Source organism: Mesoplodon mirus, assembly GCF_964341445.2.
Source record: "Mesoplodon mirus genome assembly, chromosome: 12".
Lineage (NCBI taxonomy): Eukaryota > Metazoa > Chordata > Mammalia > Artiodactyla > Ziphiidae > Mesoplodon > Mesoplodon mirus.
This window is the reverse complement of record NC_138988.1, coordinates 84080008-84144729: the sequence shown is the minus strand read 5'-3', so window position 1 is coordinate 84144729 and position 64722 is coordinate 84080008. Positions and strand designations below refer to the sequence as shown.

The 64722-nt window shown below is 45.4% G+C and overlaps 4 protein-coding genes across 5 annotated transcripts; 2 read left to right on the top strand and 2 right to left on the bottom strand.

The window, feature by feature from the left end:
* Positions 1–4002: 4002 nt before the first annotated feature.
* LOC309813162 (E3 ubiquitin-protein ligase TRIM31-like) lies at positions 4003–11754 on the bottom strand (the record flags this gene model as incomplete). The annotated part of the gene is given in 8 exon segments (XM_082637743.1): positions 4003–4007; positions 4103–4168; positions 5194–5268; positions 7846–7961; positions 8517–8539; positions 9536–9557; positions 9559–9737; positions 11641–11754. Coding segments are annotated over 8 exon segments (600 nt in total).
* A 7136-nt stretch (positions 11755–18890) lies between these two features.
* Positions 18891–30835, top strand: TRIM40 (tripartite motif containing 40; the record flags this gene model as incomplete). The annotated part of the gene is made up of 4 exons (XM_082637511.1): positions 18891–19253; positions 29428–29523; positions 30178–30402; positions 30701–30835. Exons 1-4 carry the CDS (start codon positions 18909–18911, stop codon positions 30833–30835), a joined length of 801 nt encoding a protein of 266 aa, XP_082493637.1. The 5' UTR covers positions 18891–18908.
* Positions 30836–35940: 5105 nt separating this feature from the next.
* On the bottom strand, positions 35941–44533 carry LOC309812993 (tripartite motif-containing protein 10). 2 transcript variants are annotated; one of them, XM_082637494.1, is made up of 7 exons: positions 44084–44533; positions 42594–42689; positions 41510–41740; positions 40749–40771; positions 40294–40433; positions 39074–39106; positions 35941–37847 (listed from the first exon to the last, which is right to left on the bottom strand). In XM_082637494.1, the coding sequence occupies exons 1-7, from the start codon at positions 44510–44512 to the stop codon at positions 37306–37308; spliced, it is 1494 nt and encodes a 497-aa protein (XP_082493620.1). In that variant the 5' UTR covers positions 44513–44533; the 3' UTR covers positions 35941–37305. The 2 variants fall into 2 exon arrangements, with proteins under 2 accessions (XP_082493620.1, XP_082493621.1); XM_082637495.1 differs by having other exon boundaries at positions 40294–40409.
* A 2341-nt stretch (positions 44534–46874) lies between these two features.
* Positions 46875–56333, top strand: TRIM15 (tripartite motif containing 15; the record flags this gene model as incomplete). The annotated part of the gene is given in 8 exon segments (XM_082637496.1): positions 46875–47243; positions 49097–49192; positions 51971–52164; positions 52166–52199; positions 52966–52988; positions 54464–54579; positions 54928–54960; positions 55816–56333. Coding segments are annotated over 8 exon segments (1383 nt in total).
* Between the last annotated feature and the right edge of the window lie 8389 nt (positions 56334–64722).

Genomic DNA, 64722 nt, shown 5'->3' with positions numbered 1-64722 from the left:
GCTGTTGATGATTATTGCATAGGTCCATTATTTCATTGGGTGTTACAAAAGAACCGATATTCTTCCATTCTGTCTTCATTTATTAGCTGGAGTTTGTGATAAAGAACTGTCCCTCAACCATTTGGTATTCTTAGATATATTTGTACAAGAACGATAGCATAAAAAACTGAGTATTTACCAGTGTTCAGAAAGTGGTATAGTTTCCTAGCATTCTCCAAAAATGACCAATGAGTTTAGTTTTTAGTTGTCATGATGAACTGATGGAATTTTTTCATATATGACGTGTCTCAATCAATTGCAGTTATTATCCTTATTCATGCCAAAAGTATCCCATCTTTAACCCTTCATGTTGGCTCCTGAGTCATTTTTGACATGACCCCAGTAGCTTTCTCACAGTCTGATGTGACAAGATGCTCCAGAATCATCTTGTATATTTTTCCTCCCAGACCTAGAATTAGCCAGTTCTTTAAGGAACCCTTTTTTTTTTTTTTTTTTTTTTTTGCCACACTGCGGGGCATGTGGGATCTTGGATCCCCGACCAGGGATTGAACCCATGCCTCCTGCAATGGAAGCAAGGAGTCTTAACCACTGGACCACCAGGGAGTCCCAAGGAGCCATTTTCTTTTGGGTGGGAAATAATAAGATCACTATCTGGATGTAAGCAGTGCTTGCTCAGTGTATCCAGTTAGGCTATTAATATTAGGCCTTCTTTGTGAAGGGAACTAAGAAATACATTTTATTATGTTTTAAGAGAAAACACATCATGAGTTTATACTGATTTTCCAATTCAAATTTGGGATCACTGTGTTTTTATTTCTCTTATGTCATAATCATAAGAGAAAACCTAATCTTTCAGGTTGAAAATCTTGGTTCCTGGTAACATTAACATAATTGCTTATTTTCTTTATCCTATTATATATGTGTATATATGTACATGTACATAATATATAATATATTCAGAATAACAACAAAAATATTATTACCCAGATGATAACTGAAAAATTTAAGTTTTATTTTCACCTCTTAGGCTATATCTCACTGGGGATATACAGCTAAATTACTGCATTTTAAAGTCACCTAAAATAACTCCTCTCTAAGGAGTTACCAACTGCAGAGAGTTTAAGCTACCAACTACACACACAGTTAGTTTCATTTTGTCTTGTTTTAACTTAATTTTGTTTTATAGTGATGTAAAACATTTACATGATTCCAAAGCCAAACATACAAAACAAAATACATTTAGAAAAGACTAATTTCCATCTCTTCCACCTGGTTTTCCTTTCCCCCTACAGGTAACTGTTTTTGTTAGGTTTTGGTTTATCCTTCCACTTAAAAAATAAAATAAGCCCCCAAAAATGTATATTTACGTTTCCCCTTTTCTTAGGTAAAATGTAGCATGCGGTGTGCACTGTTCTCCACCTTGTTTTTTTCACTTAATATATCCTGGAGGTCACCATAAAATAATACACAGATAGTCCTCATTTGCAAAATGGATAGAAGGCGAGGGGGCAGACCTGACTGAGTCGCCTGGGGAGACAACATCCAGCGGTCCGGCGCCATGTTTTTCAGATCCCCAGAAAGGATGAGGTCAGATGGGTCAAGCCCGCACAGGCACCCAGGGGCTTCGGGAATGAGTTGGAGGAGGAGAAAGCCGAAGCCCAAAGTCAGTTGTCTGGTCCCCTGTATCTGGATCTCAACCAACTTTCTCATTGCAAAGTTTTCAACTATCACCTATCGATTTACAGTGCGACAATAAATAGCCTTGTGTGGAGTCTTTTCGTGGATTTGAAGCTTTCTTTTCGACCGAGGTGTACTAGGGAGAAACGGGGACTGAAAGAAAAAAGGAAAATAGCTTCATTCTGTTTGTTGTCTAATTTGTTGTCTGATTTGTTATCTGATTTGTTGTCTACTTTGTTGTCTGATATGTTGTTTGATTTGTTGTCTGATCTGTTGTCTGATTTGTCGTCTAATCTCACACCCCCTTCCTGTAATATTACTTAATTTTCCCTGCTGGATGGGGGGTGGGGAGAGATGGAGGATGTGGGAATGTGGGGAAGAGAAGAAAGAGTGACCAGGTTCATGGGGATGAGTTAGGTGAATTGTGGCCCAGGCAGTCCTTACTGGTCTCTAGAGTCTACCCTGGCTGAACTGATGCCTAGGTAAATAGTTTAAAAAAAAAGAAAAAAAAAAGTGGACCGGAGCAGTCAACTATAGTGACTTCCTTTATCCACCAGGGGGTACCACAGCCAAAGCAATAAGCAGAAGCCAAGCTGGGGCTTCCAGGTCATCTTCCTCTTTTTGCTTGAGAACCCCCTCTTCCTTCTCCAAATCGTCAACACTACCCCCATCTCCCTCAGCGCAGCTCCACTCAGGGACCCTTCACTGCTCTCAGCCACTCACCCAGCTCCATCTTGAGCTCTTCAATACCCGTAGCTCCAGGGCACCCCAGGTTCTCAGAGCTGTCTTTTTTTTTTTTTTTTTTTTTCCAGTACACAGGCCTCTCACTGTTGTGGCCTCTCCCATTGCAGAGCACAGGCTCCAGACACGCAGGCTCAGTAGCCATGGCTCACGGGCCTAGCCGCGGAGCGGCATATGGGATCTTCACAGACCGGGGCACGAACCCGTGTCCCCTGCATCGGCAGGTGGACTCTCAACCACTGCGCCACCAGGGAAGCCCCAGAGCTGTCTTGCATTGGTGAATAAGAAACAAAAGAGGCCCTGCTTCGGCTCTGGAAGAGTGGGGCGAATGAAGTTGAGGGTTTGGGATTTGGTGGCACTGGTCTAGTTGTTCTGTCAACTTGGAGGGAGAAGGAGAGGAGAAAAGAGAGTCAGCAAGAACAAGGCAGCAATGCCAGGAAGTGCTGCTCAGCTCCAGACACAGCAGGAGGGATCAAGGTTAGACTCAAGAAAGTGAAACCATGCTCCAGACAGTTCCAGAAGCTGGGGACCAACAGCAATTCTTGGGCTTGTCTTACAGAATGATAGATAAGGGAACAGCTTGTTAAAACCCCTCTGCTTGTAAGCTGCCTTCACTGATTAAGCTCCCTTTAGTGACTTTTTTCCCTCTTTAATTGCATACCCTCCAGGTAATATAGCACAAGACTCATATAGATATAGAGCCCTATAGATAACACCTCTGACATATGAGTTGCTATAGTAATGGAAGCTTAAGTTGTTTTTTTAGGAATTGGAGCGAGCTCTTGTCCAGTTTGAGCTGGCTAATACCCTAAAACTAGACCTGCACAGGTGTCAGAAGAACCACCTTTTGCCATCAGAGGGCCAAAAACTACCTCCTCAGATTATGCTAAGCACCTCCATTTTTGAACATGCATCCCATGAAGAAGCATGTAACCCAAATCTGCCTGTGCCACAGAACACTGATTACCTCACCTTTTCCCTACCTCTGATCATCTTTCCCCATGCCCAAGACCACCCTGTTTCATGATCCCATAAATATCTCAAGCCCCTCGCCTTCAGGGAGGCAGACCTGAGACTTGTTCTCCCGTTTCCTCCCTTGGCTGCCTTGTGAATAAACTTTCTCTGCTACAAACCTCAGCGTCTCAGCATTTGGCTTGCTGCGCATGGGGCGAACAAACCTGGTTTGGTAACAAAAGCACACCCGAACAAGTTAGGAGTAAACTGATCAGGTGGTAGATTATTTCCTGGAGGAGGTGTACTCCGGGAAGGGGAAGAGGAGGTGGATGAAATGCCTGCTATCCCCACCCCCATCTCTGCCCATGCCATCTCAGCACCCGAAGGTTTCAAGAACACTAGTTGCTACAGCCCTCCCTCTTCCTCTCCCAACATCCAGGCCCTCTTACAGTCTCTCTAAATTCCTCTTTCTGCTCTGTCTCTATTCCCCTCCAACCCAAGCTGGAACTGAGAGCGATTATTCATTCCCACCTAACTCTGGTCAGGGAGGGTGATCTTGTATGTTAGGAAGTTCTTTCTACAGTCTACTCTCTTTCCTTCCTCTGCAGTGCCAGTCCAGTGCATTCCCATCTATGCTGGGGGTGGAGACAGCATTTTGACCCCCTGTAGACTTGGAGGTTCCCTGACTCCACCACTGGAAGTCACTAGTGGTCAGGGGCAGGACTCCTACCTGGAGGGGTCGACTCAGGCTCCAAGGTTTTGTTCATTTTAGGATTGTTTTTGTTTGACAGGTACCCTAGGAACTGAGGCGAGAAAACCTATTTTGGTCTTGATAACCAGAAGCTGCAAACTAAAAACCAAACCAAACGCCCTGCCACCATCAATAAGAACAAGAATAGGTGGTTCTCAGTGAGGACTGCCCCCAACTCACGGGGAAGTGGGGAAACCTTTCAGGTTGTCCCGGTGCCTGCAGGAGTGGGGGGAGGTTCTTTACTGGCCTAGAGTGTTTCCTGGGGCCTGGGATGAGAAACATTCAGCAGGACACAAGGCAGAGAGCACAATGGAGACTTACCATCTGCAAATACCGAGAGCTCCCCTGGGGGAGAAACTGCTGGTGGAACGGAATCCCTAAGTCCTGCTCTCAGCTTTGGAAGGCATTATGTATTTCGTTTCTGGCTTTGGCAAAATGATTTCTAATGTTGTTTTTTCCACTTAATAGTCACATGACTTGGATATAATTTACCTCACCTCTCTGGAGCTGCAGGGGCCTTACTGTAAATTGCTGATAATAACACCTACCTTGCAGGATAGTTGTGGGATTTTGAACTATTAGATGTGGGGTGCTTAGCACATGGTGGGCCTTTAAGAAATGGTACCTCTAGTGTTACCATCTCAGATGGCAGAGCCATCTCTGATGACTTTGGCATAGGCTGCTGTTACAGTGGGTCTTCCTCCCCTGAGCTGTCCTGACTTGACTTATAACCAGAAACCCAGCCTATAGCTGAGGGCAGCTAATACTACAGAGACTGAGCTGCCTTTATCTTCTCCTTGTCTTACCTTTTCCTCCCTTACTCTGAGGAATGAAGAAATAAATTTACAATTTTCTATTACTTTTGAATACTTTTAAATTTTGGGATTAGTCACTGAGTTTAAACTTAGTACCTGAGTTTAAAATAATAAAGCATATCCATATGCCTGTTCTTCTCAATTGAGGAGGAATGGGTATTCACTTATATTTGGCCTTCATGTAGTCAGAGAGACAGAATTCTTCCCCTTTGCTTTTTTCACTTTCCCCAAATGGCAGGAGCAATCATCACTTACAGCTCTTTATGTGTTCTTCAGTCATGCCTTTGAAGAATTTGCTTTTATCTTTCTTGCTCTCAGCCTGGAGGCTGTCTGTGGAGAGAGAACAGAATGAGATGGAGGGAGTCCAGAGAGGTTGAGCAAGGAACCCAGCACCACTCAGACAGCAGGGCACTGATTTCAAATGCCTTGGATTTGTCTCTCATACTCTTAGTGGACCAAGAAGGTGTAAAACACTGAGAGATGCCCTTTCTGCTTCCCTGAAGTGGCTCTCCAGCCGAGCACTGTCCAGTAGAAATATACTCTGAACCACAAATGACATTTTAAATTTTCTAGTAGTCCCATTACAAAAAAGTAAAAAGAAACAGATACAATTAATTTTAATTATATTTTCTATTTAACCCATTATTTTTAAGCTATTGCCCTTTCAACATATAAGAAATTACTGCTATATCTTACGTTCTATTTTCATACTAAGTCTTGTGAAATCTGACGTGTTTCCTTCACTGACAGCACACTTGACTTTGGACTAGCCACATTTCAAATGCCCAAGTGCACGTATGGCTAGCAGCCACCATACTGGGCAGAGCAAATCTAGTCCCTTCCTAGTGAGGAGAACCGAGGAGAAAGGGCTGCGGGACAAAAGGTGCTTTTTGGCCTCACCCTTTAGCTTCAAAAGAAAGCCTGCTGTGGTACCAGCCACTCAGGAGCAGGGTGTGGTAAAGGGTGGTCTCACCCTCTTAAAGCCCGGATGGCAATCCCTCTCTCCTCCCCCTAAGAGAGGACTCGAGAGAAGAAAGCAGACGGAGCTGCTGATGAAAGAGCTTAGAGCCCTGCTACCCTGGTTCTCTCCAAGGAGGGAGCTTCGTACCCCACGTCTCCTGTCTCCCAGACATGGAGGGCTGTCGACTTCTGTGTACCCTGACGGAAATAGAGGCAGAGGACAGAAGACTTTGTGTGGTTGGAGGATGAGCCCAGAACATGGGGATGATGGTCCATGTCCAACCTGAATTTCCTGTAGGGATGCTGGACTAGGTGAAGAGCTGTAGGGTGGGACCCCTAGATAAGGGGCTTCCTCTGGGCCCCTGCACCTTTCTAGTGATCTGTAGCTCCAGGAGAGTATAGAACCAGCCCTGGGGAGAGGTGGAGGGAGACACGTGGGCATCTCCTCCGAGAGCAACAAGCCAGCCATGGGGAACACTCAGCGACCCTCTTATGAGGGGTCCGCATACCTGGAGCCAGAGCAAACACTGCCCTGGAGTGCTATGCCTACAGGGCCTTCAGGGTCCAGCCACCACACCCCTCCATCCCTGGGTTCCAAGACCCAGTAATTCCCCAACAGGAGGCAACGACCCTCAGACTAGGAACTATAGAGATTGGACCAGTGTTCTGAGTAGACTCCCCAGCACCCACTCCACCCCCTGGGCTTTAATAGGGCCAGGTGGGAGTTTGGGGACTCTGTGTGTGTGTGTGTGTGTACGTGTGTGTGTGTGTGTGTGTGTGTGTGTATAGGGAAGACAGAACAGACCACGTTCATCTCTACCACAAGGTGCGTCTTTGTAGCTCCCTCCTCCATGCCCAACTCCAGCCTGTGCCGAAGTGAAAGGGTAGTGGATCCCTTCACTGAAATTCTAAACTGGAACCAAACTATTTTATTTTATTTTATTTTATTTTTTATTTTTTGGATCTTAATTCCCCGACCAGAGACTGAACCCAGGCCAAGGCAGCAAAAGCCCAGAATCCTAACCATTAGGCCACCAGGGAACGCCAGAACCAAACTATTTTGAACCTGAAATGACTGTGAAATTGTTGGGCCAGATGAGATTACACCCAGTGGGATGGGAGAGCTGGACAAAGCAGAGCAGTTACTGGGGAAAAGAAGAGCTCAAAAAACAAAATTAAGAAAAAAACGCTGTGTCTGGCGAGCGGAGATTCTTAGCTGAATGAGTGGTGTTCTTGGGGGCATTGTCCTGGTCCTTTTCCATAGGCACATGGGAGGGGTGTATGGGGACGTGGGGGGCTCTTGTGATATTTCCTGGGAGAAAACTCCATCCAGCTGTCGCTACTCCTGGTTTAGACAAGCACAACCTTTGCAGTGAAGGGAGTCCTTACAAATACCCAGCGGGCTTCCTAGTTGCAAACCCAGACATGTTTTTGAAAAGTATCTGACCAAATATCTAAAGCCCAAGTCATCCACTTCTGTCTGATCTCAGTTTGCCTGCAAGGCTGGAAGAGGGACTTCCGCAGAATGTCACTGACCTTGAATCTGTTTTCTCTTCTTCTGTAGTCAGGAATAGATGGAGCTCCAGTGTGAACCAGAGAAGTAAAAGCGACTTGCTGGAGATCACACAGTTTCTGCCTCTTCTCTGGTCCACCAGACAACCGAGAACCAACTTCCTGACCGTCACTGTGCTAGGCAAGGGGACCTCTTGTGGCTTTCACAGGAGTAGGGAGGAAGATAAGTGAAACATGATGAAGACAGAGTGCAAGAAATGCCTGAAAAGAAGCATAAGGATGCATGGAAAGTGCCCAGCAGAGAGCCTGGCATTGGAAAGGTCCTGTGATTACTATTGGCATGGATGAGTTACAGTCCCATTTCCTCCAGGAAAAGAATGGGAGAAGAATCCCCTAGAGGTAGGTGAGCCGAGACGGTGACAGCCTCTTCCTTACCTTTGAATTTCTTCAGGCTCTCTGTGAAGGAATCATGCCGTGACTTGGCTTCACTGAGTTTTTTCTCCAGGTCCATTGAAACAGGGGTTGGCTTGAGAAAGCAAAATCCTTCACTCCTAGGAAGATATGGCTCAACTGGATGGTGAGATCAAAGGATGGGATGCAGGGGAGGAGGAGCTGTGATAAAGAGATGGGGATGAGGTGACGGAGCCCTGAGGTTGGGGAAGGAAATCAGAGGATAGTGAGCTGGGAGTCAGGAGCCAGGGCTGGGGATATGGGGTCAGGGTGAGGTGGGGCATAGTGGGATATGGAAATGCAGATGGGAGATGAAGCCAGAGAGAAGCAGAGAAGAAGGGGGCAGGGAGATGGCGTAGGGGACCCAGGGGCCATCTAGTTGAGCAAGGGGTCATGCAGGAGGTGCAAGAAAATAGGAGAATCTGTGATGAAGAAATAGGAACCTAAAGAAAACAGCTCTTCTCTTTAGTAACCAAACTATGAGCTAATATGCTCAGCTCAGGCCTTTGCTCTCTACAGCCTAAGTACCTGACTGCAGTTAGACAGAGTAGACAGGAATTTGGGAGGGAGGAATGTTGAGTGTGTTTGAATGCATGTTGAGCATTGTACGATGAATGAATCAGTAGGCAAAATGCACTTGGGGTGGCCCATCATACCTGCACAAGACAATTTTGATGTCCTAGAAGAGAAAGAGAAACGGCACGGCCTCAGCACTTGGCTGATTCACAGGAGCCAAGGAGGAAGTGCTGACCCTGCTGGGCGTGGGGGTAGAACAGGTGGAGTGAGAACACCTCTCTCTTCCCACCCTCCATAAAGGGCTCCTCCAAGAAGCGTCCCATATGCCAGGAAAATGGTTAGACCGGGAGAGGAACTGAGTTGTTTGAAGATACGTTTATCTCTGAGACTAAACCAGAGACAGGAGCCGGGGGACAGGAGAAGGATTGGAATGGCTTTGCATGGTCTTTCTTGAAGGAAAGAAATGGATTTCTGAACTGGTGGGAGTGGGAGATGGATTTAGGAAGGATCTCAGCTTATTTTGTGCATCGACTAGACCCGCACTGTCCAATATGGCAGCCACCAGCCACACATGGCTACTGAACACTTGAAATGTGGCCAGTATGATGAGGAACCAAATTGTATTGAAGTTTCACTAGTCCAAATTTAAATTAAAAAGCTGACATAGTGTAAAATATTTTTCCATTAAACACAGCTATATCGATTTGGTCGGACTACATTTTACTTCACCCATTGAAAATGTGGTGTCTGAGTTGGGATCTGACAAACATATACCAGATTTCAAAGACTCAATTTTTAAAAAGGGGGAGGTTCATAAAATATTTCGTTAATACTTTAAAAATATTGGTTAACAGATTGAAATGATAATATTCTGGATATATATTTAAATAAAAATATTTTATTTAAATTAATTTTACCTGTTTCTTTTTATCTTTTTAATGTGGCTATGAGAAAAAAAGTTGACATTGCATATGGGGCTGGCAATATGCTTGTAAATTACACATGTGGCTCACATTGTATTTCTACTGCACAGCACTGGGCTAGGGGAAGGAGGAGAGGGGGTAACTCTGGTATTCTGCCGGGTGGTCAGTGTTCTGACCTGTGACTGGGGATGGACTGCTACCTTTTTACAACTTGGCCCCCAAGGGACTCTCCTCACCTGGAGCAGCTGGCCCGGAGGCACACTGCCTGGCCTTCAGGGAATCCTTAAGCTTCCCAGGAGAGTTCAGCTGCGACTTGATGTAAATGACATAGAATTTCTTCCACTTGGCAATCTCCTGACCCAACCAGTCGATCCGTGACAGGAGGAAGTTCTTCTCCTCCTGAAGCACCTGATGCAGCTCTCTGAATGCTGTGATGATCTTTTTTTTTTTTTTTTTTTTTGCGGTACGCGGGCCTCTCACTGTTGTGGCCTCTCCCATTGTGGAGCACAGGCTCCAGACGCGCAGGCTCAGCGGCCATGGCTCACGGGCCCAGCCACTCCGCGGCATGTGGGATCTTCCCGGACCAGGGCATGAACCCATGTCCCCTGCATTGGCAGGCGGACTCTCAACCACTGCACCACCAGGGAAGCCCTCTGCTGTTCTTACTGGTGGTTTCTTGTCTCTCTGGTGCCTGGTTATTTTCACTTGTGTGCTAGATATATTTGAAGAAGTATTTGCAGAAATATTTCAAAGCCTAGGATTATGTTAGCTTCTTCCCATAAGGATTTTCTTTTTTGTCATTGCAGTTCTAGAGTCACCTTAAACAAGTACAACACTTGATATTTTGGGAGCTTGGGACTCTATTTCTAGTCCCTTAAGCCTTTAAAAGCTGCCAAAAAAGCAGTTTGGAATCTCAGCAACCTGCAGTATCAACGAATGTCCCCAGACAGAGGCAACCCCAAGTTCTAGGCTCACCTCTACAGATTCCTTTCCTTTCCCAAACTTCGGCCCAACAATTCTTCACTGGCCCTTTGAATTTTTAAGATATCTTAAGAATATTTTATCCAGCTTTTTAAGTTGTCTTCACATGGGAGAAGTCTGAATTACTCAGTCCACTAATGAGAGCAGAAACCCTTCTGATCCAGGCCTCAGTTTTTTCAGTGGTTTGCTCTTCTCTGGATGTTAGCTTTCAGAAAATGTATTTTCCTCTTCTCTTCTATTCCCTTTAGTAGTAAAATCTATATGGACTTTTCTTCGGTGTGCTGTGCATGCACACGTGCACGCGCACACACACACACGCACACATTGCCCCTTTACCCCCAGATAGAGCTGAAATAGAATCTTGCATCCTACACACCTAATGTTCCAGAAGAGCTGGAGTCACAGCAGTCCTCCTTCCCAGGCCTGTTTGTGCACATATTCAGGTTGGTGCCTCGAAAATGCAGGCACTCACGGGGTAGCTGTGAGAATTCTAGCTTCAGTGCAACACCAGCATAAGGAGTTGCCCTGTGGCATAAGGGTCCCTGATAGGTCTCAGTTTGCAGACCAGGATGTGACAAGGAGATTGGAGCTGCAGCCAGCTCTAGAGGCAGAAAGAGAGCCAAAAAGAAAACACTGCACACTCCGCGGTGCTAATGATGCATTAAAAACCTGTAAACGGGAATAAAGACACAGACCTACTTGAGAATGGACTTGAGGATATGGGGAGGGGGAAGGGTAAGCTGTGACAAATCGAAAGAGAGGCATGGACATATATACACTACCAAACGTAAGGTAGATAGCTAGTGGGAAGCAGCTGCAGAGCACAGGGAGATCAGCTCGGTGCTTTGTGACCGCCTGGAGGGGTGGGATGGGGAGGGTGGGAGGGAGGGAGATGCATGAGGGAAGGGATGTGGGAACAGATGTATATGTATGACTGATTCACTTTGTTATAAAGCAGAAACTAAAACAAAAAACAAACAAAAAAAAAAACCTGTAAGCCAGCTACTATTTCCACAGGCCTCATTTCTAAACAAAGCTTTTTCATTCCATTGGTTTGGGGTGAGCTGTTCCTAGAGCTCTTGCTAAATGGGTCAGTATAGGGGTGACTTGAAGGACTGAGGGTCCCGTAGGGAAAAAAGTTCCGAGGCTGGTTTTCTGAGGCTGCCTCAGTTGTAGGAAATCAAGTGCTAATCTTCCCAGAGTCACTTACAGTACTTGCTTTTGGTGACCACTCTCAGGGGTCTTTGGGACCCGCTTTTCAGTGCTCTGGGCTTCCGTTTCTCCACCTGCATAATAGAGATGGCTACTTGGCAAGAGGTCAGAGGCCCGCAGGACGGAAGTGGGGCACCCACGCCGGTACCCTGAAGTCCACAAGGTCAGGAAGGGCCAAGAGGAGGCGGCGCGGAGACTCAGACCACAGGCTGGTGATGGGGAGGAGGCAGTTGGCGCTGGCTGCGGGGTCAGCTGCGGTCATCCGCTTAGTGAGGGGAGAGGCTGGACGGGCCGCCTCCCCCGGCAGGGGCTGGACCGGGAGTGCCGAGTGGGGCGGCTCGGGTGGCCGCTGGGAGCCGTTAGGGTTGCTGGGGCGAGGACCACTGGGTGAGCGCGCTCGGGAACGAGCCGGGCGCGCGCCCCCAGGCCGAAATGAGTGACAGCTCTTAAAGCAACCGATTTGGGGATGTCCTGATTATATTGCCCCAGTTGAGGTGGACTTTCTTTTTTTTTTTAATCCCAAGCACATATTTGTGGGGTCTGAAGCTCACATATTGTTGGGCCCTCTTCAAGAAAAAGGACACAAAAATAGAAATATAAAATAAGGAACCAAAGTGAATATTTACTTAGAAAGAGAAAAACAAGGACGGCAAATTACAAATTTTAAAAAGCTGACAAATAAACATCAAAAAATCTAGAAAAAGGGCTTCCCTGGTGGCGCAGTGGTTGAGAGTCCGCCTGCCGGTGCAGGGGACACGGGTTCGTGCCCCGGTTGCAGAGCGGCTGGGCCCGTGAGCCATGGCCGCTGAGCCTGCGCGTCCGGAGCCTGTGCCTCTCAACGGGAGAGGCCACAGCAGTGAGAGGCCCTCGTACCGCAAAAAAACAAAACAAACAAACAAAAAAATCCAGAAAAAATATTTTAAATTAACTGCTTGACTCCCCACTCTATTTTCCCTATACTTTTAGCTTTATGTTTTTTGTCTCCTTCTTCATTTGACAACAATTTTGTAATAAATTTTCTCTGAGGAGAATGACTCATTTGGTATTTCCTCTAGCGTGGTTAATTTTTTTTTAATTGAAAGTTTAGAAACGTTTATTTCTGTTTCACTATTATTATTGGTAATAATGTGCCAATTTTTAGTTTGTTAACTTTGGGGAAACTTCTGTTAAGAGTTTCTTCTGTGAGCTCTAAGATTTCAGGACATTTCAAATTTTCTTGGGCACTGACTAATCTTAAATAACTCTTTAAATTGCTAAAGGTCATTGACCTGTTTATTGCTAATTCCTTGTTACAAAAGGGTATTATGAGTTCTAGATTATCTTTGTAGGTGCTGATATTTCACACCAAATCAACAGGAAAATTTTTTTAATGTAATGTGTTTATAGGTTTATTCTTTGCCAATTGATTAACAAAAAATCTAGGAGTCTATTCTTTACTTCTATTTAATATTTATCTCTTCCCCTCAATTATTGATCTTGATTTGATCTGAATTTTTTTTCTTCCAATTCACTTTTTGATGTCAGAATAACCTCGATTGATTTCATGTAGAAATATGTTTTAAAATAATTTTATTTTGTCATGTATACATATTTGTATATGTTACATTGTTAAATATATTCCTGATGAGAGGAACTTCCATTTTGACTAGACCTTGATGAGACTAAATCCTACACTTAACAATTTTCTACATCTGGGGGTTGAAGGGATTTATTGGCTCCACTGTCCACAGACATCTGGTGCCTCGTATCACAGGACACGTTCTTTTCGTGACACATCCTCTGACCCTGCACTTTAGTCTCTGATGTCAGGTGGGTTGTCTCAGTGGGTGGTAGAAGTGTTCCTGGAAGCCACTTCTACACGGAAATACCCAGCAATAACTTATTAACTTATTAAGCAATAACTTATGAATCTTAGTAAACCCAAACAATGGAAGCCCAGCTTAATTTCTCCTTAGCTAGATCTCACCCCCAAAAGTCACTTGGTACAAGGGAAGACGTGACAGAGGAAAGTTGGAGTGGAAAGAGACAGAAATCTTACCTATGGTTAAAATATATTACTTTTGCAATTTTACAGAAGAGCATGGCCATGTAAACACATAGCTAGGGCCTATCCCAGGGTATTAGAAAGGGCCAGAACAAGTGAGGAGCTTCAGGGTCGATCTTCCTCTGTGTATCCTGCTACCACAGCAAGATTGTCTCTGAAGTCTTCTCTCTGCTGGGGTCTCGCTTCTCTCTGCCCCTCACTCTCCACCTCACCTAATGTCACACTCTGCTCTTGCTAGCTCCTTTTCATTCTTCTCCCTGCTTCAGTGAGCTTGGAATTTCATAACTTCCCCTATTTCTCTAATTGTATAGCTCCATCCTTTTGTTGAAAATAGGTGTGTCCAACCAAGTACTGATGGTAAGTCAGCCACTTGTACACTTTCCACTCAGGGTGGATTCAGCCCTTTCTGCAACCTCCACAACCAAAGCATCCATACAGGTCCATTTGGCTGTGCTTCTCAGGAGAAGCTGTTCTATAGGACTCAAAATAAGGACTCTATCAACCTGGTGAATGACTAATAGCCTCAGTACATTTCAGGCTGTACTTTCCTCCATGCCATTGGGTAGAATCCAGGAGGTCCCACCAAGAAAGTGTTACTTTCATTAGCAGCTCCTAAGGCTTCTGCTGAATTCTCCATGTCTCCTGAGTTTCAGATCTTGAGCTCCTGTTCCCCCCACCCCTACCTCCTTTTTCATAATCGTGGGGCAGATAAAGGTTCAGTATTACATTTTGCGTTTTAAAATTCTTGGCTATTTCTGCCACAGGACATCTTTCACTGGCGAACTCTCTTCCTTGGTCCCTGCCTTCTGCTGCTCTGCAGGCTGTCTCTCCTGGGCTATACCCCTCTTCCTCTTACATAGTTTGAAGGCCCTTTCTCCTTCCTCCCTCCCTCCTCCTGGATCTGCATATTTCAGAGCTAACTTTCCACCGCCAGGTATTCCTTGCTCTGAGGAATGTCAAGGCCAGATTTGAAACTATCATTTTTTAATGAAATGTCCCAGTGCCCTGAGTCATTCTCCCTCCCAGAGAGGTGAAAATAAGGTCCTGTCTTGGGAGACAACGCCACCTACTGCCCACTGAGAGCTGCCACACACACAGCTGAAGGACGCTTTTTATTGCCTGTTCTGGGTAAGGTTGCAAATAATCCAGGTAAGAATAATTTAGAATTGAAGTTGAGGTGGTGATGAGATATTCAAGGATGCACAGGAATTTAAACTTGGTAAGTACATCAAGACCATAGATAAGGATCTGGATGGTCCTGGGGCTCAGGGAGGTTACAGGACCTGCTTAAGGTTAACAGCTGCAAAGTGGTGGAGTGGAGATCTGAATCTGGCCCATCCACCTTCAAAGTCCATGTAGCTCCACTTCATTGTGCTAGGAGGGAGAGGATCTCTGGTAATGAATGGTAAGAGAGGTGATAGGGAACCCAACAGCCAGCAGAGATGAGAATTTCAAGGAAGGGACTGCTGATGATCTCATGTTTCAGAGTCATCAGTTTGGATGTGGGCTGAGAAAGCATCACTAGGATTTAGTTGGAGACTTGAAAGAGTGACTTAAGATGCCCAGCATTGGGCAAGGCATCAGAGGGTAAGCAAAGGTGGGAAGATATAGTCCCATCCCTCACGGAGCTAAGCATGAGCCAAAGTCAGGGAAGTTGGCAAAAAATGTAATGGTAATAAATTAGGAGGAGGTTCATAAAAGGGAGAGAGGTGTATATAGACCTGCAAGTCCCTCTGACACCTTTGTGCAAATTAGAATAAGCCTCTCCCCTTCCTCAGGGCTAATTATGCTCTTGGCTGCAGAGGCCCACGGCTTGGTAAGTAGACTGTGGGCTGGGTCCCAGTCCCGACTCATCCTCTCTCCTGGCTGCTCTTGTAACAGTGAACAACCTGCCCACTGTAAGTGGCGGCCCTGGAAGGATGATGACTGAGTAGTTAGGAAGGTTCATGCAGGAAACTGGGACATTGAGCTGGGCTTAAACTGATGTGAGAATTTAGAGCAGCTGCAAGAAGAGGTAGGAGGACTTCTCTGCTGGAAAGTGTCGAGCAGAGCCAGGAAAGAAGTGATGAAGGAGAGGGAAAAGATGCAAATCACTGGGCCTCTGGCTCCAATATTTTGAAGTAGACAAAATTAGGTAAAATCACTCATTCAAAAACTATCAATGGCCTGCTATATGCAAGGAGCTATGCTGAATAGGTTGTGAGGCAGGGGAATAATAATAACCCCTAACAATTGTGCATTGGTTTGTAATTTATAAAGAACCTCCATTCCCAGCTGTGACATTTGATCCACTTTCCTGGCAAGGAGGCTGTGGTCGTGGTTGTCTCAGACATGAAGCTCCAAATCTCAGAATTAGGATCATAATCCAGACCTTTGGGGTAGTTCAGAATTCCTTTCATTCTAACCACTGATTATTATTCTTCTTTAAATGTAAGTAATTGTTTAACTAGATGATACCCTTACTTGGTTCCAAATTTAAAAGGTACAATGGGAACCTCCAACCCCAGTTCTCCAGCCATCCAGACATCTAATTTTAGTGCATTTTAATGTGTGTTTTCTTCATGTGAGAGAGACTGAGCATCTTTTCATATGCTTTAGAGACATTTTTTCCTATGAAGTGTCTGTTCATTTCCTCTGTCCAGTTTCATCCTTGGTAGTTAATTTTGTTTTTTCTTTTGTAAGAGCTCTCTATGCATTAGGGGAATTAGCCTTTTGATTTTTTTTTTTTTTTAGCCCTTTGATTTTGATGGTAGCTGTTAATATGTTTTCTTTTTACTCTTTCATTTGGTCATTTGTCTCTTGACATTGTTTTTGTAGATTTTTTCCCCCATGCAGATCTTTTAAAATATGATTGAATGTATCTGTCTATCCTTGTATGATTTCTATATTTGAATCATTCTTTTTTTTTCATTTTGTTTTGTTTTGTTTTCTTGGCCATGCTGTGCAGCTTGTGGGATCTTAGTTTCCCAACCAGGGATTGAATCCGGGGCCCTCGGCAATGAAAGCGCGACTCCTAACCACTGGATCGCCAGGGAAGTCCCTATATTTGAATCATTCTTAAATTGGTGTTAAGTACAGTGGGTCTTTGCCTTCAACTTGCTCAATAAGAAAGTAGGAAAATCAAGAGAAGTACTTAAATAACTATAAAAGAAATTACCATATGGTCAGTACTCTAAATTTCTTCATCTGTCTATCCAGAATCCAGTTATCAATCTATCTGAAAATTCACCTCTCCATTTATTAAGGCTTTACTTAACTCCTTCTAAGGGCAAGGAAAGGTGTGAACAGATGACATTTTGTGGTGATGAGGCATGTGGGCTAAAATGACAGAGATCCAGATCTGAATCCCGACTCTCTGTTTACCCCTCTGTGGCCTTGGGCAGGTTACGTAATCTCTCCTCATTTTTGTTTCTCATATTATCTCATGAGATGTGACAAATGAGGAATGTGGAGGGGTCAAGGATTAGAGACTGATGAACAGTTGTGTTAGTGAGAAGCTTAGGGAGGGAGATGTAAGATGAGTCCGATGCCTAGATTTGTGATGTCAGGTGGTGAAGTCTGTTCTGACAAGGACCAGAGAATGGTCACTAGTGTGGGCAGCAAAAGTAAAGGTCATTGGATGTGATCATGTCAATGAGCTGAAAGGCCTCAGTGTTGATGGTCATCTACATTGTCCTTGAAATCACCCAAGATGGTGGCAGGACATGGCTGGTTCACAAGGCTCAATGGCTCATCCTCAGCGAATCAAGGGAATTGGCTGTGGAGGACAGCAAGGCAGAGGGAGAACGTGGGCGACCAGAGCTCCACACACAGGGGCTTTTATCTGGCTCTGGGGACCTCACGCTTAGGAGGTGGTGTATGGAGTGAGGAAGGTGCTCACCCCACCCGTGACCCTGAGATTCGAGGGAGCCATCCCATTTAGTAAAAAGGCCAAGGGACTATGACTATGGGATAAGTGACTTTTTAATAGAAACCCTACAGCAGACAGTGGTCAAGTGGGATTAAGGAAGGATAGTATGGAGTGAGATTTGAACAAGAATGTTGGACCTCTTAATAAAGCCTCAGCAGGCAACTCTCATTAGTGTTATCCCCTGTGGGACCACAGTGTCGGTGCTGAAACCTGCCTGACTGGAGGGAAGTTGGAAGACAGTGGCTGGGCACTTGGTATTCTGGTATCCTGAGCAGATGCCATGGTTCTCTGATGCCTGGATCCCGAGGTACCTAAGCGGAGGCTCTGGGAGGTCTTCATTCTGTGCATTGACTCTCACTTCATGTCATACTTACATCAGAGGCACCAAGACTTTCCTCCTCCCCATGTGCAAACAAGCCACACCTTTCACCAGCCAAAGTCCATCTCACCTTCCACCTCCCCTAGATTAGTCACGCAGCCATGGGAAGATGGGCCTTGTCACCTCTCCCCCATGTTTACTAATGCGTGAGCATATATAATCGGCACGGTCTAAAAACCACTCACCTGCTGGCCATCTCTCCAGATTTGGAGCATGAGACCATGACCTGATGTCATGGCAGGAGAAGTTGAGGTAGGATACCAGGGGAGCTTTTCTGGAGGAGGACTAGGCAAGAGGCTTAGGGAATGAGTGTTGAATGCAGTGTTTAAGTGAAGTGGGGACGGGCGAGTAATTTCTTCTTTGGGTCTTCTTTGGAGATGGCTTGAAAGGAAGGGAAAAGGTCTCCAAACTGCTCTATGTCCTGTTCTCCTTCTCTTTCCCTTTCATTGCAGAATCTGTATAACCCTAAGAGGGATGCTGGTTGGGAGAATGAGCAGCTGACAGAGATGCTGATGCAAATAGTCAGGTAATAATTGACAGCAGTAGCCAAATTCTTAGAGTGTGACCGTGAGCCTGCAAGTATCACAGTGTGGTACTTGATAAACTCCTGCCAGCTTCTCTCAACTGAGGGCAAATCAGAGAAGACTTTCAACTTTTAAGTTTATGAATCTCTGGCTTCTGACCAGGATACTCTGGCCTTTTAACTTTGAGCTGTAAAAATATGCACAGAAAGCTCTGAAGAGGAAAACTGGTCTTCGAATCACTTGCTTCCTCCAGGTGTGTGAAAAGGAGTGATTTCAAGTTTAGTAAAGACAAGGAAACCAGAGGGTGTGTGTCAAAGTTGATGATTGATTTCTGAAACTTGTTGCAGAATGGTGGTTTCTGTTGTCCGTGCTACAGCTCTATTGATGGAGAGCGGGCAGCTGCCCGTTGGAGGGCTGAATCAGGTCCTCTGAGCTGCTCCAGGGCCGCCTCCTTCCAGCTGGGCCATCTTACCTGGACTGTCTAGGGTGGCAGGCTGTCCAAAGCTCCAGTGGGGAAGGAGGCATATAGATGGGAGGCTGGCAGTGTGAGGTGGCGGCCATGCTCCCTCTGCGGGAGGACAGCCGGGAAGAGGGCATCTGCCCCATCTGCCAGGAGTGCCTGAAGGAGGCAGTGCGCACTGACTGCAGACACCTCTTCTGTCAAGAGTGCCTGGCCCAGCACCTGGAGAAGGCCTCAGCCTCTGGGGTCCTCAGCTGTCCCCTCTGCCGGAAGCCCTGTTCCGAGGGGGTCCTGGGGGCCGGCTATACCTGCGACAGCCACCAGAAGAAGGTGTGCTGGTTCTGTGAGGAGAGCAGACGCCTTCTGTGTGTGGAATGCCGGGTGTCCCCTGAACACAAGTCTCACTGTGAACTGGCCATTGAAAATGCCATCAGCCACTACAAGGTAAGGCGGGGTCATCACAGCCATCCCTCTGCCACCACCTCCCTGAGTTACTCCTTCCTACTCCCTGTCCTTGATGCCTGGCGTATCATAGAGGCTCGGTAACTGACACTTTTCTTTGTTTCTTCTGCTTTATCCTGTTTTGGACCCTTGTCTTCACTTTTCTGTGTTTATCTTGCTACTAATGTTAAAGTTTCAGTGCATTAATAGGAGTCTAAGAGGAGATACGGTCACATGATGCCAGATTCCCAGGAAGCATGAGCTCCTCGCATTTTGCTCATCTGTAGCACAAAGGAGTTGGACTAAATAAAGCAAAACTCTTTTAGTACTAAGACTGTATGGTTCCCCTGTTTGATAGTACTAGAAAATTGGCTAGAAATGTAAGCAGGTTTTACATTTAATCATTATCCTAATGATTAACCTGTAAATACATTGAAACCTGGAAATTAGTACATGATTCTCTCTCTCCCTTCTTCGTCTTTTCTTTCCTTCCTTTCTATAGTGATTATTTTTATCCTATTTTTAAATTTTTTTATCATAAAACTAGGACATTCAGACAACACTGTAAGGTATAAAGTCAAAACTAAAAATCTTTCTTCCTGCTTTCCCTCATTCTCAGTCCCCAGAGGTAACCACTGTTAGATTTTTGTGTATCATTCTTCCAGAAAATTGTGTGTGTGTGTGTGTGTGTATGAATGCAGTCTCTAAAACACACACACACACACACACAGATTCTCTATATATTTTTCTGTAACTCGTTTTTATCATCTAAAAATACATCTTGGACATTATCCCATTTTCCCATCAGTACATCTAGATCTTATGAATTCTTTTCAACAACTGAATGGTATTCAATTCTATGAATGTACTATAAATTGGCAGATATTGAGCTATTTCCAGGTTATTGTTTTGTTTTGAGGTCTCATGGAATATTGTAATGAGTATCCTTCAACATATATTTTGGAGGACTTAGAATATCCAAGCTGTATTTTGGTGAAAGAATAACTAACTTCCAAGTTTTGATCAATTTTTCCTATCACTATTTACTGAATAATCCATAGTTCCCCCACTGATTTGAATGCCGACTTCTTAATCTGCCATGGGTACATATAGACTTGCACATTTTCTCGACTCTCCATTCTGTTCTATTCTTCTATCCATTCCTGCTTGTGTGTCAAACCATTTTAAGCACTGTACCTCTGCAATGTGTTTTAATGTCAGGTAGCTCTTAGAACCCTCACAATATTCTTATTTTTCAGAATTTTTGTGGATATTCAGATATATTTATTTTGCCAGTTAGCTTTAGCATTTTTTTCCCAACTATCCTCTACCCTCATCCCTAATTCAGTTAGTATTTGATTGGATTGACAACTGACATATTTTCACCATGGTGTCTTTCTATCCAATAATGAAGGATGGATTTCCAAGTCTTCTTTTAGATACTTGATTTTTTGAACATGTTATAATACAGAATGAGAAACTGGGGAGTCCAGATTGAGGGTGACTATGGGAAGGTAGGGAAATAACTCAGAAAGCCAAAGAGGCAAAGTTCTCTCGTTCTAACATCATTCCCTCTAAGTGCAGGGTACCACAGGAGGGCAGGGAGAGCTCTCCCACCTGCTGATGGGCCAGTGAATAGATGGAAAAATGTATTCACTCACTCAGTGATTTATTCAGGTCTGTGCTTTGTACAGGATGTCATGCTAGGTATTGTAGGAAGTATAAATATGATTCATAATCTTTGTCCTCAAGTTTACCTTTAAATTATGACAGGAAAACTAACATAAATAAATAACAATATTTGTTCATTTAAGAAAGACTTAAGTTCCTGTAGTGTATTAGGAACTACTATACATGCTAGGAGTACAATGATGAACAAGTCAGATGCCATCCCTCCTGCCAGGGACTTTGCAGTTTAATAAGAAAGACAGACAAGAAGTCAAACAAACTACAAGTCTCGTATGAGCTAAGAAGAAAACAAACAAGAGTCTGAGATGGAGAGTAATGGGTGACACCTGTGGTTGGTGAGGGCCTCATGGAGGAGGTGGCACCAGTGCTGAGATCAGGAAAAAGAGAAGGCGGCCAATGTAAAGACTGGGCAGAAGGGAAGCACAGATCTGGGAACCCCAGATCTGGAAAAGCCTTGTTATATTTGAAGAGTTTATAATTAGAGTGTGAATTGCCAGGATTTACTGACAGATTAAAGTGGGGTGAGGGAATGAAGGGAATCAAAGATGACTTCATGAGTTTCTGATTTGAGAAACTGGATGAATGATGGAACAATAAGGACTGGGGAGAATAGGTTTGAATGAAACATCAAGTTTCATTTAGGACAAGTCAAGTCCAAGTTGAGACACATCAAAGTAGGATCTTAGTTAAGTGGCTGGCTTTGAAATCTGGATCTCCAAAGAGAGTCTGGGTTAGTATTCCCAGAACTTAGGGCAGGGTTCCATCAGAATAAAGATAATATTTAAATCCAAGGGAATTGATACAATATCCTCAGGAGAGAGTCTAGAGAGAAAAGAAGTTCCAGGGCAAGGTCCTTAGAAAAGCCATCATTTATTTAGATGTAAGGTGGAGGGGGACCCAGCGAAGGAGACTTAAAGCAAGCCACTAGCAAGCCAGGAGAAAAGCAAGGGGAGTGGTGTTCCAGATGCTAAGAGAGAAGAATCTGTTAAGAAGTGACAGTAGAGGGACTTCCCTGGTGGTCCAGTGGTTAAGAATCCGCCTTCCAATACAAGGGACGAGGGTTCGATCCCTGGTCAGGGAACTAAGATCCCACATGCTGAGGGACAACTAAGGCCGTGAGCTGCAACTACTGAGCCCACTGCAATGAAAGACACTACATGCTGCAAGGAAGATCCCACATGCCGCAACTAAGACCCGACGCAGCCAAATAAATAAATATTAAAAAAAAAAAGAAGAAGAAGAAGCAATGGTGGAGTGCATTGAATGATGCTGAGCCATCCAGTAAGATGGGCAGCAGAGAAGTGGATGCTGGGCCGGGAGGGGGCACACTTCTTCCATTGTAACAGTGGGGAACAAAAGAAGGCCTCTGCAAGGGGAGGGAGTCTTGCAGTTTGGGAGAGGACCCGAGTGTTCGGGTATATTTCCTCAATAATATGTGAGGGAAGAACGTCAGCAGTGTGGGTAGAGGTGGATGTGTGAGAGGTTTGAAAAGAGAGGAGAAGCCGCGGTAGAGTTTGGAAAAGTGAACCTACGAGTGAAACTGAGTGAAACTGGCAGGCAGCATAGAGCACCAGCTTGAGTTTTGAAACTAGGGATTTAGTGAGTTTCATGAGGCTGCCTGAGGACAGCCAAAGTCTGGGGAGTTGAAGGTATTTTCCAAGGACTGATTACAATGGGAGACCCTGAGTGTGTTTGTAGATGTTGACAGCATAGTTTTGAAATAAAGATTTCTTACAATTTCTCACCATGCCTCTATTCCTTTGAATTAAATTTTGTAAATTAAATATTTTAAATTGTAAATATTGTAAATTGTGTCCTTTTTAAAGGAATTATGTATTACCTGACTGCACTCCAGAAGACTGAAAAATTTGCAATGTCTTTTTTGTACACCTGTTTCCTTACTGCCCAACTCATGTTGTTGTCAATCAGTTTTTTCAACGTGCTTTGCTGGTTTTCCAAGTGTGTGACAATGATTGAAGTTGTTTTACTTTGCTTGGTTATGAATGCTGGCGGTGAGGTTTCTCTCCACATGGAGACTCACTGTCTACATTTCCCCTTCGAAGCAGGGCATAAATTCTACATGAGTGCATCAGAGTAGTTTATCTTTTGGATAATAAGCTATACTAATTATATTTAGCCTTCATTTTTCCTATTCCGATACTTCTTTTCTTTTTATTTCATTTTGGGGGCAAAAATTTTAAGAATTTGTACTTGAATCAGTTCTATTCTTTTTAAGAAATAAAATCTCCATGTGTTACTCAGAAATTTATCTAGTATGATGATAGATAGATAGATATTAGGTCTGTGTCATTTTTAAAGATTAAGTAATTCCTGGCTTATTTGGAATTTAATATACTGTGTTGTGTGAAGGATGACTCCTTTATCAAACAATAAAGTTATTTTTTCTTTATTCTGGTATACAGTTGTCCCTCAGACATTTCTGTGAGTCCTTTTCACATCTATATGTTCTTTCTGGTTTGACATAAATTAAATTCTTATAATAGTGGCATTTATTTTACTCTAGTCCATTGATTATTTTTTCTGTTCTAAAGTTATTACATAGTTTTGATACTTATTGCTTTATGGTTTATTTTTAAATTTAGTAGCATCTTTGTCAAATAATAATTTTTTGTAACCTGATGGTCTTGCTGACTGTCTTTTCAGAAGGATTTTCTTTTTTCTAAATTTAATTTAATTTAATTTAATTTAATTTAATTGGCTCTGCCGGGTATTACTTGCAGCACGCGGGATCTTTGTTGCTGCGTGCAGGATCTTTGTTGTGGCATGTGGGATCTTTACTTGCGGCATGCAGGCTCTTAGTTGCGGCATGCAAAATCTAGTTCCCTGACCAGGGATTGAACCCAGGCCCCCTGCATTAGGGATGAGGAGTCTTAACCACCAGACCACCAGGGAAGTCTCCAGAAGGATTTTCTTATATAATGTTTCTAAGTTTTATGGAGAATCCCTGAAATTTTAATTGGCATTGCATTAAATTTGTTGATTACATTAAGAATTATGACTTTTGTGAGTCTACTTGGTCTTCTTGACCAATAGCAGGATATATCACTAAGCATTTTCCTTTATGTTTCTGAATTAGATGTTACATTTCTTTATTTAAATCTCATATTGAGAGTAGCTATATATTTTATAAGGATCACTTTTTTGACAATTGGTACTGGTAGATTCAAATGAGAGTCTTTGCTGAGTTCATATATCCTTTAACTTAATTTCTTGACATTTTCTAGATGCACGATCATGTGGACATTGTCAGGTTTAGTCATCAACACTGTTTTTCCTCATAAAATATAATGGGTGATATCATTCTTATCCATATTTTGGGGCACTTTTTGTTCTGTAAGGAGCATGTATTTTGAAAGTTGGTCTTTTTGTGTGTGTGTGTGACTGTATCGGGGGAAAGGTACCTTTTTGCCTGTTAACCACTTTTTCTTTGATGCGTTTTGTAAGGCTTTTTTTTTTTAATTTAAATAATTAATTTAGTTATTGGCTGCGTTGGGTCTTCATTGCTGCGCGTGGGCTTTCTCTAGTTGCAGCCAGCGGGAGCTACTCTTCGTTGTGGTGCACGGGCTTCTCATTATGGTGGCTTCTCTTTGCTGCAGAGCACGGGCTGTAGGCGCGGGCTTCAGTAGTTGTGGCTCGCGGGTTCTAGAGTGCAGGCTCAGTAGTTGTGGCGCACGGGCTTAGTTGCTCCGTGGCATGTGGGATCTTCCCCAACCGGGGATCGTACCTGTGTCCCCTGCATTGGCAGGTGGATTCTTAATCACTGCACCACAAGGGAAGTCCTAGTAAGCCATTTGAGAAGGATTTTAAGTGTTGCTATGTTCTCATGTTTCCTCACTACTTAATGTCCTTTTTGGTCAATTTTTTTACTGTGAAATCACATTTTATCTGATATCTGATAGGATCACAGACTTTAAAAAAATATTTATCAAGACAAAACAGGTCTTGCACTATTCCCTATATTTCAATTTGTCTTTTTTTCCCCCCTGAGGAATATTTTGGGAAGATAAAAGTTTGTAGAATTTTGCTTTCTAATTCTAATGAGTACCTTATTTACACAAATATTACCTTAATGCAAAAATGGATGAATAGATATTTTTTGAAAAATGAGGGACTTTACCTTACTCATTTTGAATATTTTAAATGAGAGATCTGAATTATTCTCATTTTTTCATGCATTATCTTTATTGCTGTTATCTTTGCTTCCTTTTTTCATTTACACAATCTTCGTAGTTGACTTTAAACTCTTCATTAAATTTTAAACTACTCCAGAAGACAGGACTCTGACATTTTGAACTGGATCTTAAGAACAGACCTGACTTTGACAAGCAGCAATAGATAGCATTCCTGGCAGAAGGAAGTAAAAGAAAAGCCATGACGAGGCATGGCTGTGTGGGGTGTGTCCAGGAAACCGCAAGCAGCTCTGTTTGGCTAGTGTGGAGAACAGGGAGGGAGTAGAGAGAAGTAACACAGGAAATGTAAATTGGGTTACAGGGGGCCTTGGATATTGGGTTAAGGAGTTCGGGCTTATCTTTGATAATGAGAAACCCTTTTGAAGACAGTAGTAGCACAGGTAAAAAATAAAATATGACTGAGGTTTCAAGCTGGATGACAGACAGAAGGGTGGGTCCAAGGACAGAAATATGGCGGTCAAGAGTGGTGAATTGTGGAAGAGGGTGGGGAAGAGGAAGATAAGTTTGATTACTCCAAACTGAGTTTGAGCTGTCAATAGGGCAGTAGGAGATACTTAAGTCTCAGCTGGAAACATGGGATTGACTGTTAGGACAAAGAGCTTTTGGGAATTATGATAAAATCTGAAGCCTGAAATTAAGGACATCATTTAGAGAAAGAAGAGGATTAAAGAAACAACCTCAGGAAGGTCAAGGAAGGATGGGGGTGGGAGGTCGGGAGAGTGGGGTGGGTAGAATCACATCCAAGAAGAGGAGGCCTGAGAAGAAGGCACCTCTGGGTTTCCTTCCTGGGGATCACTGAGACCTTGGAGAGAGCAGTTCCAAAAGAATGATGAGAAGCAAAAGCAGTTGCTGAGGAGCAAAGGGGCCACGAGGACGTGAAGACAGCAAGAACCAACTACTTCAAGAAATGTAGTTGTGAGAACAGAGAGAGTAGATGGAAGCGGTAGCAAGGTGAAGGTTGCTTGTTTGTTTGAGCTTTCTGAGACCTGAACTTTCGTGCTCACACAGACGATTCCCCACCGCACTTCAGCCTCCGCCTTCACCGTTGAGGCCCCTGAGTGAAATCCAAGATGCCCATTTACTTCCTCCCCCTCCTCCTACGACTGTTTTATTCCTTGTCTGCTCGGAAATGCCTGCAGGTAACACCAGTGACATGAAACATTTTATAATAATTTCCTAGTGACATCATTGTCTCCTCTGTTTACTGTTTGTTTGCTTGAATGTCCTTGCTGAAGTCTCACCCACAGCCCCTTGACCTTGGTTTCACCCTCTGAATCTCAGGACCAGAAAGAACTTTCACAGTCATCTCGTCCACCCCCAGCCTTACCTGTACATCTCCAGTGATGTGGGACTCTTCTTTTCCAAAAGCAATACATTTTAAGAGTTTATAAGAGAAAAGGAGGCAAAATGACAAAAAGAAGAAATATTCCCCATAAACAGCCAACAACAACAACAAAATCCACTCCCCCCAATTTTTTTTGACCTGGGCTGAGAAGGATTTACTTAATGAAACACACACTCTTCAGTTAATAGCACACTCTTATCTTTAGTCCACAAATCCTGTTCATGTTTTGTTTGTTCCATTGAATCATCATTCCTCCCTCTTCCATGGACAACCACTTAAAGTGTCTGTTGTATTTTTATTTGTAGACAGTTTGGTAAAACACACATTGCTGCACTGTGTGCTTGTACATTGAATTAACAAAATTATATGATGGGCTTCGTGCTATTTCTTGCTTTTCACTCTACCATGTTTTTGAGATCAGTCCATGTTTTGTGGGTCACATAGTCCATTTTTTCTGACACACGCACTGTGTTCCATAGCGGGCACCTGCCATATTTTACCCATCCATTTCCCAGGAATGGACTTTATGTGGTTCCAGTTCTCTGTTACCACAACCAATGCTGTAGTGTACATGTTCTCTTAGAACCTAGGAATTCTCTGGGATTTTTACTCAGAAACAGGATCACTGGATCACAGAGGAAATCACACCTAGGTGGCCGGAACCGTTGCCATAATGGCTGTGCCAGTGCATATCTCACCAGCCCACAGTGTGGTCCTTATAACCACACACATCCCACCTCCCCCAGGTGTTATCCAGTTGTCTAATTTTTATTACTCTGATGGGGGTCAAATAATGTTTCATTGTATTAATTTCCATTTCTCTAATCACGGGTGAGTTTGGGCATCCCCTCGTCTGTGAATTAACTGTCCATATTCTTTGCCAATTTTTCTCTTGGGTTCCTGTCTTCTTATTGATGTCTAGGCTTTCCTTTTATTTATTTATTTATTTATTTATTTAGGCTGTGCCTCACGGCTTGAGGGATCTCAGTTCCCCAACCAGAGATTGAAATGGTCCATGGCAGTGAAAACGCTGAGTCCTAACCACTGGACCACCGGGGAATTCCCTAGGCTTTCCTTTTATATTCTATATATAAGTCTCTTGTTGGTTTTAGACATTGCAGATATTATCTCTTAGTCTGTCATTTCTCTGTTAGGTTTGTCCATAGAAATGTCATTGAACAGAGATATTTAATTTTGAGATAATCAAATTAAATCATTCTCTCATGGTTTGTGCTTTTGGGGGTTTATTTAAGACATTTTTCCCTACCCCCAGGTCACAAATTTATTCTTTAACATTATTTTCTATTAACTTTATAGTTTTCCTTTCACACTGTCTTTAATCCAGCTAGAGTCTGCCTTCACATATGGTTCTGGATAGGGATCTGGCTTTATTTTTCCCTGTTGTTGTAAGCCAGTTTTCTCAACACTGCCTCCTACAGATTTTGTCCCTTCTCTTAGTGATCTGTGTATTGCTTTTTATTTTTATTTTATTTTATTTTCTCCCTGTTTTATTGAGTTATAATTGACATACAGTAGTATGTAAGTTTAAGGTGTACAGCATAATGATTTGACTTACATACATAATGAAACAATTATTACAATAAGTTTAATGAACACCCATTATCTCATATAGATAAGAAATTAAACAAATAGAAAAAAATTTTTATTGTGATGAGAACTCAAGATTTACTCTCTTACCAACTTTCATATATAACATACAGCAGTGGGAATTATATTTATCATGTTGTACATTACTTATTTGTCTTATAACTGGAAGTTTGTATCTTGTGACTGCCTTTATCCAATTCCCTGCCCTCCCACTCCCCGCCTCTGGTAACCACAAATCTGATCTCTTTTTCTGTTTGTTCGTTTGTTTGTTTTGGAAGCATAATTGACCTGCAATATTATGAGAGTTCCTCTTACACAACATAGTGATTTAATATTTCTATACCTTTCAAAATGATCACCACGATAAGTTTACTTACAATATGTCACTACACAAAGATATTACACAGTTTTTGACTATATTCTCCACATTGCACATTTCGGAACTGTGACTCTTTCTTTTTACTTTTTTTTTCTTTTTTAATTCTTTTGTAAACATGGGTCTGTCCCTGAGCTTTCTTTTCTTCCATTTTCTATTTGTCCTTGTCCCAGTACCACACTGTTTTATTACTATGGCTTTGTACACCTTTTTATCTGGTACACAAATATATTTCGTAACTAAGGTAACAAGGGTTACAAGAAGAACGTTTCCATGCTCTTTTGCTGACACCCCCCACCCTGCGCCTTTCTTCCATTTTGATTCATTAAAGGGCTTATGTTGATATCAGTATCAGCTTTGTTTATATTTGCTTCCTACATAGTTTACCCAAAATCTGAAAGTAAATGTTTTAGAAACTGAAATGATTCATTATATCCTTAGATTCCAGGACACCGTGACCCATCCAGACACTGATATAAGATTTAGAGAGAGGTTCCATGCCTTCCTGGGCTGTGGGTTTGTTCTAATAGAGAGTTCTTGCCCATCCCAGCCAGGGTAGGGGAGTGGTACCAGAGGTTTTTCACCTACTCTGTAAGTCAGTCCTCTCTAGATTGGCTTCACTTGTTGATGAGAAGTAGTGAGGGTTGCCAGTGATCAGCACATAACTTATAGATGTCAGGAGAAAAACACCCTGAAGTCAAGTAGAAAAGGTTCTCTTACTATCTGTTATTTTTATGTAGTTAAGTCTTTTTTAAAATTACCTATTGCTTTTTGCCATCATTATCCATTAAATAAACTCATGTGTTCCTTACCCCAAGCTGCCTCTTTTTAGGCAAAATTTTACTTTAGCCTCATCCTGGGATCAGGACACCCCCTCCCCGCCGTGTGCTCCACGGGCACCACCCTCACCCCCAGTCTGACCAGCAGCAAGTGTGTCTGTCTCTCTAGGAACGACTCAACCGCAGGATCAGGAAGCTCAGAAAGGACATCTGTGAACTCCAGAGGCTCAGGGCTCAGGAGGAGGAGAGACTGCAGGCTATGCAGGTGGGCTTCGCATAGTCCCAGGAAGGACTCCGGTCTGATTGTCTGTCTGTCTGGAGCAGCCTGCTGTAGGGGGAGGGCCTGGAGGCTGGAAGCACAAGTGCTGGGCTCGGCCTCGGGGTTTGCTGGCTGAGTGACCTGGGATAAGTCAAGCCCTCTGACCTTCATGTGGTTTATATGTTCAGTGAAAGCCAGTCCTGCTCCACCTGGTTCTCGGTGAAGATCAAAGTAGACAAGCAGCCCATCAACTGAAAACTACTCCACAAACCATAGGTCTCTTTCTCTGTCTCTGACCATCTACCTTTTTGTTGCTTGCTCACTTCGATGTGGGGTCTCTCCTCACCCTATGACGTGAAGGGGGTTAAAAGTCAGTGGGAGGATATAGCCGAGTGGGATGTGTGTGTGTGTGTGTGTGTGTGTGTGTGTGTGTGTGTGAGACATGGCATCTGTGGATGTTCACAAGGGTGTGAGGTGGGGGGGGAGGTGTCCCTTCATTTTTGAGGAACACGGCTACCCCTGTAATACCCATGACATGCAGAGGCAACACCATGAGGGCAGGAGGACCGAGAAATCAGCATTCTCGCTCAGAACATTCAGAGACTGAAGGTCCAGAAGGAGCCATCTGACACTGAATCTTAGGGAGCCCCTTTTCTGGAGTTTCAGGCAGACTGTAGGACCCACAGGATGGAGGCTGAACTGGAGCGTCAACACCGAGCCGGGAGACAGCTGGATGCCCTCCCTCAGCAGCGGCCAGGCCAGCTGGAGGACATGCCAGCAGAGGTGTCCAGAATCCCTGGCATCTCCAGGGCAATGATTCAACTCAGTAGCCTGGTCACTGAACTGGAGGGGATGGCTAAGAAACTGAATGCCAGCCTGCTGAAGGTGCACACCCTGAGGTGCCTCCCGAAGCCTGGGATTCTCCCCAAATAGTGGGCAGCCTACCTGTAGCATCCCTCTGGGAGGTGTAAGAAGGAGAGTCTTCTCTGTGACACGTGGTGGTGGCTTGTCCAAGGCTGCACAAGGCTGCTGCAGCAGAGGTGGGTACACAGAAGGGGTGCTACCCTCTCCAGTTCTCAAGGTGACAGCCCAGAGTGCCATCCACTAGTTGGTTGGGGAGGGAATTGGAGAGGACAGGAACCTGAGAACTGGTTGTGACTCTCACTCTCTTTCTCTCTCCTAGGACGCCAGCGACCTATTGAACAGGTATGAGCCGTCCCATCTCCCTTCCCATATGTGCTTACACAGCACAAACCCACACAAACATAGATGTGTGTATGGGCTTTCTCACGGTCAAGGAGCTCCACTGCTCCATTAACTTGCATCTTCAGGCTACATGTAAAGTGGAAGATTGAACAGAATATACTGAAGGATTTCTTTGTTTCTAGGAGTGCTCCAGAGCAGTTAGAGGCTATTTATCCCAAGTTAGAGAAAAGAATCAATGAATCACTTAACCAGCCATCCTCAGCAGCTCTGACCAGTTCATTCCTGGACCAACTCGTCTCAGACTCACCTCAGTCTCCTGGCTCTCCTTCCCCCAACCTGTCCAGGCTCCCACTAGGTCTGCCCAGTGCACCCTCAGGCCTGCCACCTCCTGAACATGCCACAGCCATGATCAGATGCCTGATCCTCTGATACCTGGACAATAGTCACAGCCTGTTTCCTGAACCAGGCTCCCACTGCAGAAGTCAGGATCCAAGACCTCCGTTTTGCCTGTGAACTGACGATAGCACCCATCTCTCACAATCTCATATTAAAATGGGAGTACCTAGGTACCTGGATGGCATGAGTTCACAGTGGTGAGGCCACCTCTGCCTATGGAGCTGGCACATCTGTTGGCAGAAATATTCCTTCTGAGCTCCTGTAGCACCTGTTGGCTGTACAATGCACCTGGAGCTTACATTACTTTTGTGGTGGACAGACTCTACAGGGACCTCCCATGATGCTCCCCTCGTGGTGTTCATGCCTTTGTATGATCCCCTCTCTTTGAGTGTGAGCAGAACCTGTGACTTGCTTCTAATCAATGGAATGTGGCAAAGGGGATGGGCTGTCCCTTCGCAGACTGTATTACATGGACGGAATGCCTCCTTGCTAACACGCCCACTCTTGAAACTCTCCTTGCTGGATTCATGACGTGGGTAGCCCTGTGGCCAGCAGGCAGCCTCTAGGAGCTGAGAGCAACCTCCAGCCTTCAGCCAATAAGAAGCAGAGGCCCTCAGTCCTGCAGCTGCAAGAAAATTAATTCTGCCAACTGCCTAAGTGAACTTGGAAATGGACTTTTCCCCACTCGAGCCTCAAGAGGAGAACCCAGCCCAACTGACATCTTGATTGCAGCCTTGTAAGACCCTAAGCAGAGAACCCAAATGTCTGACCCACAGAAACTGTGAGGCAATAGATGTCATAGAAACTATGATATAATAAATCTGTGTTGTTTTAAGACACTAAATTTGTGGTAATTTTTATGGAGCAATGAATAATACCTTTGTATATTAATTATTTGTGCATCACTTCTTTGGGTGAGTAAAGAGAGTACACTGTCTTTGTATCCCCAGGGTTTAGGACAGTGCCGGGCTCATAGTTGGTGTCCAGTGAAATTTATTAAGTGGATGCATGAATAAATTAATAAAAAGTATAAGGACCCTTCTTTTTTTATAAATTTATTTATTTATGGCTACGTTGGGTCTTCGTTGTTGCGCGCGGGCTTTCTCTAGTTGTGTCAAGTGGGGGCTACTTTTCGTTGTGGTGTGCGGGCTTCTCATTGCTGTGGCTTCTCTTGTTGCAGAGCACGGGCTCTAGGCACGCGGGCTTCAGTAGTTGTGGCTCTCAGGCTCTAGAGTGCAGGCTCAGTAGTTGTGGCGCACGGGCTTAGTTGCTCCGCGGCATGTGGGATCTTCCCAGACCAGGGCTCGAACCTGTGTCCCCTGCATTGGCAGGCAGATTCTTAACCACTGCGCCACCAGGGAAGTCCTAAGGGCCCTTCTTGATGCTCCATGATTAACAAAGGGGACCTTTAACTAGTATTACTGAACCCTTGCAGAAATAGTCAATAGTATATTTGGCACTGAAGGATACAAAGAATAAAACATGGCTACAAGGAGATGTTGCATTGTGGTGTAAAGAGTAAAAACTCACAAGTCAGACTTGAGTTCAATCCCACTCCTGACACCTAATACCTCTGTAACCCTGTACAAGTTACTTAGCCTCTCTGCACCTCAGTCCTACCCCCTCTAAAATGAGGATAATGGTACTCATGGCCTGGGATTGTTGTAAGAATTAAATGTTATTATATATGCCCACTGCAGTGCCTAACACGTTGGAAACATTTAAATGTGTTAATGCCATCTTCTTATTCTACGTCTCCAGCCAAAAGCTTATCATCTAGCTATGGAACCAGAATAAACACAGATGGAATAACAAGAGAGTGTGTGATGGGTTATTTTTTTTTTTTTTTTCATTTTTTTTTTTTTTTTTTTTTTTTTTTTTTTGTGGTACGCAGGCCTCTCACTGCTGTGGCCTCTCCCGCTGCGGAGCACAGGCTCCGGACGCGCAGGCTCAGCGGCCATGGCCCACAGGCCCAGCCGCTCCACGGCACGTGGGATCCTCCCGGACTGGGTCACGAACCCATGTCCCCTGCATCAGCAGGCGGACTCTCAACCACTGCGCCACCAGGGAAGCCCTGATGGGTTATTAAGTGTCCTAGTTGCTAAGGGCAGTGGGGATTCAGAGGAGAGACATGAGTGAGGCTGGCAAAGTTGGTGTTGGCTTCGTGGGGGTGGAATTGGACAGGCAGGAGAGAAAGGTGGAGAGCATCCAGGTCAGGACAGCTCCACGGATGAAAGCACGGAGGTAGGAAAAAGCTTCAGCACGTTTGTAGGAGTACGAAAAGACTGACCCAGTTAGTCTGGAATATTCGGGAATGGGGAAGACCAGAAGTCAAGCAGAGGGTTAGATGAGTGACACCGAAACATAGGCAGCCATCAAAGGGTTTTGAGTCAGGAGTGAAAGGAACAAGTGGTGTTTAAGGAAAACCAGTCTGGACTCTTGTTGCCAGATGGATTGGGGGCAGGAAGTCAGGGGGTTAAGGGAGGGGAAGGAGAAAGAGCCTAGTGTGGATGTTCAGAAAAAGAACGATATAGTTACTAGGCAGGAAGCTGTATGTCTCCGAGAAACGTGAGACCCCAAATCTAAGCATAAGGCATTAGCCAAGGAAAGAGCACCCCTGATGTGACAGCTAACAATTCCTGTGTTGTAGCTGTGGTTAACGTCAAACAGAGAATTTGTCCAGAAGCATCCTACCAGCACTGGGAGGAGACTGACAAGCTCCGAGGGTCTGTCTCCACTGGAGAGTCAGTTATCCTGCAGGTGCCTACCAGTCCCTCTGTCCTCTTCTGATGTGACTGCGGATGATCAAGGCCAGGTGGGCATCTGACCAGCAGATGGTTGGCCAGTGGAGCCTATAAGGTGGCCTGCAGAGAAAGGTCTTATCAAAGAGAGACAATGATATTTAGGTTCTCTAAGAAATTCAAAATGGATCTATGATGAAGGCATCATTGGTTGGCAGGAAGAGCAGCAACATAGGGGATCAGAGTCGCACACGTGACTGTGTCCTGGAGCAAGTGTCATTGACCACATTACTCAGTGGCCACAGGCTAGTCCAGTCTCTAAGCTGCCTTGGGCCTCAAGTCCCCTTCCCACCGTTCTTGGATGTACAGAGGCAGTATGACTTAATGGTCATGAGCACAGACTTGGGAGCCAAACCATCTGTCTAATGTCCAGTGTCTAATGTGTATTATCGCTGTGCTATTTACTAGCTGCTCATGTGAGACCAGTTACCCAACCTCCATACATCTCACTTCTCTGATGTATAAAACGGGGCTGTTAAAAAACAAAATGGGGCTATTAATAATAGTACCTACCTCATAGGATTGTTGTGAGGATTAAATGAGTTAATATATAAAATAATATTTACTCCAGTGACTGGCCAGAGTGAACTCTCTATGTGTTGATTATTATTATTAGCATTTTTAAATCTCCAGTTCTTCCTTTGGGAACTACTTGTATCTCCCACCACTCCCACCACCCCACCAGAGCTTCCCACAAGGCTTGAGTCCTAACAGTGGAAAAATCCCATTTTCCTTATTTGCATGTCCGATCTTATAATAAACTTTCTTAATATTTGGACTAACTTGAGTGAGTCTCCATTCCCTGTAGTAGAAGAAGCTGCTACAGCGTAAGCTGTGAAAAAGTCAGGTAAACCTGTGGATGTCCCAACAGGTGTGCACGTTTCCTTTGGAGTCTTGGCGAGGGCGACTGGAAGCTTGGGGTTCTGGACTCCAGCACTTCCCTGGGGGAGGGAACCCCAAGTTCAGACTCTGTGACAAGCAGAGCATGGAGGCTCACAGAGCTGCCTTATCTTGAAGTCATCATGTTTTAGGATCTATCCACTTCCTCTGCGCTGAGTCCACAATCCAAACAAGTGAATTTCAAGTAAAGTTACCCTGGGAGGGGAGCAAGGGCTGTTAGATCAACATGAATATTTTCACTCACTAGCGGTTTTACTTCTCAGTGTAAGAAATATAAAATTTTTTCCTGAATCCAAGCCCCTCATGGGAAGTGTGGCCAGTAGTAAAATATTCACACCAAGGCACACATTTCTGAACAAGGCAGCACAGTAGTTAGGAACTCTTAAGTCCGACATGGATCAAAATCCTGGCTGCCTGATCTGGCTGAGGAAGTAACCCAAATTCACCTGGCCTCAGCTTTTTAACTTTAAAATGTGGATAATAATAGGAGCTACGTGGGGGGTTACCAAGATTAAGTGACATAATACATGTAAAGTCCTCCAACAGGCCAGGATCTTCATACATATATACCCTAGAGGCTAATAGTCATTTAAAAAGACCCAACTAAAACCTACGAAGAATCAACAGAAAAGTACAATCCACTCTTTGTTGGAGTCCCAAGTCTGGGGGCTTTGGGTATGTTTTAGCATTATTTAGGGACTTGTGTGTGTCTTTTTCTTAAATATACGTTTTATATGAAATACTGGACACTCCCAGGGAAAGCAATTGAACCTCCCTCCGATCCTTGGCTCCTGGTCTCCACGTCTTTTCTACCTGCTAAACTGAGGATGAACAACAGAACTTTTGTGGTGACCTCAAACCCTGGGCCTCAATACATTGTGCTCACCCCCTTAGAGGTTGCACCTGGATGGTTCGCTCCTCCCAGGGACCTCAGTGGGGAGATGATAGAACATTTTAGTTTACATCCAAGCAGATTCAACAGACATAGTATTAAAAAGGTTGACAGTAAAGGGTATGTTTAAGCAGAATAAATGACACCTCCAATAAGAACTAGAAAATAAAATATGTTAAGACAATGCTTTTATTATGCATAGGATTTTAAATTCCTTGGGACGAGGGAAGTCATGTTACAAATTCTAGGCAGCCACGTGTTAGTGCTTGTTCCTGTCCCAGAATCACACCAGGCAGGGGGATTTCTGGAGTCATGGATAATCAGCTTCTTCACACCACCCGTGGCCACAGCTTCTGCCAATGTGACCTGCTCCCCTGCGGCTCACCACCCAAATCCACAAATCTTCTACAAATCCCTAATTCTCTCCCTTCTCCTGCCCCATCCCTCAGATGGCACTTCGTGTCCAGCCCTAGAGCAGTCCCAGCGCTTTGGGCTAAAAGTCACAGGTCATGCAGTTCACCCCCTGCCTCCACCTGGGATTCTTTACCCAGCACAGAGCTTATGATGGTGCTATTTCTGCTCCCACAGCTGAGGTATTTGAGACTCAGTCCTTTCCACCATCTCATTCCTTTTGTCTCACTTCTCAACCTCAGATGGTGATCAGGAAGACACTTTTCCCCAGGGGTTGAGCGTGGTCCTTGGGTTATGGCTTATGGCGATACTTCCCCTGTGCCCTTCCCACCAAGGCCCTGCCTTTTCATCTCAGCCAGAAGGAGGCATTGAGTGGTGTCAAGAGTGGGGGTGGCAGCACATCTGTTTGTGAGGGCAGTGGAGGTGACCCAGTGTCCCAGGGGTCACAGATCATCCAGCTAGTTCTCTGCTGTCCCTTCTTTCTAAGAGGCTTATTCCCCTCCTTTCCTCATTCACTATACTCATCTTTTAGACTCATTCTTTCCAGAAAGCCCTCTCCAACTCACCTCCTGCTACCTCCAAGATGGGTTATGCCCCTCCTCTTAGCTTCCCTAGTATCCAGGTCAGACCTCTATCACAGCACCCATCACACTGTGTTGTCATTTCCTCCTTATGTCTCTGTCTCTTCTCTTGAGCTCCTTTAGATACAGGACAGAATTTTTTTTCTTTTCCTTTTCATATCACCAGTGGCTACCATACTGCTTGGCACATAATTAACACACAATAAATATTTCTTAAGGATATGAGTAAACGAACGCTAATATTTTGGGGGGAGAAAACAAGATGAAGAGAGGTGAGATGCCTAGTTTAAGATCATATAATTAGTTGATTACAAGGCTGGATCTAGAACCCAAGTCTTCTGGCCCCAAATCCGGTATTCCTTCCTCTACACAGCTACTTCTGTGCCTGGTGGGGATGGTGGTGAGGAGGGCTGGCAGTGGTCTGAGTCCCATCCACTGGGCATTGAGGAAAGGGCTTGATCAGCAGACTGAAGGTCATCCCACCTGTCCCTTGCCAAAGTCCTGACTCTATCACATCATCTAAAGCAGTAACTACTGTTCTGAATCTTACAGGCGACCCAGCCAGGGTCAAGTTCTTGGGTCCTCTCTTTGTACCCTGTGCTTAGGGGAGGTTAGCTGCACCCTCTCGGGAGCTCAGGGAGAACTTGGACCCTCGTCCCCAGAGCCCAAAGAAGGGAAAGATCTTCTGGGTGAAGGAGGCAGTGAAAGTGTAGATGGGTTCCTGAGTGGCGGCATTGGCAAAGGTCACCCAGCCCACCTCGTAGTCAACAGACACCCGCACCTGCTGGGGCTGCTCCTCCAGGGCCAGGCGGGTGGGGAAGGAGCCCAGGGCCGAGACGAAGCCCCAAGCCAGTCTCACCGCCCACACCCCCTCCTCTGGCCGCAGCCGAAGCTCCCCCTTCCGCCGGATGTCCTTACTGACCACACCCAGGGTGCAGCTGCCCCCGGGAGCCAAGTCCACACTCACCACCCATGTGTGTCTCCCCCCAGTGAAGCCACCATGGGCCAGGACACAGGTGGCCCGGTCGAAACGCTGGGGGCTGTCTGGTGACTTCTGCCATTTATAGGAGAAGCGAGCCTGCTGGTGGTCCTCAGACAAGAGGAGCTTCGGGTGGGAAGTCCAGGGGTCTAGAGAGATGTGAGCTGTGGGGAAAACCAAAAGGGCCACAGATGTCAGCAGACATGCTATCACCTTCAGGAAAGGCCTAAACACTCCCCTTGACACCCGCGTTAGCATTACTACCAACAATGTATAGAGTGCCTACAAAGACCTGCACATGGGTATCACCTGGGAACTTGTTTGTAACAGACTCTCAGGTTCCACCCCAAACCACCTGAGATGGAATCTGCATTTTAGCAAGATCTGCAACTGATTCCTGTGCTTGTTAATGCCTGCTTCAGAGGATGCGTTAGTTAGTTGGTTAGTTCGTTAGTTCGGACATCCGGGCTCTCATCTGGTTCTGTGTCATCCCCTGGAAAGCACCTCTTCTCCCTGCAAACTGGCTGACTCCCAAAGCTGTGCATGCCTGCTCTGATCTTCTCCTGCTGCTGACACATCACGTCCTCCCCCTCCTGTATCTCGGAGGGTGGAAACATTCTCCCCTCAGTCCAAACTTCATGATCACTCCCTGGGCACTTATGACTCATTTACATAGTCTTCACTCCCCCCAGACTCTCTGGCTCGCCCACGGGTTATTCATTCTGCCTCACTAATTCTGAAATCAGGCAGAGTCTGAGGATCACTTTTTAACCAAAAAAATTCTGCAGACCCCTGCATAGTGTTACTTTTAGTATCCATAAATTGGGACAAATTCATAAATTCAGATATGTCCATGAGTTAGGAGTCCCTGCCAAGAGCTCTGTGACTTCCCAGGGTCTTCAGCTGATAGACTGGGCACAGTGCCTTTGAGTGGGGTCCACTCTTCATTCCTTTCCCACCTACAGGCTGCACTCCTATCATCTATGAAATATAATAACACCTGAGAGAGTAGGGGGTCCTGACAATTCTAAGAATGTGATTCTAAACCCAGATCAAATTCCGCTCATCCAGGAAGCCCTTCCCGATAGACCTTGTCCCATTCTGATTTAATCTTTCTATCCCATCATCACGTGCAGATCAGAACATGAGCTTCCTGCCAGGGATGTGGTATGTGTGTGTGCCTGTCCCTTCTTCATGGTTCTCCCACAAGCATTACAAAGGCAGTGACACATATCAGTGTCATGTGTGACATTATGTGTATATGTACATTTATATATGTGATATATATGTATATGACTATTACAGTGCCCAGTGTAGAACCCTGCAAAATTATCTGCCCATTTCAAGATTGGAATCCTCACTCCCTCCCATCCTGACATAGGCTGCTTACCTGGCTCATAATCCAACTCAAAGCAGAGTTTTTCTGTAAAGAGGAAATAAAACAGGATGCGATTTCATTAGTCTTACCAAACCATAGAACATTTAATGATGAGGAAACTGAGGCCCCAAAAGGGAAGGGACAAAGAGAGGAATGGAAGCTGGAATCCTCTAGACCAGTGGTTCTGAACTTGAACTTGCATCAGAGTCCCCAGAACACTTGCTAAAACACACATGTTTTTGATTCAGGTGGCCTGGGGTGGGGCTGAGATTCGCATTTCTGGCAAGTTACCAGGGGATGCTGATGCTGCCGGCTGGAATCCCCACTTTGAGCCGCACTGCCTAGCTCTGAGTGGGCAGAGACCATGTGTACCTTCAGTGCCTTGCACGGAGCCTAAGACACAGTAAATGCTCAAGAAACATCTACTTAATGAACAGATAAGTGGGTTAATTTATTTCTCGTTCTGCTTGGAAATAATTTTGGGGATAGTCAAAGGTCAGCCTTTGATTAGAGTAAAATTTCCTTCACTGCCAGGCCATTTACTTGTAGAAAGTGGACTTGGGGGAAAGCTCGTCTAAGGTGACATTTTTGTGGGTGGGTCATTTAGAACTCGGTGGCATCATTTGTGATGTCACGTAGGAGGAGGGGGAAGTGTTGGCGAGGAGCCACATTCCTGACTCTCATTTCAAACCCTCCACACCCTCTCCTACCACCACTCCCTGTCCCGGAAAAGGGGGTCATGGTCGGCACAGGGGCAATTCAACTCTGAGGACCAAACTAACAAGGGCGGGGAAGCCAAGGAAAAGAGGAGGGAGGGAAGTCAGCTACCACAGGGCACAGAGAAAGACCCTTGCTGGTTATTAATTAACAGTGTTCATCATCAAAAACTTATCATGTATTACAAATGTCCCTATGGATTTTTAAAATTATTGACAATGACAGATTTTGTTAATCATTATCTTATATATCACTTCATGACAAACGATTAGATCTATTTGTTTCATTATTTTTCAAACCAGTTACATTTTTTTCCGGAAATCCTCACCTTTATTATCTCACTTCATTGTCACATCCTGATAAGCAGATTTTATAAAGATCTGCAAATAAGGAAACCAAGGCACTGGGAGAGTGCAAGCCTTGTCAAAGGTCACACAAACGTCGGGCAGCAGGGCATGGAGGCCATTCCTAAACCCAGGCTTCACAGCCACCTGTGCTTCGTGGGGTCCTCTTACCCAGAAACATCTTCATCTCCTTTCGCAGCGGGAGGGCCTGCTGCGGGAAGTCCCGAATCCTCTGGCCCAGCTCAGGGGATACAGCCTCTGGTTTCCGGCATCTTCTGGTTTCACATCTAGAGGCACAGAAATGGCGGGGTCTGGGAATTATCCTTCTTAGTGATGCCTCCAGACTCAGCTGGTCGCCTTCTAATTGTCTTGGAGGTGCCAGTTCCCATGGACAGACATGATTCCTCTGGGATGGACCCACTCCCTCCCCGCACTGTCCCTTCTTGGGCAGTGTCATGCAGGGGTGTGTATCTACAGCTGGTTGTACATGGGAATGCATTTGAGTATGTGAAAGTTTACATGTGAGTTGTTATCCTTAATGTGAGAATGTATATTTGCGTGGTAATAACCAGGCATGTGGTGCGTGTATGTTTATGTATGTGGGAAAAGAGAAGAGAAAATCTTACCTTATTAGAGTGCTTCTGATATCCTAGGAGAAAGAGAGAGAAAGCAGGGATTCAGTTTCCATTTCTCCGTCCCACAAGAAAAGACAAAATACCATATTCTCAGCCCTAGATAGAAAAAGGACACCAGATCCATGGAGTCACAGCGTTTTGGGGTTTACGAGGCTTCAGGGATCTTAGAGCCCAACCCCTTCATTTTACAAGATCCAGACCATGAAGTGACCTGCCCCTTAGAGGCAAAGGCAAGTCCCATCCCAAGGTCTCCAGCTTCTCAGTCCCCAACGTGTCTGCCTAAATCATGCTGCCTTTCTGATGCCTAATTGGGACCCCAGTATCTCTCCTCCAGTGTGAGGAAGAGAAACAGAACAAGAACTTCCTGGCTGGTGGGTGGTGACACAGAGAATAGTTTGCCTCGGAAATAGCACCTGACATTTGTTTGCATAGTGCTTGATGCTTTTCAGAGTGCTACTTTCACTTGCATTTTACTGTTGGATCCTCACAAATAAAGTGTTTTTGAGATAAATAAACAAAGTATCTCCCCTATTTGATGGATAGTAGGATGAAGAGACCAAGACCAGAGAACAAAGCAACCAGGGAGCTCTTGGGGAAGCAAGGACTCTTAGAATTCAGAACTTCTGGTCCTGTGACCCATCTTTCACTTGGGATACAAGGATGTGTGAGTGAAGAAGAGATGGCTTAGACAGGTAAAGATGCAACAAATCATAGGTGAGCACAGGTGGACAGGGGCGGGGCTCAGATCTCACCATCAGGAGCCCCCTTGCCGGCCTCTCCTTCTTCTCCTCCAGTTCTTCAATGAGGTTGCTAAACCGGCAGATTTCCCCGGTGACCAGGACATCAAACTCATCCCGATGCTTTAAGATGTCCCCATCCAGCCTCTCCAACTGGGCTAAGAGGATGCTCTGCTGTTCCTCCAGGAACTGGCTCAGATGTGCAAACTCAGAAATCACTTTTTGTTTCTTGGTGGCCACCTGAGTCTGAGGGGGCAGGAAGAGAGGGCAGGAAGTTATTCCTCCTCTTCCTCCACTTCCTTTTCCTTCTTTTTCCTTAATTCACTCCCATCTCCCTCCAGATCCACATTCTCCAAGGTTTGGTGGTAAAGTCAGAGCCCTCCACTCCCCGGGTCCCCAGATAGACTTGGAACCATGGCATAGTTTCCTTTACATCTGACATGCCATTTCCAGGAGGAGGTATAGGGGAGGTGGTGAGGACACCCCACCTCCTGCCATTTACAAAGTGCACACAATGTGCGGGGCACTAAGGTACATTACTGTCCTTACAGCAATTCAGTGAGATAGTGATGATTTTTAATCTCCACTTCACAGAAAAATAAACTGAGCATAGAGAGCTGTTTGAGGTCATAGAGCTAATTCATTTCAGGATTCAAACCCAGAATGGGGCTTCCGTGGTGGCGCAGTGGTTAAGAATCCGCCTGCCAATGCAGGGGGCAAGGGTTCAAGCCCTGTTCCGGGAAGATTCGTGTGCCATAACTACTGAGCCTGCGTTCTAGAGCCTGTGAGCCACAACTAGTGAAGCCTGCATGCCACAGCTGCTGAAGTCCATGAGCCTAGAGCCCATGCTCCGCAACAAGAGAAAACACCGCAATGAGAAGCCCGCGCACCACAATGAAGAGTAGCCCCTGCTCACCACAACTAGAGAAAGCCTGCACGCAGAGCAACGAAGACCCAATGCAGCCAAAAATAAATAATTAAATAATAAAACAAAAACGCAGAATGACTTCAGAGCCCTATATGCTATGTTGCCTTGGTTTCAGAAAGGCACTGGACCCTGAGGAAGGGAAGAGGACTCAGGGAAGGGATGATGACTTACCAGGAGGACTTGTATCCTTTGATTTTCTCTTGACTGAATTCCTTGAATCTCCTCTCTCTCCTTTCTTAGACACTCAAGACACTTCTGTATTTGTTCCTGGGAAGAAGGAGCATAAAATATTTAAGATGGGGGAAGGGATAAATTAGTAGTTTGGGATTAGCAGATACAAACTACTATATATAAAATAGATAAACAACAAGGACCTACTGTACAGAACAGGGAACTAAATTCAATATCTTGTAATAAACTATAATGGAAAAGAATCTGAAAAATATGAATCACTTTGCTGTACTCTAGAAACTAACACAACCATTGTAAATCAACTATACTTCAATTAATTTTTAAAAAATATTTAAGACGGAAACAATGATTTGTTAAGAGATGTCATCTCTGCCTCCAGGAATGGAATGACCCAAGGGAAGGAGTCGTTCTCTTAGCTGACAAAGCCTGGGCCTTTATGGTATCTAGGATCTGTCCTGAGTTTGATATGCCCTTCTTCGAAATTATCCCAACTTTCTCACATATCCCAAACAGAACACATCCAAACAAGCTCTCTTATAAATGGAATCAACTTTCTGGGTATGATTCCAGAGGGAACAAGAAACTTGGATAATGCAAAAAATAACCAATGAATTGTTTTAAAAATTGCTTGCTCTAGGGGACTTCCCTGATGGTCCAGTGGTTAAGACTTCAAGCTTCCACTGCAGGGGGCACAGGTTCGATCCCTGGTTGGGGAACTAAGATCTTGCATGCCTCAAGGTGTGGCCAACCCCCCCCAAAACAAACAAACAACAACAAAAATTGCTTGCTGTAGAATAAAGAACAGGTATACACACATAAATGTCCATATAAGCACATTGCAAAATATATTTAGAACTCTTAACAATACATGCTAATTAATTAATTGACACATATACATAGACTCCCACTTGTAATAAAACACAATGCATAAACAGCTAAAACCAGCACACACTCATTTAATGACAGATAAAATTATGCACCATATATATTTACCCAACCTGCATATATGTAAACACTAATGTACCTACAAACACGAGCACTCAGTTACACATACACACTCAAGTAGCCAGATCCCCCCAAAACACACTGCACACGCTGGTAAATATGCAAACATTAATACACATACACACTGTGCAATCATTTCCTCGAGTGCAAACCCAGACATCCTCAGACACACCTGACTGATCCCTGGCTCAGACACATATGTTCATGTTTTGGTGACTCATTCATTCAACATGTATTTATTGAGCTACTATTATGTATTGGCCATAAGTAAACAACATAGGGCATACTTAAAACACAAACACATGATCTACCATGCCTGGGTCTATTGCCTGGGTCATCACAGAATCAGGGAGATGGAATTAAGTTTCAGAGTGGCCCAAATAATCCACAACTCTGCTCTGATTCTTTCGGTCCAGTCCAATCCCAGACCCACCCTGGGAACCTCTCAGTTTCCCCTTTCCTACCCTGTAGGGCCCAGCCGCGTCCTCCAGGAAGCGCACAGTGTGGGCACGGTGCTCCCAGGCCTCCCGGCACACCACGCACAGCTGCATCTCATCATCCTCGCAGAAGAAGTAGACTTTCTCCCCGTGCTCGGGGCAGATGTCCTCCTCTTCTATGTCCAGCCGGGACACCAGCTTGAGACGCTCAATGTTCTCCACCACGCTGGCCAGCTGCCAATTGGGCCGGAAGCACCCTGGGCGGAAAGGCTCCTTGCAGAGTGGGCAGGTTGGGGGTTCCTCGGGGTCCGGGCTGGGGATCTCAAGGTAGCGGGTGAGGCAGATGTGGCAGAAGTTGTGGCCACAGTCAATGGTGACCGGCTCCCTGAGTGTCCCTTGGCAGATGGGGCAGTTGACCTCATCTGCCAGGCTGGTCACAGAGGCAGCCGAGGCCATAGTGCTGCTGCGCTTGTGGCCTCTTCAAGGTCACCCTCTCTGCTCAGCTTGGGGAGAAGGGCTGGGAGAACAACAAGGACACACACCTCACACTCACACACCTACATGTGCACATGGCCAGACACAGGGGCATCTGACATACCCAGTGACACCCTCATGGTCATACACACATACGTGTGCACACAGGGCAAGGTACCCACTTGCATCTCTGGCAGCCAGGGTTCTGCCGTCCCCCTCCCAAAAGAACAGACACACACCCTCCAACAGCAGAGACAGAGAAATAGCAGAGGAGGGGCAGAAGAAGCAGTCACAGCATTCCGGAGATGACCTGTTACTCTCTGGACTGGTGCCCATGACCTGGGGGCTGCTGCTCTTTCCCGTCCATCCAGAGACACTCGCAGTGGAAGGAAAGTGGTCGTATCTTAACCATCCACAGTTGGAAGAGACTGTTCTTCTTTTGGGAGCAGGAGGGAGACTGGGTCACAGAGCAGTAATGCCACCCCAGCCTCCCTGAAGTATGACCAGCTGTCTCCAGGGAGATTGGAGGTATCAGCCAACCCAGGGGAGTGTGGGGACCCAGATAAGGCGCTGTGCCCAGGGCAGGGGTGGTGAGACAGGGCACAAGCAACTTCACCAACCGGCCTGCCATAGGCTTCCAAAGGGGTTGGAATGTACTCTGTCTGGGGGAGGAGAAAGAAAAATAACAACAGCCATCATTTATTTACAATGGCCATATTCCTCACGCTAACGTAAGCAATTTAAACATACGATCTTATTTATTCCTCCTGTCTGCTCTGTAACGTTGGCGCTATTAAGATATTAGCTGGGCTCAGCCAGGTTACTTAGCTTGCTCAAGGCACACAGGTAGGGAGGTGGGAGGCCATAATTTACACTCAGATCTGTGAGTCTCAGAGCCGTGCTGTCCAACAGAAATACAATGTGAGCCACGTGTACAATTAAAAGATTCCCAGTAGCCATATTTTAAACAGTAAAAAGTGAAATTAACTAATATTTTATTTAGCCCCAAATAGTATCAACATGTAGTCAGTAGAAAAAATTAGTCATGAGACATTTTACATTCTTTTTATTTGTTGTTAAGTCTTTAAGAAGGGGCATATTTTACACATACAGGACCAGCCACATCTCAATGCTCAGCAGCCTCATGCAGTTGGAGGCTCTTGCGCTGGACAGTGCAGCTCCAGGGGCTTTACTCTTTGGGGCAGAGGGAAGGTGATGTACAAAATAGTTGGAGTGGAAAGGGAGCGAAACACGGTGGGGTGCTGATCATCCAGTGGGAGAACGGAAGGAGATTTCCTTGATTTTATCCACAGATGAAGGTGAGTGGATGAAGAACCATGGCTGTTTGATCATTGTCTTGGCTGGCAGTTCAGGAAGGGCACGGGCTGGAAGCCAGGAGACTTGGATTGACCCTAGCCTTGCAAGTTTCTAGCTCTGTGACCTTGGGGAAGTCACTTTACCTTTCAGTTTACATTTCCTGTAATCATCACCTGCCCCCAGGCACTGTTTTCAGATTGGATGTAATAATATGAAAATACTAAGCCTTAGATAAATGTGGTTGAACCTGTTTATCTTTTTGATCAACTGAGTTTTCTAAATTATATCAACATTGTGTTATGCTTTCTTGCCTTCTCCCCGCTGCAGTTAAAAACTAAAATTGAAGTACAATGTTACCCAAACTCCAGTGGGGACACTGGCACTGGAAGGTGGTGGGAGGTAGGAGTTTAGGAGAGACCAGCCAGAGTCGAGGAGCTGAGATAGGGAAAGGAGGGTGGAGGAGGGGACCCGGTGAGTGATCAGCACACCTGCGGCATCTGAGCAGAGCCCCCGGAACAGAGTCCCCCCCGGAAGTCAGCATCTCCCACTCCGGCTGGACTTTGCCGCTGTGGGCACACCTCAAAGCCAGAAGTTTATGGCTCCCACCTGCTCAGCCGGACAGGGAGCAGCGTCTCCTCCCCAGTTCCCCCCACCCCACTGTGGTCAAGGGCGGGCTTCCAGGAAACCCCATCTCCCTGTGACCTCATGGCGTGCCCTGCTCCCCACCCCAGGAGCCGGAAGGACCAGAAGGAGTGAACTGGCTGACGGGGCCACTGTTGGGAAATGCTGGGTAATTTGAGATGCCCTGGAGTTTGGACCCGCTCAGCTAATAGGTGGTGGGCAGGACTCTGGGAAGCACAAGAGGTGGAGCCAGGTGGCTTCTCTGTCCGGACACTCCTGTCTTCCCCTCTCTCAGCCTCCCATTCCTTTCCCTCTGTGACTCGTAAAAGTGACTCCATTTCAGGGAAACAGGATTCGTGTGGACTGAGGCAGAAGCCTCAGTGGACGGGCTGGGGAAGGCACCATGATGCCCTCCACTCCCTCCCACAAAGGGGCCGCCTGTTCTGAGTGCAAAGGGCCCCTGGAGGATGCAGTGACCGCCACCTGTGGACACACCTTCTGCTGGCACTGTCTCCCCCCACCCTCCCAGATGGGTGCCCCGCCCTCCGGCAGGGTCCTGCTCTGTCCCCTCTGCAAGGAGAAGCAGCAGACTGAGACCCTCTTGGTCCCCGTGCCCCTGGGCCCTCCGGGGGAGACTTACTGCGAGGAGCATGGTGAGAAGATCTACTTCTTCTGCGAGAATGATGCCAAATTCCTCTGTGTGTTCTGCCGGGAGGGTCCCTCCCACCAGGCCCACGTCGTGGACCTCCTGGATGAGGCCATCCAGCCCTACCTGGTAAGAAAGGTAGGGTCAGCTTGGGGCTGCTTGAGGCAGGACAGTACCCCAAGGTGGTGAAGGGAATAGGGCGGGGATCTTCATGAAGGGCACAGCTTCCACATCAGGGGACCCCAAGGCTGTTGGGACCCTGGGGCAGTTTCAGACTGAGGGGGATGTGGTTCCTTCCCCTTGGATGCGTGGCCTTTCACGTCTTGGGGAAATTCAGCTCCAGCTCTGAGAAGACCTCGCGGTGATGGAGCACAGAGAATTGTAGCCATGGCTTCACTCTCTAGGGAAGGAAGGAGAGCAGGCTGTCCTGCAGGTCACGGGCAGGGTGGCCTTTGTCTCCCTAGATCCAGACTGGATATGGGGTCTAGCAAGGCCCTGACTGCTGGAGCTCGGAGGGAAGACAGGGATGGGGAAGGCATCCAACAAGCACTGCTCTTCTTTTTGAGAAAGGGAGGTGTGGCAGTACAGCAGCCCATCTGGTCTTGGGGACATTATGCACTCCTGTCTGCCCCTCAGATCTCTCTCTTGTCACTCAGTCACCAGGTCTGGAAGTGGCCTCCTCAGAAATATCTCTCATCTTTCCCTCTGCATTTCCCCCACTGCCGAATTCAGGCTCTCACCATCTGCCACCCAGAGGCTCCAGCAAGGTCCCTGTCTGCATTCTTACTTTTCCCCTCACCCTCCAAACTGCTGCGAGGCAGATCTTCCCAAAACACAAGGCCCATAATGTCGCTGCCCTGCTCACAATCACTCCGTGTATCCCTAGTGCCCAAAGAAATCTCAAGTCCTTAGCAAGGCATTCAAGGCCACTTGGTGTCGGGATCCTACCTTTATCTGTCAGCCACCCTGCCCAGGCACCATGTGTCCAGACAAACTGACCGTTATGTACCTGCTGTTTGCTGAATTAACACTCTTTCCTGCTTCTAATACTTTTCTGAATGTGAAAAGCTGTCCTCCTGGAAAGCTCTCCTCTCCCCTGACTCTTTTTTTTTAAGCCATTTTACCAATATTTAAGTGTACAGTTCAGAAGCATTAAGTACTCTCCTCCCCCTCTCTTACCCAACTGGAAATTTATCTTTCAAGGCCCACTGTAGCCGGTTTCTGCTTTCGACAAACTTCCCTTGTCCCTACAGGCAGAATTGTCCCCTCCACTGTGCTCCCATCTCACTGTGTGCACACCTTGATTATTGCATTTGTCCATTTGTATTTTTTTAAACAAGTTTTTTTTTAAATTTAATTAATTAATTAATTGATTTTTGGCTGTGTTGGGTCTTCATTTCTGTGCGAGGGCTTTCTCTAGTTGCGGCGAGCGGGGACTACGCTTCATCGTGGTACGCGGGCCTCTCACTGTCGCAGCCTCTCTTGTTGCGGAGCACAGGCTCAGTAGTTGTGGCTCACAGGCCTACTTGCTCCGCGGCATGTGGGACCTTCCCAGACCAGGGCTCAAACCGTGTCCCCTGCATTGGCAGGCAGATTCTCAACCACTGCGCCACCAGGGAAGCCCTGTCTGTATTTTAATCACTTGTGACCGACTCCATCTCTAGAGGGTGGTCTTTTTTTCCTAATATATTTATTTTTATTTGTTTATTTATTTTAGTTTTTGGCCGTGCTGTGCAGCTTGTGAGATCTTAGTTCCCCAACCAGGGATTGACCCCAGGGCCCGGGCAGTGAGAGCACCATGTCCTAACCACTGGACCGACAGGGAAGTCCCGATGGTGGTCTTGTAGGGACAGGAGCTGGGCCTTTTCCACCTTTGAATTCCTCAGCACTTAATGGTGTGCCTGGAACATGGTAGACAATTAATACCTGTGAGTTGAATTATGAATTAAGCCACCTCTTTCTGCCCATTCTTCTCTCCACAGGACCGTCTCAGGAGTCGGCTGGAAGCTCTGAGAATGGAGAGAGATGACATTGAAGACATGAAGAGCCGGGAAGACCGGAAGCTCCAAGTGCTCCTGGTAATGGCCACATCACTGGCCGCCTTCTCCTTTGGGGGTTTTCTTTTTTTTTCCCTTTTTTTTTCTTTTCTTTTTAATTAATTTCAACTGTTTGATTTCTATTTGGTTGTTTTCCAAATATGCATTTTCAGTTTTCTTTTTTTTTCTCTCTTTCAAATTAATTATTTTTCCTATTATTCCCATTGTCTTTAAACCTTTTAAACATATTTCTAATATGTGAAGTTTATGTGATATTTAATTTCTTCTGACCCTTCATCCTGTTAGCTTATTTTCTTGTGAGCTTTCCTTGCGGTTCTCACATTTGGGGATCCCACATCTGGGGTGTCTCCAGTCAGCACCTTTCTTTCTTTGTTCCGAGGGGGCAGGGTGGATGGTCCACATAGGAGTGAGGGCCATGTGATCAGCCAGTATCTGGAAGGAGCACTGGCTTCCCAGTTTGATCACTCCTCTGGATCCTTCTCTTGTTTACTTCTGGTCCTAAGAAGTTCCCAAATTTTCCCATCAGCTCTGTTGGGCATTTTAAGGATTCTTGTAACTTTTGAGAATTTTTAGTTGTCTGCATTAAATGACTTTTGGGAATATATATAATTTTGTTCTAAAACATCAAATATCCACCTAGCATCCACGAGTAAAATATTTCACACAGACATTTGTGACAGAACTGTGTCTTGTAAGAAATCCTGATTTTCTTCATTTAGAACACTGCTCCCCCCCATATATCATATGATAACGTCGTTATTTGTAGAGTGTAACTATTTTCTTAATTCTTGAAAGTGTTTTTATGTTTTGCACAAATTTCTGAAGTGATAATCCTCCACTCTAATGAATAACACATGTACATGGCCAGAATTACTGTTTTTCTTTTCTTTCTTGTAAGGGTGCATTTTTCTCCCCCAAACCCAGTTTTATTAAGGTATAATTGAGAAATAAAAATGCATATGCTTAAGGTGTGCAACATGATGTTTTGACATATGTATACATTGTTTCCTGTAACATTAAGGTAGTTTTGGTAGAATTAGGTGAATTTAGTCTTTTGTCTCTAGTTTCAATGTTCCCTCCTTTGCATTTCTTTGACTCTGTAAAAGTAATCTCAGTTTGGATTTTCTGTCTAAAACAGTAGCTATTTAAAATGATCCTAAGTTCAATTTTCATACAGCTAGGTAGTACTTATTGGTTATACATTAACTGATGGTTTTTAAAATTATTATTCCCAGTGCTGAGAAAATATGACCTGTAGGATTTCATAAAGTTAATGGCACATTTTTTAGGCCTAAAACCTTGCAATGTTAAATAATATTTTCTGAAATATTAAATGTTAAATAATATTATTTGAAAATAATAATTTAATTTAATAACTTAATTTATTTGAAAATAATAATTTTCAAATAGTATTTGAAAATTATGTCCATATTCCATTTAGTGCTCAAAAATGCATTTCATAAGTCTACCTGACTAGTCAAACTTCAGAATAAAGTTATTTGACACTTTATCTATTTGTTTTTAAAATTCACTTTATTTAAACAAAAACAATTTACCCATTTCTCCCACTTGGAAATCCCCATTTAGGGATTTTCTTAACAGACTCTGGGGAAGCTTGTTGTCTAGTATCCGTTGCCTAGCTGGGAAGAACGGGCCGACTGTTCTTATTCACCTCCCTGCCTCTGCAGAAGGGCATTTGGGGTCAAGGTTATGGAATCCCAGAACATGAGAGCTGGAAGTGGTTCTGACATCTTCTAATCCCAGATCCGTCTTGCCAGCCATTATTTTTCAGAGCAGAAAATTGATGTCCAGAAAAGTGCTGCTCCCAAGGTCAGACGGCAAAGCTGTCTCATAATGAAATGGCTAGAGCCTGGGTCTCTTGACCCTTAGTCCATTGCTCTTCCCATTACAGTCTGTCTGCCTGAAAGCATTGCCTTCAGATAGGAAGCTTGGGGCCAGAAAGTGTATACCAGTGTCGCATTCCAGTACTGACCACAAGGCTGACCCCAAGGACAGTAGGCTGATGGTGAGGTGATATCTGCCTCCCTCCCATCTCTTCTCTCGTGCTACAAAAATTTCCGGGAGGAAATACACAGTGTGGGAATTTCTGGTCCCTTGACCAAAGAGACAGAGTCTGGGGACAGGAAGGTGTCTCCAGCATCCCTCAACTCCCATCAAAATATGCCCTGTAGGGCTTCCCTGGTGGTGCAGTGGTTGAGAGTCCGTCTGCTGATGCAGGGGACCCGGGTTCATGCCCCGGTCCATGATGCAGGGGACCCGGGTTCATGCCCCGGTCCAGAAAGATCCCACATGCCGCGGAGCGGCTGGGCCCGTGAGCCATGGCAGCTGAGCCTGCGCGTCCAGAGCCTGTGCTCCGCAACGGGAGAGGCCACGACAGTGAGAGGCCCGCGTACCGCAAAAAAAAAAAAAAAAAAAAAAAAAAAAAATGCCCTTTTCGCTTCAATTGCTCTCTAAGAGATCATCTCCACCTGACTCTAGGGATGGTATGGGAGGGTTAGGATGGTATTGCAGATGTGGAAGGATGTTTGAAAAGTTCAACATGGCTCTGAGAGTATAATGTGCATTATTATTAGAATCTCTAGGTGAGACAAGAGCATCGCCCTCATCGTTGGTAAGTTTATCCTGACACCTACCTCCTTGTACCACAGTATTATTTGGGAGAATGAATCTTGGAACTAGTTACTCTTTATCCCTTTTAATCAAGTTCATAGATGATCCTCTGGGAGCCCAGCTCTGTGAGCTTCTCCCTAACCATGCCTGTCTTTCTACCCCTCGTAGACTCAGATTGAAAACAAGAAGCAGCAGGCGGAAGCGGCTTTTGAGAGGTTGCAGCAGGAGCTGGGGGAACATCAGCATCTCCTGCTGGCCAGGCTGATGGAGCTGGAGCAGCAGATCTGGAAGGAGAGGGATGAGTATATCGCGAAGCTCTCTGAGGAAGTTGCCCGGCTTGGAGCCCAGGTCAAAGAGCTGGAGGAAGTGTCGGCAACCAGCAAGTGAGCTTCTACAAGTGAGAGACCGCCCACCAGCTCGTGGGAAAGGAGAGGGAGTCCACAGGAAGGGGACGCCATATTGGGGGCTGGAAGATGCTGGAGAAAGACAGGAAAGGGAAGCGGAGATGACTTCTAATGAGAGGGGCTGATGGTTATTGGGTTCCTTAGGCCCATAGAGGTTACGGAGATGTAGTCCCAAAAAGGTTGGATGACTTTCCCGTGTCACACACCATGGTCACGCCAAGGGCTTTGGAGTGAACTTTGTAGTCAAGGGCTTGAGCGTCAGCTCATCTAGCTGTGTGACATTGGCAAATCTTGTAACCTCTCTAAACATGGGGATAGTCATAGCACCTCCCTCATAGGGTTGTTGCAAAGACTGTAAAAAAAAAATTCATGCAAAATGTTTAGCGTAGTCCCTGGCTCACTAAAAGGACTCAGTAAACAGTGCCTGTTGTGATTATCATTATATTATCCTGTTTCACATCAGGTCTGTCTGATAACTGAAGGCCTGGTCCCTGCTAACCACCATCTCCTAATTGTTGGAGGCAGAACACACTCCTAGGATGAGGCTGAGACAGAGAAAGCAGCTCAAATGAACTGACAACACAGTCCCACATAAGTATGGAAGCATGATGTAAATGAACAGTCTGATGAGTAGGTAATTAGAAAGATCACCTCTCTGGAGGAGGAGAGTTTTGAGCTGATATGCTAAGGAAGAAAGGATGTACAGAATCCCTGATGGGAAGGATGTGTGGAAACTAAGTGTATCTTTTTCTGTTGTAGGATGTCAGAGTCAACCAGAGCAGGTAGGGCCCACTGCCCAGTCCCACCTGCTTTACACTTGACATTGAGACTGAAGGGGGAGGGGCACTCACTGACTCCCCCCACCCCGCCCCCACAGGTGGCTACTCAGAAAAGCAAAAGCACTCCGACAGATACACTTTCATCCACTCACACATAAACAGCCCCAATTTACTAAGGTTTGTATTCTAAGGTTCCTTTTAAAACATTGTTTGGTATTGGGGACGCACATTTTTCCCTGAGAAGTGAAGTTATAAATAATAATTACGTTAGGCTGATCCAGGAACATTTTATTTAATCCCTGAAATTATTAGTGCTTAAGTCAGTGTTTTTTTGTGTGGTTTTTTTTTTTTCTTTTTGCGGTACGTGGGCCTCTCACTGTTGTGGCCTCTCCCGTTGCGGAGCACAGGCTCCAGATGCGCAGGCTCAGCGGCCATGGCTCACGGGCCCAGCCGCTCCGCGGCATGTGGGATCCTCCCAGACCGGGGCACGAACCCGTGTCCCCTGCATCGACAGGTGGACTCTCAACCACTGCGCCACCAGGGAAGCCCTTAAGTCAGTATTTAACACTGTTTAAAATGTCAGTCTAAAAAAAATAATAAATAAAAAAAATAGCCTAAGGGGAAATATTTTGTATAGAATATGATAAGCACAAAACTTGGGAAGACCAGTCTGTTCTTTCAATCATTTTTCCCACTCAACTTTCCCATTTCTTCAAAATTGCAAATGCTACAATAAAAGGACAGCAACCAGCAGCTGAGAGGCATTACTAATAGCAGGGCTCCTTTCCTTTCTAAGCATCAGCAGTCTGCCGTGGGCTGAGCAGAGACACAGCAGCTGGGGAAGACTTCTCATATATTGTGTGCCCATGTATGTGTAGGGGGGCTGAACTCAGCTGTCCATGAATCAGGAAGTTCTCTAAACATACTTTCAAAGAGTGTCAGAGATTTAGATCTAGAAGGGCCTTCAAAGTCTTCTGGTCTGATGAAGAAGCTAAAACCTAGAGGGGAAGTGCTTGCTCCAGGTCACACAGAGACTGACAAGCAAAGACGGAGCTGGAACCAGAATTGAGGGCTTTTTCACTGCAGTATAGGATTTCTTTCATCTCCTTTTTTCAATCCCTTTCCCTTTGTACTAAACAGCACACAAATTAGACTGTGTAAGGCTGTTTTTCAAATGGTACTGTACCGCCCTCTAGCGGCTAATGATCTCTTCCCTTTTGGTCCCCACAGGTCCATTCTCTTAAAGCACCTACCTCTAATTCTTGAGGAGAGGTTACCATTTGTTCCTCTTAGGTCTAGCTGAAAAGCTCTTGCTTTAGTAGCTACACATTTCCAGCAAAGATAAAGGGATGATACTCAATCTAATTATTCACCACAGATGCCAAGATTCTTTAGTCTGATTTTAGCCTCATTGGGTCTGGATGACCCAAACATTATTTTTGGAATTAGAACCTAACTGGTTACCAACTTGTCTGCAGGTATGAGATGAAGACTTTTGTGAGTCCAGAGGCCATTTCTCCTGACCTTGTCAAAAAGATCCGCGATCTCCACAGGAAAATACTCACCCTCCCAGAGATGATGAGGGCATTCTCAGGTAAACCCGAAGGGGCAGCAGCTTTCCCCATTCCCATCAGTTGCCCATCTGCCTTCCATCCAGTTCCATCTTTCCCCACCTTCCAAACCTGGCTCAAGACATCTTCCATCCCTTAGGCCCTCCTTTAGTGATCCCACTCTGCCCAGGGAGACCATTCCCTCGAGCAGCTCCTCTCCCCAAGGACTGGCACTGCACTGAGAGGCAGGAAGGTGAGGACTGCATCTCTTTCATAGCAGAAGCCGAGTCTTCTCCTGTCCCTGATCTCACATTGTTCCCAGGCCACACCACCCTTTTGGGTGCCTATAAGAAATAATAAGTCACAGATCTTTCTATTTTTGCTTCCCTCAGAAAACTTGGTGCATCATCTGGAAACAGATACAGGTAAACACTTGGGGGCTTCGGGGGCTGTTCTTTCCTTTATCCGTTTGTGAATTCATCCTTTCAATCCAAGGCAGCAAACAGAGCAATTAAAGATATGAACTCTGGAGCCCGATTGCTTGGGTTCTCTATTCCAGCTTTTGCTCGTTATGAGACACTAACAAGTCATTAAGCCTCTTTGTCCCAGTTTCTTTATCTATAAAATAGAAAATGTAATAGTACCACCCCACAAGTAGCTGAAGATAAATGAATTCATGTATGCAAAAAGCTTAGTACGATACCTGGCACATAGTAAGTGCTCAATTAATATTAGTTACTTGTATAGATATTATTTATTCAAAAATATTTATCAAGTGCTTGGGGTTTTTTTGTCCAGCATTGTGCTGGACTCTTTATTGACTTGGACAAATATTGAACAATTTTTAAAATAGCATTTACTTTTAAATTGGTGCTTAATTTAGAAACTATTCCCAAAACATCACCTCATTCTGCTTCTCAAATTAATGTGCAGAAAACTCACCTGGGGATTTGTTAAAATGCGGATTCTGACTCACTAGGCCTGGGATGGGGCCCAAGATTCTGCATTTCTAACAAGCTCCCAGGCACAGCGGATGCCCCTGGTCCATGGACCCCACTTTGAGAAGCAAAGCATCATAGCACAGCACCACTTGCGGGTCAGGTAGAGCTGTCATCCTCTGCCTCCTGGAACAAAAGGGGGAACTGAGGTTCTGAGAAGCCGGGACAATGGCAGGCTGCACAAGGCCGGTGCTCCTTCTGCCTTGCACTCACAGCACACGTGCTCTAGGGGCATTTTTTGTGCCGCCAGCTCTGTTGATGGCCACGCCTTCCTCCCAATAGGGGTTGTCACTCTGGACCCTCAGACCGCCAGCCAGAGCCTGGTCCTCTCCGAGGACAGGAAGTCTGTGAAGTACACCCTGCGGAAGCAGAACCTGCCCAACAGCCGCCTGCGCTTCGAGGGTCTCCAGGTGGTGCTGGGCTCCCCCGGCTTCTCCTCGGGGCGCCACCGCTGGCAGGTGGAGGTGCAGCTGGGGGACGGCGGCGGCTGCACGGTGGGGGTGGTCGGGGAGGAGGTGAGGAGGAAAGGGAAGCAGGGTCTGAGCGCCGAGGAGGGTGTCTGGGCGGTGATCCTCTGCCACCAGCAGTGCTGGGCCAGCACCTCGCCGGGCACCGACCTGCCGCTGAGCGAGATCCCGCGCTTCGTGGGCGTCTCCCTGGACTACGAGGCGGGGCGCTTGGCCCTGCTCAACGCCGAGACCCAGGCGCCCATCTTCACCTTCACCGCCTCCTTCTCCGGCAAAGTCTATCCTTTCTTCGCTGTCTGGAAAAAAGGTTCTTGCCTTACTTTGAAAGGCTGAGGCTGAGCGTCCGAAGGGCGGTGCAGCGCCCGGGGATCCAGCTCCAAGCCCTGGGCGAGTCGTCGTGCCCAAGACGGCGGGAGGACACGGGATCTCCGAGTCCCTGTGGCTTTGTAATTTTTTCACTTTATTTATCTTATGTCCTTCAACTCCCTGACGTTCCTGGTCCCCTCTGCTGACGCTCCTGCCTTCTGTGCACCTCCGAGTGGAGAACCAGAGGCAGGCGGGGCTGTGCCCAGGACACCAGCAAAGCTGGGGAGCCAGTGGGTTTTTAAGGGGAAAAAAAATCTAAAATAAAACTGTTTAAAGCTTCAGAATAACCGTCATGGGAAAAAGCAGAATTTTGTGGAGTTTGCACTAATTTTTTCAGTTGCCTGTTTTTGTTTGGGCTTACACATGGAGATACTTCCGCCTTTACAGACCTTAGGGCCTCTTCATCCAGCCCCGGGTGGACCCAGGTCACCTTCCTTTCTGCTCGTTTCTCTTTCTCATAGAGAATGTCCTAATTAAGTGGGCCACCCACCCAGACTCCTGCGTTTCATGTGTCTAATCAGTGCTCATGGGGCTGAAGGAAAGGCTTAAAGCCAGTGGAATCTCTGTGACCCAGATACATCCTGCCGGTTCTTTTACTCAGGACTTGCCTGAGGGCAGTCTAGCCAGATCCCATTCTTCAATAAAACGAGGCTTGTGTTCAGTTCTTAACTAACCTCTTAAATATGTATTAATGTTACTGTTGTTACTATTACTGGACACAGAAACTAACCACACATTAAAATACCTTCACAAAGTATGAATCTCTGTAATGATGATTCTCACACCACCTCCACCCTTTCTGATTCTAGCTCCCTTTCAAGTTTAACACTTATATTCCCACCCTCCCACCCCAAGCTCCAAAAAAATCTACATTCATCCCCAGTCAGCTTCCCTCTAGTATAGATCTATGTGCAAGATTACCTTTTGTATAGTATGAGCCCAGCTCCTGAAGTGTGGGGTCAGATGGCTTAAAGATACTCTAAGCGCTGGTACCATATGTGAATTTCATTACAAAATTGTAATACGAATCACTGGGATGTGAATCATTACCCCTAATTTAACTGAGCGAATAGAAGTCCTTGATACAAAAGAAGCCAGAGGTATTGGGGTTTCTTCTGTCACCTTGTGTGGCAGGCGGAACCACGCTGTGTTTAACCCAGAAAAATCTCAGATTGTTTGGTAGTCCAACCTAGCAGAAGTAGTAACGGTAGTAATATTGCCTAATGTTTCTCAGAAAAGTAGTATAGGGCTTCCCTGGTGGCGCAGTGGTTGAGAATCTGCCTGCCAATGCAGGGGACATGGGTTCGAGCCCTCGTCTGGGAAGATCCCATATGCCGCAGAGCGGCTGGGCCCGTGAGCCACAATTACTGAGCCTGCGCGTCTGGAGCCTGTGCTCCGCAACAAGAAAGGCCGCGATAGTGAGAGGCCCACACACTGCGATGAGGAGTGGCCCCCACTTGCCACAACTAGAGAAAGCCCTCGCACAGAAACGAAGAGCCAACAGAGCCATAAATAAATAAATAAATAAATTAATTAATTAAAAAAAAAAAGAAAAGTAGTATATACTGTACTCCTGGTTTTAAAAAGATTCAAACATTTTCAAAGAGTTAAAAGTCCCTCTCTCCAATTCACTTACTCTTATCACATCTTGTAGAAAACCACTGGTAAAACATTTTTGTTTATCCTGCCAGTTTTGTAGACAAGTGTATTTAGCTTTTTTTTTCTTAACAGATATGAGATTATACCATAAATATTCTTCGCAATCCTCCCCCTCAAAGAAAAACCATATGCAGCACATGCCTCATTGTAACACTTGTCAAACATTACCCAAGTCAAAAGTTATTTTTCAAAAATACACATCTTCCTTTGAACCTTTTAACAAACCTGTGAAATACAGAGGACTTACTTTGTTTTTCTCGTTCTGTGGTTGAGAAAACTGGCACAAGTTAAAGGAACTTGTCTGACAGGTTTCCCAGCTGGTCTTTGTAATCTTCAGGAAGTGGAATCCGAAGGTCCTGGTCCTTGGTGCCTCAGTCCAGTGACCTTACGAAGAAGCTCAGACTTTCCAAACAGACAGGTCATGATGGGGCTTTGTTTCATTTTTTCTGCCCTGAGCTAGTGTTTTTGTCAGACAAGACTTTTTGGTTGAGTATGAAAGAGAAAAAAACAAATGAACGACTTACACTGTATTTCCAAGCCTCTAGTACTTCTCATTTTAGGGTGGTCCAGGAAACGTAGGGGCATGGATATGCATATTTAGAGGCTCTGGGCCAAAATAAAATTGCCCTGTATAAAGAAAAAAGAATTTAGAAGCCTGAGGGGAAGGTTTAGGGGTAGCCAAGACCCAAGGATGAGGACCGAGAGCTGCCTGGAGGAAAATAATCCATTTGGTGGCCCCCCTGGAGGGTCTGAGTGTTTGTGCTGTAAATCCGTCCTTGTATCTCCTCTACAGGTTCCTCAGCACAATCTCCATTGATCTCAATACTTCTGTTAGCACTGCTGTTTTCTGGGAACGTGAGAGTGATGTGTTCTGTCCACTACTGGGCAGGAGGCAAAAAGAGATGCCACATCTTCTTTATCCACTCCGCTGCTGGTGGACATTTAGGTTGCTTCCATGTCCTGGCTATTGTAAATAGTGCTGCAATGAACATTAGGGTGTGTGTATATTTTTGAATTATGCTTTTGAATTGTGTTTTCTCTGGGTATATGCCCAAGAGTGGGATTGCTGGGTCATACGGTAGTTCTATTTTTAGTTTCTTAGGGAACCTCCATACTGTTCTCCAGAGTGGCTGTATCAATTTACGTTCCCACCAACAGTGTAAGAGGGTTCCCTTTTCTCCACACCCTCTCCAGCATTTACTGTCTGTAGATTTTTTGATGATGGTCATTCTGAAGATGTGGTACATATATACAATGGAATATTACTTGGCCATAAAAAGGAACGAAATTGTATCATTTGCAGAGACGTGGATGGACCTAGAGACTGTCATACAGAGTGAGGTAAGTCAGGAAGAGAAAAACAAATGTCATATATTAACGCATATATGTGGAATCCAGAAAAATGGTAAAGATGAGCTTATTTGCAAAGCAGAAATAAAGACATAGATGTAGAGAACAAATGTATGGATACCAAGGGGGAAAGGGGTGTGTGTGTGTGGGGGGTGATGAATTGGGAGATTGGGATAAAAAAAAATGACAGGGCTTCCCTGGTGGCGCAGTGGTTGAGAGTCCGTCTGCCGATGCAGGGGACACGGGTTCGTGCCCCGGTCCAGGAAGATCCCACATGCCGCGGAGCGGCTAGTCCCGTGAGCCATGGCCGCTGAGCCTGTGCGTCCAGAGCCTGTGCTCCGCAACGGGAGAGACCACAACAGTGAGAGGCCCGCATACCACAAAAAAAAAAAAAAAAAAAAAGTGACAGAGAGAGAGAGAGCCCTCATAAGAGCTGCCAGTCTGCTGGATTACATACACTTGAGGTGGCTTAGAGGACCAGAGGGGGTGATTATAGGGAACTTGAGGGGCATCTCTCCGAAGCCCAAGAACGGTGATTAAAGCAGGCTGGATGTGATGGGAACTGGAGCTGTGGCAATGCATCATCTCTGGTCCACTTGCTTGGCTCTGCGTGTGGGGCGCATTTTTCAGTCTATGGGCGGACTTGCTGGCTTTACTCGTGTCCTTTATTTTCCTGCTCACTTCAGTTCTGGCTTCCAGTTTAGAGTTAACTCAATAATACTCCTTTATTCTAGGTACATAATCATCAGCCCATGCAAGGTCTTCTTGTTTTATTTATATTTTCTCCTTTATCTCCAATTCTCATTCACATTGTCCTCACCCCTGCAGGCAGCTACTCTCTAGTGTTTTCCATGTATCCTTGGATACAGAGGGATCTTTGAATATATAAATAGTATGGCACTAGATCTGTTTCTTACTTTTTAAAACCCAGTACCATGATTTTTAAGATCTAATTGTGTTGCTGTATATACATCTAGTTTATAGCTTCTAATTGCAGAATCGTATTCTACAATACACATCACCGCATTTTATTATATTTTCTTTTGGCAAAGGGCTTCTGGGTTACCTCCATCTGCCTATGACAACAAGCAATGCTGTGATGGACTTCCCTGGTGGCCCAGTGGTTAAGCCTCCGCGCTTCCAGTGCAGGGGGCACGGGTTGGATCCCTGGTCAGGGAACTAAGTTCCCACATGCTGTGCAGTGTGGAGGGGGGAAAAAAAAGCAATGCTGTGATGAACAGCCTAATACTCTTCCCCGTGTAAGGGCCTAAGATACAGCCCAGGAGAGGATGGCTGGTATTTACACACTTAATTTCCTTAATTACCACCAAATTGCTCCCCAGAACGGCTATATCCATTTACACTTCCACCAGAGGGGCTCTGAGATTTCTGCTCCCCTGTAACAGGGAAGAGCTAAATCAGACTCCATGTTGGATCTGTTTCTTTGACTTTCACACATAATGGCCTGACTCAGGGAGCCCTGCTCCTCTGCCTGACTGTTGAACTAAAGTGCCTTTGTTCAGCTCACAAGGAGACAATCTGACCCTGCCCACCTGTAAATGGCTGTAATTAACACATCCCCTCACCTAGGCTGGCCATTCCAGGACATGTTGCGCAAGACTGATGCCCCTTTTTACTTTACTTCCTCACTGCCTCTCCCTCTATATTTTGCCTTTTTGCTTTAATTCCCTCTCTGATTCTATAAAAGAAACTGGCATCCAGACCCCATAAGATGGTTTTTCAGAGACACTAGTCTGCCATCTTCTCAGTCTGCTGGCTTTCCGAATAGTTGTATTCTTTGCCTCAACACTTCACCTCCTGATTCCTCGGCCTGTAGTGGGGTGGTGAGCGGGAGCTTGGACTCTGTAACACCCCACCTCACCTCAACAATAGGTACTATCAAACTTGCTAATTTCTGGAAACCTGCTGACTGTAAAGTGATCTCTCACTACTGTTTTATTTTTGTCTTTTTCTGACTTCCCGTGAGGGTGCATATCTTCTGGAATTTTCTATCTGTCCTTTACTCATTATTCAGTTTTCCATCTTCCTTTTGTTGACTTCCAGGAATTTCTTGCATATTTAGACATTAACCTGCTCATTTTAGACTTGAAAATACGACTCATTTGTTAACTTTGATAATGGTGTTATTCATTAGGTTAAAATCTCGAATTTTGTAATAAATTTCATAAATTTTCACTTTGTGATTTATGTTTTTAAGGTCTTTTTCACCATCACAAGATCACAACTCTCACCCTTCAGAACCTACCGTAGCTATTCCAATTACAAATTCCAGAGAAAGGCTTTTGATTGGCTCAGTGCTAATTTTTGTGCCAGATTGCAAGTCACTAGCCAGTGTGTCTGGATGACACTTGATAAGATGTCCATCTCAGGGCCAATCGTTGTGGCCAAGATACCTGGTAAGTTACTTAATGCCTCTGAATCTTAGTCTCCTCAAGTGAAAAAGAGATTTTAAAAAAACAAAAAAACCTGTTCTATCAGATTATTATGAGTTTTAAATGGATTATCAACTTACTATGGTTCTGGAACCCAATTCCAATGTTGGGCAGCAGCGGGGGGATGGGATGGTTTCCCCACATCACCAGCAATTCTCTGGACATGAGCCACGTGTCCTACAAGTCAGCTCAATTCTGACACTATCTACCTGGAGATAGCATCAGATTCCACAGGTTAGGGATTCAGTCCCACAGGACCATCCTCCACTTCAGAGGCCAGTTGCAAGTCCAGGTTTTTACCTGTATATCTGACCTACTGGCTATAAATCAGAGGTTCCCACAACCCCATCCTTGGGTTCAATCAACGTTCTAGTGTGGCTCACAGAACTCAGGAAATCTGCTCATTCACTAGATTACTGATTTATTACAAAGGATATTAAAGGGCATGAATCAATATCCAGATGAAGAGATACATAGGGTGAGGTCTCAGACAAAGGGGCTTCTGTTCTTGTGGAGTTTGGGGCCCAGCATAGTGGCACATGGAAGCATTCTTTTTCCCCACCTGGAAGCTCTCCAAACTCCTCCCTTTTGGGTTTTTATGGAGGCTTCATCACACAGGCACAATTGATTAACACGCTGGCCATTGGTGATTGATTCAACCTCTAGGCCCTCTCCCCTCCCTGGAAATCAGGGGAAGAGACTGAAAGTTCCACCCCTTTTCCTGGTTGGTTTCCCTGGCAACCAGCCCCAATCCTTAGTTGATTTCCAAAAGTCACCTCATTAACATAAAGCCACTTGTTATTCATAACAAGCCACCCATTTCACTGTTATGGCTCTGAAGCATTTTCAGGAACTGAAGACAAAAGATCAAATATTATAACAAAAGATGCTACCATTGTTTTTATCCTTCAGGAAATTCTGAGGGTTTAGGGAGCTGTGAGCCAGAAACTGTGTACAAAGACCAAACATATATGAGAAATACATCTGAATGACCAAATATATATATATATTTTTTTTAATACATTTATTTATTTATTTAATTTTTGGCTGTGTTGGGTCTTCGTTGCTGCACGCGGGCTTTCTCTAGCTGTGGCGAGCAGGGGCTACTCTTCATTGCGGTGTGCGGGCTTCTCATTGCGGTGGCTTCTCTTGCTGAGGAGCACAGGCTCTAGGCACCCAGGCTTCAGTAGTTGTGGCATGCAGGCTCAGTAGTTGTGACACACGGGCTTAATTGCTCCACGGCATGTGGGATCTTCCCGGGCCAGGGCTTGAACCTGTGTCTCCTGCATTGGCAGGCGGATTCTTAACCACTGTGTGCTTGGCATTTAGTAAGCAGCGAATGTTGCTCGTGAAGTTGGGGCAAATTCCCTTAGAATGAGACCCTGGAAGGAAGCTCAGTGATTGATGTCTCAGATGACTGGTCTGCAGAGTCAGAATTACACTGGCATAAACCGCTCAAATGTGCAATTTATCAATAGAAGTAAAGAAATCCTCAGTTATCCTTTCTTTTTCTCATGTGTGATAGAGAAGTCTGTGGTCAAAGTCAAAAACTTGGGATAAGTCCAGCACTCTAGGACAAACATAACCGAGGTAGCAGAACTAGAACCTCAGATACTCAGAGCCAAGGGTGAAGGAAGGTGTGGAGCCAGGAGTGGCCTCTGATCACGGCCAACTTTCCTGCATCTCTAGGGCTGGATGTCCCCTGAATTCATAAAGAAGTGCAGCTTCATTGCCGGGGGTCAGAGTAGGCAATTAAAAAATAAATAAAAAAGAGGGCTTCCCTGGTGGCGCGGTGGTTGAGAGTCTGCCTGCCGATGCAGGGGACACGGGTTCGTGCCCTGGTCCGGGAAGATCCCACATGCCGCGGAGCGGCTGGGCCCGTGAGCCATGGCCACTGAGCCTGCGCGTCCGGAGCCTGTGCTCCGCAACGGGAGAGGCCACAGCAGTGAGAGGCCCGCGTACCGCAATAAAATAAAATAAAATAAAGATGTATTCTAATTCACAGAACAAAAAAATTAAACTAATGAGAACTGCCGTGTAGATTATCTTTAATTGGGGATTACGGGGCTATCACCAGTGAATATTATTTTTGTAAATTCTCTCCCACCGCCTTTAGAAAGAAGACACAAGGGCTAATCATCCTATGATGACAATAAAGCCATTGCCACCAACACCAGCCCCTCACAGCAGTCTCTCTGTATAGGAATTCTGAGACTGGGTGAGTGGCTCTAAGAACTGTGCAGAAGGAACAGTGAATGCAAACAAGTCAAGGTGCCCCCCTGGAGATGTGAATACCTACTGTTCTGATCTTGGCTCAGTCAATGACTCTGACCTTGGAAAAATCATCCAATTTGCCCAGGGCCTAAAGAGCAACGGGATCCCTTCTAACTCTGAGACCTCGTGACTTACCTCGTCTCCTCAGGGAGCTGTCCATCTAATGGAGTGAAGAGTGAGTGCTGCTTCTACCCCTTAAGTATCACCTTGTATCTCATAGGAATGGGGACTCATTTCAGATACTTCCTTCTAGGTCTCTTGGGAAAGCAATGACCTCACACCTTTGTGCTCTGTGAAAACCATGGGCTCTAGAAACACGAAGACCTTGATTCATACCCTGCCTCAGGTTTTAGTTGTGTGACCTTTAGTGGTGAGACCTTAATCTCCCTGAGCTTCTAGACTCCTGGTCTGAAAACTGGGAACAAGAACCCACTTTAGGATTGTTATCAGGAATAAATGAGACAATACATGTAAAAGTGCCGAGCACATCGCCTGGTGCAGTGTAAGTATCAACAATGCTGCTGCCGCCGCTAACAATGACTTAAAACCTTGGTGCTGGGAAGAGCCTCAAGGGATGATCAGATCCAGGTTTCTATCTTTAGGCAGAATCTAAGGATGTC

What these genes read in the sequence shown, in the direction of transcription:
- LOC309812993 (XM_082637494.1), bottom strand. Translation starts at nt 44,512, where the DNA reads ATGGCCTCGGCTGCCTCTGTGACCAGCCTGGCAGATGAGGTCAACTGC. An exon ending in CGGCAAGGGGGCTCCTGATG is followed by an intron (nt 40,772 to 41,509) that starts GTGAGATCTGAG and finishes TCTTTCTCCTAG; the next exon opens with GATATCAGAAGCACTCTAAT. An exon ending in GGAGATGAAGATGTTTCTGG is followed by an intron (nt 39,107 to 40,293) that starts GTAAGAGGACCC and finishes TCCTCTTTACAG; the next exon opens with AAAAACTCTGCTTTGAGTTG.